Below are 72,089 nucleotides of genomic sequence, written 5' to 3'. Positions count from 1 at the left end.
ATGAATATCGCTGATTTTTCAGCGATATTCATGCATTTCGCAGGATTTTTCCCGCTTTTGAGATAAACCTTGATAATATCAAGGTATCTCAGCGGTAAAAATCCTCGGTGCTCGGCGATATTTTTTTCCCGCTAACCAAGCAATAGCGATAATTATCGCTATTGCTTGGTAATATGCCCTTAAGTTTCCTACTACATAACCAGTCATTAAAATACTCAAACTATCAATCCACCACCACTCCTATTAGTGGCAGGTGTACAAAGGAAGGACTGGACTTGAGTCTCTAGGGGCAGATTTACAAGTCCCTTGCGATTCTTTTGCTCCGTCGTTGCGTGACTTTTGTGACGCAGCGGCAGCGCAAAAGAGGCGCCCTGGTGCGGGGTATATTAATAACATGACGCATCTGGGAGATGCATCACGTTGTAAAGCCCTGTGCCATCAGGGAGCGTTCCGGCGCAAGGGAGGGCGTTCCTGCGCAGGAACGCATCCTAAAAGTGGCTGAGTAAAATCTACAAGATTTCACTCAGTCACTTTCAGGCCAATGCTGCGTCACTCTAAACCCTGCGGCTGCTTGAAGCAGACGTACAGCTTGACGCAGCATTGGGGCGACGCAACTCCAGCAATGCGCTTAGGGCACAGATGCGTGACGCTTCTGTGCCGTTTTTGCCCCATGGTGCGCCGCATTGTAAATGCGGCGCACCATAGGTGGTGGAGGCGTGGCGCACAATTACTGGCGCATCCTTGCTAATTTGCAGGGATGCGCCAGTAATTGTAAATCTGCCCCTTGGTGTCTAGCATTACGCAGTTCTGTAAAGTACACTCCTACATAATTACTCAGGCCAATGAAATGAACACAAAAATTCGAAAACAAATAAGCATAGTAGCACCGCCACTGAGTAGGAGAGCAGTGCACCTGAAATGCAATCACAGAACATTTTGAAACATAATTTACCTACAATGTAATCGGCAGCATTATTGCTCTTCGAAAACAAACAAAAAATGTGCAATATGATAACACATAGAGCAGGAGAAAACAGAGTAGTGATTAAATAGCTACTACTACTCACCAAGCCCTGGTTGTAGGTGCACCAGACCCGAGAGTGTTTATACATGGCCCGGCAGACCTTCTCCCACCGCTTCCGACACTCCCAGAGCCTGTACCCGCCAGCAATCTTGCCGCCTGCCGCGATGGTCTTGGGGAGGCGGCGCTGGACATAAAAAACCAGTGCAGCCACCTCCTCCGCGCTAAAGATCTCCCGGACTGTGACGTTCTCCCTCCGCTATCGCCCGCATGGGAGCCGGGTACGGGGTGCGGGACCCTTCCCCTTATCCTTCCCGGCTCCCTTTGCCATGGTCCTGTACAGCAGGAAGAAAAAAAAAAGGAAAAAATAGGGAAAAAGTAAAGTAATTTTTTTTCTAAAGTAGCTTTAAAAGTAACAAAAAGTTGAAAAAAACACAAAATATAGATCTAGAAAAAAAAGGTATAGATATAGAGTAGAAAATATCAAAAAAAGTCCAAAGAAACACAGGATTGCACAGATATAAGGAGGATTAGAAAGCATGCACAGAGCCATAGCAATGAATGAAAAACAAGATGGCGGTTCCCATTGAGGACCGCGTGGGTAAGTTTGCGCGATATTTCCATTGCGAGCACGCAAAAACGCCCGTGAATACGTAATCGCGCGCCGCATACGACGCAAGCATGCAACTAGCGGCCGGAAACGGAAACACGTCACGCAAACAAGATGGCCACGCCCATACACGACTGCATGGGCAACTTCGGGGTCGGTGCGCTGCAAGCGGCCCGCAAATAAGAAAAAAACCACGCGAACACGCAAAAAAAAGAAATCCGCAAATTCGCACGAATTCTCGGATTGCAAGTTCGATTTCGCACAAATACGTGCCCCACGAATCTCGCGAAATGGCAGAAAAACGAATTTTGGAAAACTGAAAGCACTTAGCAGGTGCAAAGGTTCAAGCTAATTTGTAACCATTCCCTGTATTGCTTCCTGAGGGGCCCCTCCAGAGTTCAGTTGCCTACTTGCAACTATTCTCTGACCCTGCTCTGACCCTCAAAGCAGGGTTAGAGAATAGTTACAAGTATGGCACAATGCTCCTGTAAAAAAAAGTAAACTGCAACAGGAAGCACTTACAGCTAAGGAAGCAGGTGCCAAACTTGAAGCTCAAATTCAGTGACACATTAACCAGCCCCAAATTAATTCATCTCAGTTGAGGCTGGGCAGGTGTGCTTTCCCACCATAATCTAAAGTGGTGAACCACAGTGTGCTGTGATGAACCAGAGGGTAGCAGTGCTGAACCAGAGGGTGGCAGGAATGAACCAGAGGGTGGCAGGGATGAACCAGAGGGTGGCAGTGCTGAGTGCTGAACCAGATGGTGGCAGCAGGGGTGAACCAGAGGGTGCTGTGATGAACCAGAGGGTGGCAGGGGTGAGTGCTGAACCTGAGGGTGACAGGGGTGAACCAGAGGGTGTCAGTGGTAAACCAGAGGGTGGCAGTAATGAACAAGAGGGTGGCACTGGTGAACCAGAGGGTGCTGTGATGAACCAGAGGGTGGCAGTGATGAACCAGAGGGGGACAGTCATGATCCAGAGGGTGGCACTTGTGAACCAGAGGGTGCTGTGATGAACCAGAGGGTGGCAGGGATGAACCAGAGGGTGGCAGTGATCAACCAGAGGGTGGAAGCCTTGAACCAGAGGGTGGCAGTGGTGAACCAGAGGGTGGCAGTGATGAACCAGAGGGTGGCACTGGTGAAGAAGAGGGTGGCAGTGATGATCCAGAGGGTGGCAGTGATAAACCAGAGGGTGACAGTGATGAACCAGAGGGTGGCAGTGATGAACCAGAGGGTGGCAGTGGTGAACCACAAGGTTATGAACCAGAGGATAGCAGTGATGAACCAGAGGGTGGCAGTGGTGAACCAGAGGGGGACAGTGATGATCCAGAGGGTGGCAGTGGCAAACCAGAGGGTGGCAGTGATGAACCAGAGGGTGGCAGGGATGATCCAGAGGGTGGCAGTGGCAAACCAGATGGTGGCAGTGATGAACCAGAGGGTGGCACTGGTGAACCAGAGGGTGCTGTGATGAACCAGAGGGTGGCAGTGATGAACCAGAGGGTGGCAATGATGAACCAGAGGGGGACAGTCATGATCCAGAGGGTGGCACTTGTGAACCAGAGGGTGCTGTAATGAACCAGAGGGTGGCAGGGATGAACCAGAGGGTGGCAGTGATCAACCAGAGGGTGGAAGCCTTGAACCAGAGGGTGGCAGTGGTGAACCAAAGGGTGGCAGTGTTGAACCAGAGGGTGGCAGTGATGATCCAGAGAGTGGCAGTGGCGAACCAGAGGGTGTCAGTAATGAACCAGAGGGTGTCAGTAATGAACCAGAGGGTGGCAGTGATGAACCAGAGGGTGGCAGTGGTGAACCACAAGGAGATGAACCAGAGGATAGCAGTGATGAACCAGAGGGTGGCAGTGATGAACCGGAGGGTGGCCGCGATGAACCACATGGTCGCAAACAGGCGGGACACATAGAAACAACATGGTCGCGACCGTTATGACCACACAAGTAAGTTTGCGTTCCCGAACTTGTACAAAACCCTTGCGTACAGGCAAAAACAGCAAATTCGCACGAATTCGCGAATTTGGCGAATTGCGAGTTCGCTTTCGAGCGAATTTCCGAATCGCAAATTTGCAAATTTCGCCCATGCTTAGTTAACACAGCAGTTATTTTACTGAAAAATGCAATTGGTGGCCAGGAATACTAACATAGACAAAGAACTTCATCTTGAAGTGTGACGTCTGCCAACAGAGGAAGGGCTCACTGTGAAACGTGCTGCATGTTGGATTCCGACCAGCCCGAGCACTGCAGGAAAGTAGCATGCACCGGTCCCTTTATCCTGCCCACTGGGCACTCACAGGACAACCACTATGAGTGCACCAATGAACCTGAAAAGAGGGTGGTATTATTGAGGAGACACCAAGTCTGCCACCCTTGTGTAATCGTAGGACACTGCTCCCTCCTTCCTTTACGCTTCTGCACCTATGTACAACAGGGAAAGAAACAAACCCTTTATGTATCCATGTTCCACACAAACAAATCCCAACCCCAATACCCAATGACCATGCCTTGCCAAACAGACACAACCCTCTTACCAGTGTGAAGCGCAGGCTTTGCTTCGTAAAGGTATAGAGTACAAAAAATGTGGCACACTGGAATCTGCCGTAAAGTTTCTTATAGCAGGTAAACAGTTGGGAGCACTTTTGTCAGTGTCCGTAAGAAAGAAACAACGAGGGGAAAAAAGGACTTGCAATGAATGGTACAATTGCCAGAAAAAAAAACCTTTGTTGTTAGCAGGTTTGACTAAGGGCTGGGACAGGTAAATACAACTTGGGAATACAGGAAATCCCGGTGTTCAACAGCAAAGCCTTCGCGGAGTGACCGAAAACGTCACTACCGCCTACAACGAAGCAAAGCGGCGTCTAAACAAAGACGCGCTGAAACGAAGGAACGCTTCCTTTACTCCTTGCGTTATCAAAAACACTCCTCTATACAAGGGCAGAAAGGTCTAGGATTATGACGGTGAACGGGAGCCCCCGAACACCCAGCACCCAGACACACGCAGGGAAAAGGCAAACAAGGGAAGGAAAGGGAAACCCCGGGACCCGATACTCACTAACTAAAGGGGGGGAAAGGGGGCAGACAACAACCAACAGCCAGGATACAGGAATCCGAACAAATGGCAATATCAAGCATTGAAGGAAAGGTAGGACCATACATTTATCCTACTTGCCACAAGTCATGTGATGTCAAGGCATGGTCACTAAAAAGGGACTAACCCTAAACCCTAACAGTACCCCCCCCAATGATCCTCCCCACTGGACGGGGTTTCAAAGGGTGCTGTCTGTGAAACAGTCGAACTAAACGTGGTGCATGTACCCCCCCGGCTGGTTCCCAAGTCCTATCCTCCTGTTTATACCCTTTCCAATCCACCAAGTAGAAAAGGCGACCCCTGACCCGCTTGGAATCCAGGATAGCCTGAACCTCAAATTCCACTTGCCCATCAATAACCACAGGCGGAGGAGGAGGCAACACCTGAGCCGAGGGTATATAAGGTTTTAGCAATGATGTATGAAATACAGGATGTACCCCGTAGTCCCGTGGTAACCCGAGCTTCATCGCCACCGGATTAATGATTTGTATTATTGGAAAAGGGCCCACAAACCGGGGTTGCAATTTGCGTGACCCATGCAATCGCAGGTTGCGAGATGCCAGCCATACCAATTCCCCCTTCTTGTATGTGGGAGCAGGAACCCGATGTTTATCTGCTTGTGCCTTCATAGCTGTCTTGGCCTCCAGCAAGCTTTCCCTGGCCAAACCCCAAATATCTCTCAATCGCCCACACACATCATCAATGGCTGGCACGCGTCCCGTGGGCTGGATAGCAGTCACCCAATCACAAGACAAAGAAGCAACCAGACACCTCAAGTATTGTTCCATCGTCTGATTGGTACGCTCAGTCTGACCATCAGACTGAGGATGGTAAGCCGAGGATAATCGTATCTCAGTCTTGAGCATCAAGCATCGTTCAGTCCAAAAATGGGAAACGAACTGAGCACCCCTGTCTGATATTATCACAGCGGGTAACCCATGTAACCGCACCACCGATGACATAAAAACCACCGCCATCTCCTTTGCCGTTGGAAGTTTGGAAAGTGGTATGAAATGCGCCATTTTGGTGAACAAATCCACCACCACCAATATGGCAGTGTAACCAGAGACAGAGGGTAAATCTGTCACAAAATCCATACTTATAGTATGCCATGGGGCAGGAGGCACCTCCAAGGGTTGTAAGAGACCTGAGGGCTTAAAGTGTGATGGCTTGCTGGTGGCACAAACAGGGCAAGCCCTCACATAGCTCAAGATGTCACTAGTCATGGACTCCCACCAAAACCACCTCATACTGGAGTTCTGGACTTTTTTGGTTCCGTCCAGAGGTGTCAGGGATAACACCCGAAGACCCCGAAGTTCTACCTGTCTCGGTGCACAAATAAACAGAAACACGGGCTTCTCGATGGTGGCGTCAAAGACCAAAGGTTTATTACTGCAGGGACACAGAAGTCACAGAAACTACACACGGGCAGTATCTAGGAGCCTGTTCGATTTGTACAAGAAGGGTTGCTCCTTATATACTAAATATTGGCCTTCAGGCAAATTCTTCACATGTTAGTACATTCCCAAAACCTTTGTGTCCTAAACAATAAATATTTGGCGTTGCACAGGAATCGTCGATAATATCTGATGTCAAACATTACGAAGAGGGGTTCCCACTATTCCATCACAATCCCATGTCAACATTTCATTCAAGAGCCGGACCGCCTCATCGTAAATTTCGTTACCTCCCCCTAATAAAGGCCCAGAAGGAAAGGAGCAGAGCCAGGTGCAGATGATAGAAAAGCAGGATAAGAGATGTTTGTGGGTCGTAAATGTGCAAGGCTACCAGCTTCAGCCGCCTAATCATGATCAGGCCAACGAACACGAGAACCAGTATAGCAGGACTGGCCTCAGGCAGAGGAGGCAGCCTTTGTTGAGTCATGCAGCCACAGCGTGTTCTGTTCTAAGGTGCACGTGTTACTAGAGAGGTGAATCTCCAGCTAAGCCTACGTGTCCTTAATCGAAATGAAGTAATCAGAGGTCATTGCGTGTCCATTGTCTATGTGAGGGCAAGAAACACAAAATGGCTGCCATGATCTAAGATGGATGCCATGGGTAGATCAGAAATGTGTTTGTAACAGGAATACTCTTGCTCGTAGCATAGCGAAAACACCAGGATATGCTAAATGGATCATTTGCGGTTCACTGATACCAAAATTATGTATTTACGACAATGTTTAAAACACGGGTTCAAATCGTCACGGAACCTCAGACCCTCCTTTTGCCCTTACATAGGCAATTACTCAGTCTATGTCAGAATCTAGTTCTATGCTCATCAGGTCAGTAACATGCTGTTGTATCATCATCCTATCTCGCGCCTTTTCTCCAAACGCAGGTGGTTTTCTAAAACAGGTTGCAGCACAAAGACTACACAGAGCTGGACCACACTGGATAATCAGGCAGCACGATAACAGGAATACTAAGATGACACCAATGACCATCAGAACCTTCCATCCCCACGCTGATATCAGAGTCCAAAACCACTCCATGAAGGACTAGTTTCCCTTGTCTACGTGTATAGAGTCGGAAATCTTGTGTAGCTTAGAGATCGCCTCATAGACAGTTGGAGCATTATTGGGAATAAAAACACAGCAGCTCGATTGGATCATTCTGCATACCCCACCTCGATCTGCAAGTATCACGTCTAGAACCATACGGTTCTGTAACGTCATGAGTCTATCCGCCTGAAGCTCAGCCGTCAAGTTGCTAAGGGCACCAGCAGTTTCGGTAATAGTAAATTCAACTACCCGTGTTAGCTGACGTATGTTTCTACTATTGGCCATAGGCCCCCAGAACGGAAGGAAACCTTTGAAGAAGTCTCCAGCTTCCTGACCAGCGGTATCTTCCTTGCTGAAAACACCTCTTGCTACTCTGGTCTTGTGATAGTCAGATGAAGCAGTGTATGTTGGAGGCAACAATCGAGCAATATAACATGAACCTGAAAAGTCAGCAGGCAACCATGTATACGCTCTGTCTTGACAGATGAAGTAGGTACCCCTAGCAGTAAGAAAAGCAGGGGAAGAGTTAGACGGAAACACGTAAGTCTCAACGCACTCACTCCTCCCTAGCTGAGCTCTTGGATTTCTCCCATTTCCTTGCAAACAGACCTGACCTCGGTGAGGCACGACCCAGATTGGAGTTGAGCTTTTACGCTTGCTTTCTCCCAAACTAAGGCGATACTCTGAAGAGTTCCAACTCAAATATACTCGTAATTCATCTCTGGGGTAGGATGGAGTATTATTGGCGTCCTTGATCATGTCAATAATTCCCTGGACTAAAGCTTTGTTGGCAGAGTTATATTTAGTGGAACGTGGTGGACGCGGAGGATAGGTTTCAAGGGCATAAGCAAAAATGGTCTGAAGGGCCTGAAATGATCCATTATAGCTAAAAGGCAACACCAGATAGGGAATGCCTTTGTCCATAGTGTGGGGTATCAAGCCACACACCCAGCAGTCTGTAGTGTTAACTACCAGTTGGTGTTGATGCAAGAGCTGTACGAAAGTGTTATTGATGAATTCTGAGCGTCGAGCTTGCTCATGTTCAGGAAACGAGTGAAAAGAGTGCATAGAAGAAACAGTAGAAGCAGCAGGATCAAGGGGAGGTACTGTAGTTACCGGCATAAAAATCAAATTCACACCAAAGACGATTCCACCCACCAACGTTATCAAAACAATTAAAAATGTAATAGCACATTGCATCAGAAAACATTTGCTGTGAAGAATTCTGTAAAGTCTGTTTCTGCGAACATAAATCACATTTTCTCGTTGCAGCGCAGGAAGCTCCATCTTCTACAATCCGCTCGCGACCACTGATGATGTGTGCGTAGATGAAAATGCCTCTATCAGCCCTGGGAGTTCCCAGAACTAACAGAAAGATCGACCTTGTGTCTGACATCCGCAGATTCAACTAGGCACACAGCCACGACCCTACGGCTACCCAGACGGCAAGGTAATTTAAAACAATAAAACAATAGCAAACTTCCTGGCTGAGGGAAAAAGTGTCAAAATTCAAATATCACAATAGGCAGTTTCCTGCTTTATTTGTCCATATTACGAGACTGTAAATTGTATCTCAGTTTTGCAGGAGCTGTTTGATCTGGAAACAATGTATTTTCAGCAGAGGTTGCAATGTTCAAGTTCGCAGATGGCAAAGTTTCTTCTGATGCAGAGGGTAAGTGTTCAGGAGTCAGAGAAGTAGTTTCAGGAGGAGAGCCAGAGTTCGATGTGTCAGTTACCAATTCGGCATCGCTGAAAGGGATAAACTTGGGTGTCCGTTCAAACTCAGAGGCACCAATTCCCTTCTTCACCCAGGTATCATAAGGAAGCGGCAGGGGCACACGTTTGACGTGCGTCGTGTGTATCTAGTTTTTGCGTCCGGCCACACGAATAGCAGTTCTTGTCGCTAGCAGCACTTGATAGGGGCCGACAAATCTGGGCTGAAGGTTCTTCGTCCTGGCAAAGTTGCGCACCACAACGTGGTCTCCTGGTTTCAGCTGATGACCTGGACTCTCCGGTGGCTTTGGCAATGCATCGAAAACCTGTTGGTGAATAAGACTCAATTTAGCAGTCAAGTCGTAAAGGTAGTCAATCAACATTGGATACTCCAGAGAACAAAATTCTCTTGGCCTAGGCACTCCCCAAACGTTAGCGGGACGACCAAAGACTATTTCATAAGGACTAAGCCCTACTCTAGAATGTACAGTCGCTCTCGTTGATAATAAAGCCAAGGGTAGTGCATCTGGCCAGGATAAACCCGTGGATGCCTGTATTTTAGCGAGTTTTAGTTTGAGGGTGCCATTGTAACCCTCAACGAAACCAGCAGACTGGGGATGGTTTGCACTGTGAAATTTTTGCTTAATTCCTAAACCGGCACACACACTCTGCATAACTTTCCCTACAAACTCACTTCCGTTATCTGACCATACAATCCGTGGCATTCCATACCTAGGGAAATATTCTTTGAGAAGTATTTTGGCAGTTGATAGGGCAGTGTTGTCCTTTAGTGGATATGCTTCGATCCATCTGGAAAAAGCACAAACTACCACCAGGACGTATTTTAGGTTATTGCAACGATCCATGTGAATGAAATCTAGCTGAATCACTTCAAAGGGGCAGGAAGGAGGAGCGAAGTGACCAACAGGTGTTGGGACTCCCTTGCCAGGATTATGCATCAGGCATACCATACAATTTTTCACCACTCTCTCTGCACACTTATTAATCCCATCATTCTTCCAAACTGGAGCTAACATCTTACAAATCCCTTTAGAACTAATGTGTGCTGTTCCATGTGCCATCGTCACCACTGCAAGCACGTACGCATCAGGCAACATCCAACGCTGCTGTTCCGACAAATCAATCCAACATCCATTCGAGTCCAATTTACCCGTACTCTCTTTCCATGCAAGCTTTTCCTCCTCAGTCGCTTCTTTCTGAATTTCTTTCACACTTTCCACTGTGTCCTCACACATTCCAGACTCGGAAATCCATCTTGCAGACGTTGCAACATACATTCTACTCATCATATTTCTAGCTGTCTGTTTAGCGGTCTCATCAGCAAAAGCATTCCCACGACCAACATCATCCGTGATTGCTTTATGAACACTGCATTTCACAATCGCAACTTCAGTCGGCAAGGTTAGAGATTCCAACAAGTCGTTAACTAGCTGACCATGTTGAATCTTAGTCCCATGGGACGTAATGAAACCTCTTTCTTTCCACAAACGGCCAAAACTATGGGCCACACCAAATGCGTACTGACTATCTGTGAACACATTCACTCTCTTTCCCTTTGCTAAAACACACGCTCTTGTTAGAGCGATTAATTCTGCAGCTTGGGCAGAATTCTGACTCACTCTTGCAGTCTCCACAATCGTCCTCAAAGTCGTTACTGCGTAAGCAGCAGTCACATCACCATTCTCCAATTTAAAACATGACCCATCAACATACAACGTGCCATCTGGATCTGACAAAGGAGTGTCTTTTAGATCAATTCGTCCTTTTGTCTCCTCCTCGGTTCTGAAACAGCAATCATGAGGTTCGGAATCACTCGACTCTTGATTAGTCGGCAACAATGTTGCTGGATTCAATACATTGCATCTTTTGATTTGAATATGACTAGCTAGCAATGTCAGCTCATAGCCTGATAATCTAGCGCTGGTAAGATGTTGCGTCTTAGTTCGGTTCATGAGTGTATCCACAGCATGAGGAACCATGACCACTAGCATGTTGTTCATCACCAAACCAGCAGATTGTCGAATGGAAGCCGAAGCTGCCGCTGTAGCTCTCAAACAACTAGGTAATGCTCTAGCTACCGGGTCTAATGTTGATGAAAAATACGCGCAAGGGCGTTGTTTATCACCAAATCTCTGCGTCAGAACACTCAACGCGCAACCTTCTCTCTCGTGAACATAGAGCGTGAATGGCTTACTGTAATCGGGTGTACCCAATACAGGAGCTGAACATAATGCTTTTCGTAACTCAGAAAAACTCTCTTGACATTCAGCAGACCATGGCACCGGACTCGGAACACCTTTCCCAGTCAAAGCTACCAATGGTTTTGCTAAAAGAGAAAAATTTGGGATCCACTGCCTACAGTACGAGGTAATACCTAAAAAGGCACGTACTTCTCTCTGTGTGCGGGGAACACTCATCTGCGTAATTGCTTTTATTCTCTCTGGGGTCAACTTCCTTCCCTCCTTTGACAAGAGATGACCTAGGTAGGTCACTTCTTGGCAGCAGTATTGCATTTTCGAAGGTGACACCTTATGATTCAAATTAGACAAATGATGCAATAACGAAATTGTAGCTGCTTTGCAAGTTTCCTTGTCATCGGCAGCCACCAGAAGATCATCTACATACTGCACTAGTGCAGAACCAGGAGGAAGTACAAAGGAATCTAACTGACTTTTTAATGCCTGACTGTAAATGGACGGACTCTCACAATAGCCTTGTGGAGCACGTTTGAACCTGAAACTTCGACCTCCTAGAGAGAAGCCGAAAATATCTCTGCTTTCTTCGGCTATCGGAATGCTGAAAAAGGCATTCTTCAAGTCGATAACTGAAAACCATGTGGCTGTAGCAGGAATCAACGTTAACAATGCAGTAATGTCTGGAACCACAGGAAACTGCGGAACCACAATCTTATTAACCTCTCGGAGATCGATAACAAACCTATAAACTGGAGGCTTTGAAGGATCAGTACGTTTCAAAATCGGTAATACAGGACTGTTACAGACATTTCCTCTAGTTTCTTCAACCACACCTTTCTTAATCAAATCTTGCACAATCAGTAAAAGTGCACGTTCACCTTCACTAGAAATCTTGTATTGAGGAATTCGTGGAAATTTGACATTTGCTTTTAAAGTGACTACATATGGTGGAATTTCCAAAAGACCTACATCGTTAGGACCAGTCGCCCAAAGAGTATCAGGGAGTGAACGCAGCTCTGGCGGGAGTGCATCCATTGACAAGTACATTGGAGAGGTGATTCTTTTACCCAACGTAAGCTGTACTCCTGACGGAGAACAGTACAATGTCGCATATAGGCGTTTTAACAAGTCTAAACCAAGCAGATTTTCATTACAACCTGTCGTCAAAATCAGGGGTGCCTTCAATTGACACGGTCCAACAGAAATAGACAAAGGACCAGATACGGGGTTGTAAACAGGGGCGCCTGAAAAACCTACTGAAACATTTGTTAAGCCGGACAAAGGTGCGCCAGGGAGTTTCGCATGAATGATAGAACTTTTTGCGGCACCAGTATCCAACAGAAACAGTTCGACTACACCTGATGTTGCTACTGCGACATAAGGCCCACTCTGATCCACTGGAACTGATACTACTCCCTCTCTCTGTCCATGGCTGTCCTAGTACCCACTCTGTTGAAATCCCTCATCCACTTCACAATAATCCTCAACATGATACTGTTGAGATCTATTTTGTTGGGCAGACTGTCCATTTCGTTGATCAAAGTGATTAGAAGGGCGATCATTCGTTTGTGGAGGCATAGCACCTCGTCCTCGACATCTAGAATTTTGCATAGAACCACCACGACCTCTTTGAGCTGCTGCAGCATTATTTTGAGCTAAGATCGGACAGTCATTTTTATAGTGACCCTCTTTCTTACAGTACGCACACTGGTTCCACTGATATTGAGGCCTCGGTGAACTATAATCTGTTCTTTGATATGACCCTTGCTGTGTATTAGTCTGATTCATGCGAGGCGGATATGCCTGTTGCAAAAGAACTTTAGTCTTTAAATCTTTCGTTTTCTTATCTGATTTCTCTTTCTCCTCTTTATCACTATTTTCATAATACTGTGCAGTTGCAAGTATTTGCGCAGTTGTAGAGACAGCCCACGCACTCTCGGAATCTTTCAATTTATTGCAGAGCTCTGGTAGCAAATTGTGTACAAACTTATCGACAAACAATCTCTGTCCTCCTTCTGTGCTCATATCCTGACCACTGTGATCTACAAAAGTTTCTTCAAACCTCGTGAAAAAGTCGGAGACACTTTCGTCTTTCTTCTGCCTGCATGCGGACAACTTGTCCCAGTTAACACGCAATGCTGGCATCAGAGTCTTCATTAATTCAATTATCCTACCTGGAAGATTAGCAATTAGAGGTTCGGGTTTGGAACCACCTATTTGCTGACCATCCGCCGCTATGATAGCTGCCCAATCACCACCTAGGGCAACTGGATGATTCTCTTTACGTATCTTAGCCCAAATTGGTTGCGGAACTACATTCCCAAATAACATGTCGATGTCCACTAGATTCATCACACAAGCCTCAACTGTCTGTGTTAATTCCTTATAGTACCCAGCAGGATTCTTACGCGGATCTGGCAAGGCCTGCTTCACTGCTAACACTTCGGCTCGCTTCCACGGAATGTGTATCCACACTCTCTGGAATTGCGCCGGAGCGGCTGCAATACCACGATTCACATCAGCTGGCACAGCTTCACGCCAAATTGGTGGAACCTCCCTCATTGGATATTGGCGATTCTGCTTCGTACTCTGTCTTTCTAAATCTCTCGGTGAACGAAGAGATGGATCATTCCTATAACTTAAAATCAGTTCCATTGCTTCTTTTATATTTTGACCTACTATCATACCTGCAGCAAACTCTTTCTGAACTTTCAATTCGATTCAGAGTCATTTTCTTCTAGTTCCTCACGTAAAAGAGAGCACATCTCGTCGAACGCATATCGTTGCGTTGGTTCATTCCACTGCATAAATGTATCTAATACATCTCTCGTACTATATCTCCTACTCTTCGAAATCCATCTGAGAGCCGTGGAATCTAAGATTCCCCGTTCCTCAGTACTTGGAAGCTGACTACGTCTCTGTACAGACTCAGAGGCAGGAGTCTTAATCAAAGTTTTATAGAAGGGAGACAGAATATTAGAGACAGAATCAGTGATTCTTCGACGAACAGAAAGCGGAGTCATAATACTAGCAGATGTAGAAAACACAGTAGCAGTAGGAACAGATAGACCAGGAACAGTAGGAGTATCAGGTAAGGTAGCTTGTGAAGCAGTAGGTATAAGTGATACAGGTATAGGCAAAGAAGCCGGCAACCCAGGAAGAGGGGGTGCCGAAGGAACATTCACATTGACCACAGGAGGTACAGGAGCTTGATTCGGGGGAGCAGGAATACCAGGTTGTCCAGCAACCGGCATTTGAACATTTGGTAATGGAGGAACCATAACACCCTGTGCATACGGTGGAGGTGACTGTAACAAGTAAGATAAGAGAGGATCACTTTCGGGGTCCTCTACTATCTTAGCCGTACTCGATGGCAAAGAAGGATAGCACTTGTCGATCGCTAAATTACGCTCTCTAATAGCCACTTCTATTGCCTTCTCAGACTCGTTGACTTGCAGCTGCTTAGCAGCCTGTTCTAAAGTCAACTCTTGCTCTTTCTGTTCTTTTTTTAACCTTTTAATTTCTCTCTGTTTAGATTCTTTTCGCCAGTAACGGAAAGAATCAAACATTGCCGGCCGGGCTTTCTTCTTAAACAATTTCGCTTCTAAATTGTCAAGGATTTCGGGTTCAAAACTACCATGCAGTGGCCAACTAAGGACACCGTCTTTTTCCGTATAGCGGACCCACACCTCATTATAAGATATAGGGCCCACACCAAACTTACAATAAAGATCATATAGAGGAGTCCCAATCGGAGGAACCAGACATGAGTCCTCCAACCGGGAATCACTGTTGCAACCAAAACACGACAACATACAATTTTTCCGACTTACCATTTTGCAATCCGGAACACAGAACGAACAAAACACAAACAGAAATGTGCACTCGAACCAAGAACTTAGGCCTACCAAAGCGAACTAATGTATCGATACCCAAACTAAACCAATAGATTATCGTAACCAGAACAACCAGCGATAATCTTACGAAACCAAACCAAACCAAGAACTAAAAAGGATTTTAACAACCCGTACGAAGTAACCAACTAGCAACCACTAAATACTTAACTGAGGCACTGAAGACGTCACCAAGGAGAAACCCGTCTCGTCTCGCCGTACTAAGGACTGCACCTCGGGTCCAAGACAGGGCGACGGTCAAGGCAACGGACCACTGCAGCCGTCTTGAACGGGAACCCTCGTGGAAGAGAACTTCGGGCCACTTTTGCGATATGCCGGGATCGATGAAGTGGGGCGCCTCCCTCAGGAATCTTCACACAAAGCTTCTCGAACTCTTCAGGCTTTTGGACCGGTACCGAATGACGTCGCCCCACGTAGGGCGCCAATTGGAGTTCTGGACTTTTTTGGTTCCGTCCAGAGGTGTCAGGGATAACACCCGAAGACCCCGGAGTTCTACCTGTCTCGGTGCACAAATAAACAGAAACACGGGCTTCTCGATGGTGGCGTCAAAGACCAAAGGTTTATTACTGCAGGGACACAGAAGTCACAGAAACTACACACGGCAGTATCTAGGAGCCTGTTCGATTTGTACAAGAAGGGTTGCTCCTTATATACTAAATATTGGCCTTCAGGCAAATTCTTCACATGTTAGTACATTCCCAAAACCTTTGTGTCCTAAACAATAAATATTTGGCGTTGCACAGGAATCGTCGATAATATCTGATGTCAAACATTACGAAGAGGGGTTCCCACTATTCCATCACAATCCCATGTCAACATTTCATTCAAGAGGCGGACCGCCTCATCGTAAATTTCGTTACCTCCCCCTAATAAAGGCCCAGAAGGAAAGGAGCAGAGCCAGGTGCAGATGATAGAAAAGCAGGATAAGAGATGTTTGTGGGTCGTAAATGGGCAAGGCTACCAGCTTCGGCCGCCTAATCATGATCAGGCCAACGAACACGAGAACCAGTATAGCAGGACTGGCCTCAGGCAGAGGAGGCAGCCTTTGTTGAGTCATGCAGCCACAGCGTGTTCTGTTCTAAGGTGCACGTGTTACTAGAGAGGTGAATCTCCGGCTAAGCCTACGTGTCCTTAATCGAAATGAAGTAATCAGAGGTCATTGCGTGTCCATTGTCTATGTGAGGGCAAGAAACACAAAATGGCTGCCATGATCTAAGATTGATGCCATGGGTAGATCAGTAATGTGTTTGTAACAGGAATACTCTTGCTCGTAGCATAGCGAAAACACCAGGATATGCTAAATGGATCATTTGCGGTTCACTGATACCAAAATTATGTATTTACGACAATGTTGAAAACACGGGTTCAAATCGTCATGGAACCTCAATACACAATTCCTTAGTCTTCCTTATTCCCGGATGTGCCACTAAGGCGGAAGAATGACACCACTCCAAAACCTCGTTCCTCAGAATGGGAGGTATGAACAATCTGTCCTTGTGATACAAAAACCCTCCTTTTCTGTGACCCGGGACATGGACAACCAAGGAGCCAAATCCAGTTGGCTCAGCCGCTCCTTTACTAAAGCTGGAAAATCCTCCATAGCCAAAGCCCCTATGATCCTTTCTAAGGGTGAGCGGGAAATCCGTTACGCCCGCGGATTTTGCGGATTTTTGGGAAATCCGCAATCCGCGAATTTTGCAGATTTCCCGCAAAATCCGCAAAAAGAAATCCGCGGACGTAACGGGTTCAAAAGTTGAACCCCCACTCATGGAACTACTTTACAATGGCGCCAGCAAGCTGCCAGCACCGTTGTAAAATAGTTACAAAGTTAGCTTGCACAGGAACCACTAGATAAAACGAAGCAGGTGCTGCTTTATTTTATCTAAGTGCTTCCTGTGCAAGCTAACTTTGTAACTATTTTACAACGGCGCTGGCAGCTTGCTGGCGCCATTGTAAAATAGTTACAGCTCACAGCTCACTCAAGGGACCCCTGCGCCCTTCGGGGCGATTGCATAGTAACACACACATGGTCGCTCGAACTAGTTGATGCTCAAATTCAGTGACTCATTCATTAGCCCAAAAACAATCGTGAGCGTCGTCGAAGTTGGACAGGTGTGCCTTCTTCCCAAATCTACCTTTGAAAATCAGCTGTGATGCTGGATAGGCTTTGCATCCTTGACTTTCACGAGCGCAATACCCGTGCTGTTCCTGTGACCAGGAGCTTCTTTCTCTTCATCTGCTGAACTGATCTTTCTCTGACCTTTTATACACACAAGAGGCATATACACTACTGGGCACATTGTGTTCGCACGGGTTTCTGCAAGGTCGCGAGCGTTTTGTACAATTTCGCAATTTGCGAAATTGTACAAAACCCTCGCGAACTTGCAGAAACCCGTGCGAACATTAAAAAAAAAATCCGCGAGGATTCGCAGATTTAGCAGATTTTGCGGATTCCGCAATCCGCAAATCCGCAAATTTGCGGTTTGCCAATCCGCAAAATCTGCCCATGCCTATTTCTTCTGCAATTATAGCCCTACTGTTACTCAAGGAACCTTCTTCCTTTGCATCAACATGGATCCGAGAAAGAGCATCAGATTTAATCTGTTGGGCCGCAGGTCTATAAGTAATGATGAAGTCATATTCATTAAAGAATAAGACCCATCGCATCTGGCAAGGAGTCAACGCCCTGGCAGAACAAAAGAACTCTAGATTTTTGTGGTCAGTGTAGATGGTGATAACATGCCTAGCGCCCCATAAATAGTGGTGCCATTCTTCGAATGCCAATTTAACTGCCAGCAATTCTCTTTCAGCCACGGTGTAATTGCGTTCCGCCGGCAACAAGGTTTTAGAAAAGAACGCTATTGGGTGCATATGACCAGTGGCTTCATCGCGTTGAGACAACACCCCACCTACGGCACACAAGGAGGCATCGGTTTCCACAAAAAACGGCAGGGCAGGATCAGGATGCACCAATACAGGCGCAGACGTAAACTGTTTCAGCAATAAACGAAAAGTGTCCTGATTCTCACAGGTCCAATCAAAGGGGACTCCCTTCCTCAAGAGGCAGGTCATAGGTGCCACTATATCGGAGAAATGCGATATAAACCGCCGATAAAAGTTGGCGAAACCCAGAAGCATTTTTATTTGCTTCACAGTAGTCGGCACCGGCCAGGTCTCTATGGCCCGGATCTTCTTTGGGTCCATCCGGATACCTCCCGCCAAGATAATGAACCCCAAGAACTCTACTTCAGGGGTACTGAACTGGCACTTCTCTAGTTTAGCATAAAGGTGAGGATCCTGCAATGTTTGTAACACCTGTACTACATGCTCGGTATGCTCTGCCCCATTCTCAGAGTAGATGAGGATATCATCCAGATACACAATGACTGTTTGGTCTAAATATCTGCTGAGGACTTCATTGATAAAAAACTGGAATGCCGCCGGCGCATTGCACAAACCAAACGGCATCACGGTGTATTCAAACAGGCCACACATGGTCTTGAAAGCCGTCTTCCACTCATCTCCGGGTCAAACCCGTATAAGATGGTAGGCGCCCTGCAAATCTAGTTTAGTAAACACCGTTGCTTTGCGGAGCTGGTCCAATAACACGGAGATGAGCGGAAGAGGGTACCTGTTCTTTACTCTGGCTGTGTTCAGGGTTCTATAATCAACACAAGCCCTCAAAGTCCCTTCCTTCTTAGGAATAAAAAATATAGCCGATGACACGGGCGAGGAGGAGGGACGAATGAAACCCAGCTGTAACATCTCATCAATATATCCTTTCAGATGTATCTCTTCGGGTTCCGACAATGCGTAAACCCGACTGCATGGCAGCGGAACCCCTGGTACCAAATCGATCTTACAATCGTATGAACGATGCGGCGGAAGAACTTGGGCACATCCCTTGTCAAACACATCGTGGAAGGCTGATTACTGGGGCGGGACCATTCTCACATCCGCCACAGCACAGGTCAAGGGATTAACCTGCTCACCTGCCACGGTATAGCAATTCTTCAAACACTACACCGAGTCTGATGTCACAAGTCTCTGTATCCAATCAATCTTGGGGTTATGCTTCTGCAGCCACGGAACCCCCAACACCAGCCCAAAAGAAGGGGCATCAATCAAATCAAAAACCACCGTCTCCGAGTGCCCATTCTCACACAATAAGCGTAGGGGTTCGGTCTGTCGGGTGATACAACCAGATGACAGCTCCGTCCCATCGATAGCCCTCACTGGCTCAGGTTGTTCCTTAAGGTGACACGGAACCATCAACTTCTTGGCCATTGAGATATCAATGAAGTTTCCGGTCGCCCCAGAATCCAGCAGTACCGACACAGGGACATGGTTCTGTGCTGAAAGCAGCAAATGGGCATTGATAACAAAATGTCTAGGGGCTTGATCCAGTACCCCAACGACCTTGTACTGTTTCTCTCGATCTTCACCCGTACCTCGATCTACCTGTATACAGGCCACCTTTTTCCCAAACCCTGCACCTGACGGCTTCACCGGACATTCCCTTGCGAAATGTCCTCCCTGGCCACAATACAGACACAGATTCTTTTCTCTCCTCCTCTTCTTCTCCTCCGGGGTTAGAGGTCCCCTTACCCCTCCTATTTCCATTGGTTCTGGTGCTGTTTTGCTCTCCCCCACAGCCTTCGCCTCTGTTTTTACATAGCTACCCCGAGATGATTGAAACCGACTGCGTTCTCCACGCGTTCCGTCACTCGATGATTCAACTTGACCACTAAGTCTACAGACGCCGCACAATCCTCAGGTGGATCCACCACCTGTGACACTATGTCCTTAAGCTCCTCACAAAGACCCTGGTAAAACAGGGACGTCCTTTTCTCGATTGGCCAATGAGTCTCAGATATCAATCGATTGAAGGAAGCTATATAAGACAATAGGTCCTGCCTGCCCTGCCGTAATTTCAAAAGCTCCGCATCACTCGCCTACATAAATGCATGTTTAGCGAACAAACCCCGCATCAAGTCCTTGAATGCTGAATAATTATACAGCACATGATCATCGCTTTCCACCAAGGGAATCGTCCACTGGGCAGCTTTACCAGCCAGATATGATAGCGTAAAAGCGACTTTTGCAGAGTCATTGGGAAAGGCACTCGTTCTACACATAAAGTGCAGCTGGCACTGGTTAGTGAACATCCCAAATTTGTCGCTATCCCCTGTGAACCTCTCAGGGGGAGCTAGGGGCACTGCAACAGGAGTAGTTACCGTAACGGCTATAGGATTGCTGCCTCCAGCAGCACTTTGTCCAGCCCCACCCGTGTACTGAAAGGTAGCGGTCTGTATGACGGGACTGTCCCCCTGGGTGGTGCCTGTTCTCTGGCCCTGACCGCCACCAATTCCTGTTTTAAACCTACATTCTCTTGCTGTAACTCCTGGGCCTGTGCCTGTAGTGTATGTAATGCACCCAGTATGTCCTGCATTGAGGGACCACCCGTACCCCCTCCTAACGGATTCCCATCCTCATCCATGCTAGTCCGGGCAGTGCAATTTATCGTGGCTTGATATTCTGTTGGATTCCGACCAGCCCGAGCACTGCAGGAACGTAGCATGCACCAGTCCCCTTCCCCTGCCCACTGGGCACTCACAGGACAACCACTATGAGTGCACCAATGAACCTGAAAAGAGGGTGGTATTATTGAGGAGACACCAAGTCTGCCACCCTTGTGTAATCGTAGGACACTGCTCCCTCCTTCCTTTACGCTTCTGCACCTATGTACAACAGGGAAAGAAGCAAACCCTTTATGTATCCATGTTCCACACAAACAAATCCCAACCCGAATACCCAATGACCATGCCTTGCCAAAAAGACACAACCTCTCTTACCAGTGTGAAGCGCAGGCTTTGCTTCATAAAGGTATAGAGTACAAAAAATGTGGCACACTGGAATCTGCCGTAAAGTTTCTTATAGCAGGGAAACAGTTGGGAGTACTTTTGTCAGTGTCCGTAAGAAAGAAACAACGAGGGAAAAAAGGACTTGCAATGAATGGTACAATTGCCAGAAAAAAAACCCTTCGTTGTTAGCAGGTTTGACTAAGGGGCTGGGACAGGTAAATACAACTCGGGAATACAGGAAATCCCGGTGTTCAACAACAAAGCCTTCGAGGAGTGACCGAAAACGTCACTACCGCCTACAACGAAGCAAAGCGGCGTCTAAACAAAGACGTGCTGGAAGAAAGGAACGCTTCGTTTACTCCTTGCGTTATCAAAAACACTCCTCGATACAAGGGCAGAAAGGTCTAGGATTATGACGGTGAACGGGAGCCCCCGAACACCCAGCACCCAGACACACGCAGGGAAAAGGCAAACAAGGGAAGGAAAGGGAAACCCCGGGACCCGATACTCACTAACTAAAGGGGGGGAAACAGGGCAGACAAACCAGCAGGGACTAAAAAATATCCTTCTCACGAGCCCGTGAGAAAGGGTGAAAGCAAAAGGAATCCGAATGACAGAAATCGTCTTCAAGCAGCAACCAACAGCCAGGATACAGGAATCCGAACAAATGGCAATATCAAGCATTGAAGTAAAAGTAGGACCAAACATTTATCCTACTTGCCACAAGTCATGTGATGTCAAGGCATGGTCACTAAAAAGGGACTAACCCCAAACCCTAACACTGCACAGACACCTTTAGTATTATCAGACAGACCATTTGCCTACGTCTATCTTGACCATTGCGGCCCCTACACTCAGATGGGGCTTACAAGTATATCATGGTCACAGTGGATTCATGCTCAAGATTCTTATGGGTATGGCCTCAGCGCTCGGCTGGCGCTCAAACTATTATAAAAGATATACAAGTCTTTATAGGGACATACGCAGTTGGCACAATACATTCTCAACATGGCCCCACATTTAGCTCTCTGGCTTACAAGGAATTCCTCTCCGTACCATACAGAGGGCAATTCGGTAGTGGAAAGGAAAAACCGGGACTTGAAGCAGTCTTTAACATCTAGGGTATTAGGTTCAGTGGAAGTTGGGTCACTCACTTATGTGGGCTACAGTGTACCCTCAATAATCTGCCAAGAAGCTATCTGGGGAGGTCACTCCTTATGAGGTCCTATTTGGGACGAGAATGAGGGTACCTGATCTTGATTGTGAAGAAAAGTAGCTGATGGAAAACATTTTGACATCAATAAACATTTGGCTGTTTTACAGAATCTGAATGCATCCAGGACACGATAAAGTAATGTTCATACAAAGCAGACCGCCACTGGGTAAGTCAAATCAGTACCGGCAAGACCTGCCTAGAATCCTAAAGTTGCGGATCTGGTCTGAGAAAAGATATTGGACAAGAAAGAATTTGGGCCATCATACAGAAAGCCCGTACCTGTCCTTGCAGTCGAAGGAAAAAGAATTGTACTTCTGCTGCCTCTTGCCGGAAAAGAAAAGAGATTTGTCTCCAGTGATCTGATCACACCATACTGTGTGGCCGATACTGAACAATAGGCCTCATGGACTCCTGGGTAGCCGGCGTCCTCTTCTTACTACTATACAGGAAGTTCAAATAGAAAGACTCATCACGTTTGAGGAGTCAACTACACGGAATTATGGACTAGGCAATAACGCTAGGGAACTCCTTCCTCTTAGAACTATATTCAAACAGAAAATCAAAATCAAAATCAAAATGAAAGACAAATTTCAATTAGTCCAAACACTGATGTCCACGTAAATGTACCTTGACAAGATCCACCTACAAGTTCAACAAAACATGCTGAGCTACCAAAAATAGATCGAACTGCATCTGGCTATTCCATAGAATTTGATACCTTTTCATTAGATCCGAGTGAACCTGAAACGATGCCAGCCCAAAAAACTCATCAACAACAACTCAAAGACTTTTCATTTTTCTTAAAAAGTCTTACCTGGTGTCACCGTGGGTACAACTATGGATAATTATTGGGATCCTTTTCTTTCTGTTCTGGTTAGGCTTTGTAACTGTTTTCTGCTTACTTATTAATGGAACTTACCTTCGCCAAAGCTCTGCAGCATCAAAAGTGAACTTACTCCTGATACCTCATGTTTCATCTAATCTCGAACACAGAGATTTGTCATCAGTGAACATTACTGCAGTTCCTATACCTGATGGTATAGTATGGGACAAGGTTGATTATGACATTTTTGGCGTGACAGAACTTTTACAAATACCTAATTTATTTAAAAGTTCCTTAAATTATATTATTACCTCCAGTACATTTTCTGATGATTGGGATTTTTAAACTGTAATTAATATGTTGTCTGCTTTAGAATAATTTGCCGCATTTTCTAGCAATGAAATATTGGTAGACACATCAGATTTTAGCACCATGTATTCTTATCAACATTTTGGTCATCACCTCCTACACAAATCTAGTATACCTAGAAATGTTTTCACATATCACCAATGGGAACATTGCCCAACACCGCCGAAAAGTAGTTAAAAAACATTTGAACAAACATTTTCATATTTTTCAAGATTTAATACTTCTTACCCAGCCTCATATTACTATGAGGTTGCACCTACATATGCACAGAAAAATATGTTGACAAACATCAAACAGATTTATTCTGCTTCCTTTATTACCCAACTGTCTGAACAGTGTTTCGACTTATGGAAAGACACTATAGATTTAAAATCAGACTGGGGTTCTAGAGACGGGCAAGTCCAGGGAGCAGAAGCACTATTTAGAGCATGCCTCATTCCACAGCAGATGATATTTCGGAACAAAACTGTGCAACAGACTTCCTGTCTTGGAATAGCCAAGAACGAGGATTTGTATACACCTCAGACTCCAACACCATCACAAACAGAGGACAAAAATACGTCCAAAGAAGGGTTTATTTTAGATGACATCATGCAATACAATAGATCAGACCCCAATTGGAAGGGATGGTTGGTTTTATTTATTTATTTATTTGGTTTGGTCCACATACACTAACAGATGTCAAGAAAGATTCAGGGGTACCACCGAAGTGTTCCTTATCCATAGGCCAGACCCACACTATGTACAAAGAGAACATCTGGGGGTGGTAACATCATACAGTGTTGTGAAGTTATGCCTTGATTGGCTAAAAAAACTCATCACTCACAGAGGTGAGACAACACTTATCTTTACTTTACAGCGGATTTGGACCAATGGGATTTCTTATTGGGTCCCAGAAAGCCACGTCAAAAACATTTCTACTATGCTGTCTATAAAGAAATCTGGAAAATCTCCCAACAAGAAGCAGTGGAGAGATTACGAGAAATAGATAGGATCAATTTAGAAAAAGCATGAACTGTAGTCAGTTCAAGAAGTCTTTATTCGATTAGTTCATCATAAAAGACATAAAATACAGTATAAACACATAAAACATTTAAAACAAGTATTAAATCATTGACATCTAATCAGTGTCGTGTCCCACTCTAATCACACACACGGACACAGACTGAGTATCAACGAGCTCTTTATTTAACATCAGGCTCGGTCCCCGTCCCTGCTCTATCTGACCCTTTCCTGTATTGACCCCACCTCTTCCCCTCTGCCCACCTAGCTCCTCCCACCCCAACTACTAGACTGTCAACTCCATAACATCTCCCCCCTTCTTAACAAACAGCAGAGGATGTGAAACTTAGTCCATTTCTACGATCAGTCGCTTTGGAGGCTGCACTTGGCGTCGAGGTCGAGCCGGTGTAGACACAATGTTCTCTACCACAGGTTCCGGCATTACGGGAGGTGCAGAGTCGGGTGTGCCATCTTCTGGGACACTGGGGTTCTCCATCGTGGAGGCTGCGGGAGTGCAGTCACGTCTTTCAGGAGGGCACTTCTTAAAGTGGGATGCATTTCGAGTGACTCGCCTATTTTCTGATTCAGCGGTCACCATGGTGCCCTTTTGCTGCACGATCTTGAGGGGCTCGTCTTTGAAACGACAGTCAGTTTTCTGGCGCTGCTCTTGCCTAACGAAAACCCTGTCACCTTCCTTGAGGGAGGGTGACCGTGCCCTCCGTTTGTGGTCAGCATGGTCCTTCATCTTCTCCTTGTGGTACTGATCTGTTGCAGCCATGTCCTTGATCTGGTGGTCTGAGAGGGGTTTCTTCAGTGCTCCCTCCCAGGTTGGGATCCGAGTTCTCGGTGTCCTCCCAAGCATGAGAGTGGCAGGGCAGACGCCCGTCGTGGAGTGAGGAGTGGTTCTGTAGGCACAGAGGACTTCATTCAGTGCCGCTTGCAGATCCTTTTTCTCGGCGGTGGCCTGTTGGAAGGTTTTCTTGATGGTAGACATGAACCGTTCAACGGTCCCATTGGCTTGCGGCCAGAGTGGGGTGACCCTGCGGTGCTGGAAGTCCATCTGTTTCGCTAAGTCACTGAATTCATGCCCGTTGAACGGGGGTCCATTGTCCGTTTTGATGATTCTGGGAACACCCCAGGTTGCGAAAACCTCCTCAAGTACTTTGAGAGTACAGGTGGCGCTGGTGGAGGAGATAAACTGAGCCACTGGGAATCGGGAATATTCATCCACGATGACGACCACATACTTCCCTGACTGCAGAGGCCCATAGAAATCCATTGCAACTTCTTGCCACCCTCCGTCAGGTAGTGGGGTCATCTGAAGTGGTGCAGGCGGAGTGTTGGGGCTGGTTAGTTGACAGGGATGGCAATCCTTCAGAGTGTTCTCGACTATCTGGTCTAGAGCTGGAAACCAGACACGCTCTCTAAGTGCTCTCTTGGTGGACACGACCCCTCGATGACCCTCATGTGCTAGGTCGACTACTCCTTGTCTCAGGGTGGCTGGGATGACTATCCGGTGGTCCCTTAGAAGGAGGCCATCTTCGGTTATTGAGAGTTCATCAGAGACATGTCGGAAAGCCTGGAGCTCATTCCTAACATCTGGATTCTCGTCTTCATCTTGTGGATGATGTCTCCACCTGTTGGATAGTATGCGTTTCATCACGGTTTGTAGAACAGCGTCCTTGTTGGTTGCTTCCCGGATGGTGTGTATTGGTATGGCTGGAGGGCGAGCATGATTCGACACGAAGTGAATGTATTCCTCTGCTATGGATGAAGTTGGCACTGCAGAGTCCCGGGGGTGGCGGGACATGTAATCAGCAGGGTTCTCTCCCTTCCCCGGTTTGTGAATGATTGTAAACGTGTACTCCTGCAGTCGGAGGCCCCACCGCTCAATCCTGGGGGGCATCTTGCTCTTTGGATTTCCGTAGATCGTCACGAGTGCCTGATGGTCAGTAATGAGCGTGAAGTGTTTCCCATAGATGAAGATGTGGAAATGCTCGCACGCCCACACGACCGCCAGGCTCTCCTTCTCAGGCTGGGAATACTTCCTTTCCGGGTCGGTGAGGCTGCGGCTGGCGTAGGCGATGATCCTCCGTTGTTCCGAATCGTCGTCGTACTGAGCCAGGATCGCCCCTAAGCCCACGGGACTGGCATCTACGGTGATCTCTGTCTTCCGTCTGGGGTTGAAGTAGGACAAACAGTCAGACGATTCAACCGCCTGTTTGATGTCTCTGAAGGCGCGCTCGCAGTCCGGGGTCCAGTTGAAGGGCTGATTGGCTTTCGTGAGGAGCCTCAGTGGGTGACTTATGGTGGCGTAGTCGCGAATGTAACGAGCACAATAACTCGCCATCCCGAGAAAGGAGCGCAGATCGTTTACGTCAGCTGGGCTTTTGGTGTTGTTGAGCACAGCTACCTTGTCTGGATCGGGTTTCATGCCGCTGGACGAAAAAATGTGTCCGAAGAATTTCAGTGTTGACTGGTGGAATTCGCATTTGTTCTTATTGAGGGTCAGGTTAGCGTCTATCAGAGCCTGGCAGACACGGTCAAGGGCGATGTCGTGTTCTCGGAGGTTTGTGCCGTACACCAAAATGTCATCACTGTAGTTGAGTGAATTTGGGATATGGTGGATGATCAGGCGTATCGCCTCTTGGAAAATTTCGGCTGCCGAGGAGACGCCAAAACTGAGACGCTTATATCGGAAGAGGCCGAGATGCGTGGCAAAAGTGGTGATAGGGCGAGAGCTGTCATCCAGCTCGAGCTGGTGGTAGCCCTTGTTGAGGTCCAGCTTGGAAAAGACTGTAGCTCCGTTGAGTGCCGTAATCATGTCGCTCAGGTGTGGGCCGGGGTGTCTTTCCCTCTCGATTGCCGTGTTCGGCAGGCGCATGTCTACACAGAGGCGGACCTTGTCTGGAGTCCCCTTTTTTGGCACGATGACCTCCGGGGACACCCAGGGAGTGGGTCCTTCGGTGCGTTCAATGATGTCAGCATCCAGGAGGTCTTGCAGCTCTTGGGCCACTGCGGATTGTAGATGAAACGGCACTCGCCGCGGATGTTGAGCAATTGGTGTGACTCGCTCATTGATATGTAGATGTACTTGCCGACCTTTCAGTTTGCCCAGGCCCTGGAACAGAGATGGAAATTTCGCGGCATAGTTGGAGCTGTCGTTCACGTTGAAGAGGATGTGCACGAGGCGCAGACGCTCAGCAGTCGGAAGGCTTAGTAGGCAGTCGGCATCGGGTCCTTTGATGACATGGATGACAGCAGGGATGGTGATGCCACCGTGCGTGAGGGTGGTGTCGAACTTTCCCAGGCACGGGAGTGGTTTTCTTGACATCCAGGTGTATACCCGGACAGGTGCAAAGCGCAGATGAGGTTTAGGAACCATGCGCTCGTGTTCGGCAACGGAGATGTAGTTAAGGGATGCGCCACTGTCCATGATGAATTTCGCTGCATGGTTGCCCACCATGATATCAAGCCGTGGGTAGCGTTTGAGCTGATCATTGTCAGCAATGTTGACATACTCTGTGGTGTAGGACGATCGCCTGGATGGGGAAGACCTGGACTCTCTCGAGGGAGATCGGCGATCCCATCTGGAACGTCTGGATTCGCGACTGGAGTGAGACGACGCCGGGGAGCGATCACGTTCACCCTGAACGGCTCTGACGTGGTGCCGTTTGGTCTCTGTCCTTGAAGATCTTTGCTGGCTGGTGTGTCGGTCATTGCCGCCACGTTTCTCTCGGTGGTAATCGCTGCACATGGCCTCAAAATGATTGGACCGTCCGCATTTTCGGCAGCGTTGGCCCATGGCAGGGCATGAGTCGATGTGAGGGTAGTCATACCCGCACCTGTAGCACCGTCTTGTGCGTTCGGGTCGTCGGTCTCTCCTCTCATAATCTTTTCGCCGGTGGTCTGTTCGGCGTCTGGGTGAGAATCTGGATCGGCGTGATCTGTCACGTGGGTTGCCTCTGTAGTCCTGTCGTCCATGTCGTCGGTCGGAGACACGGTTGGCATGTTCGCGGCTAGTGCTGGGCTTGACTTCTATATCCGCCGCATTCTCCTCGATTTCCGCCAACTCTTGTGGCTTCCTTAGCAGTCTTCGCCTCAGTGATTCTGAGTGACATCCTGAGATTATTTGGGACTTGATGGCCGCATCCGGCGAGAAGTTTGCGAAGTCGCAGTACTGGGACTGGCGCCGCAGTCGGTGGATGAAGGATGTTAGTGGCTCATCCTTGTCCTGGCGCTGTTGGTGGAACTTGTGTCGCTCATAATCAACATTTCTTTTGTGCAGGAAACGGTTGTTCAGTATGTCCTTTACTTTGATATAGGTGTCACCGTCGTTGGTTGGGATCTCTCGCACTATCTTGCTGATCTCGCGCCCTCCTAGATTGCGAAGGGTTATTATTTTGTCCTTGTCTGTCTCGATTCTAGAGCCTTCAATGTAGTCCTCAAAATCCTCCAGCCATTCCTGCCATTTGAGGCCCATGCTGCTCCCTGTTGTAATTATTAAGGGTTCTGGCGCTCGCAGGTGCGTGCCCTTGACTTCCTTGGCGGGAGCGTCTTGCGCGTCTTGCGCGGGAGGGTTGGACATCTTGGTGATGAGGTTTCGGTCTTGATGCTTGACCTTGGTTGCAGCTGCTGGTGTCCGCTCCCTTTACTTCTTGCGGTGGGTGCCAATGCTTGTTTGTTCCTTGCTGCGCTCACGTGGCACTGATTGCTCGCTGTCCGCTCTTCACTGTAACAATTTGGGGCTGCCAGTGCTTATTTGAGTGGTCCGCCTGACCCAAAGATGGCCGCCCTCAATTCTGATAGGGCCTGTCCTTAGAGCTGCCTGACCTTAAAATGGCCACTCCCTTCAGCGAGACACGTGGCTTTCTCTCGCTCTCTCGGTGCATTCACACGTCGCTGCAGAGCTGGGCTCACGCCTGCAGGTGGCTGCCGGTTGCCGCTTTTCAGGTAAGTTCACGCCGTGGGGCGTTTGGCCGGCGGATCACTCAGCACCGCTTCCTTGTCACGCGCGCGCCGACCTGGCGCTGTGCCTCGCGCGTCGGCTTCCTTCGCCTGCGCAATGCTACGCAGTGAGTTGGGGCAATGTCGGAGTGGGCTCCCGACTTTCACTCACGGTTTGGCGTGTTGTCGGGCGGGTCTCGCGCCTCCAGCGCGACCGGCACTTTTCTTCTGGCGCCCTGCCTTCGATCCTGGCGGCTTCGCGCGTCCAGCGCGATCTGTCCTCTTTCTCGGCGCCCTCGCTCGGCGCACCGTCTGCTTTCCTCCACACGCTCTGAGGACCGCCTGGTCACACTCAGACTTCCCTCGGTCACGTCGGGGTCTCTTCCGTGGCGCCTCAGGACCACGGTCACAGCGGAGCTCTGGGCGCTCTACGCTGCGGGACGGGGCTCGTTCTGGTGGGTTTGCAGTTGCATCCCACCCTCGTCGCCAGCTGTCGTGTCCCACTCTAATCACACACACGGACACAGACTGAGTATCAACGAGCTCTTTATTTAACATCAGGCTCGGTCCCCGTCCCTGCTCTATCTGACCCTTTCCTGTATTGACCCCACCTCTTCCCCTCTGCCCACCTAGCTCCTCCCACCCCAACTACTAGACTGTCAACTCCATAACAATCAGCTTCTTATGGAACTATACAAAATTTTAAAAAAGGGGTGGAGCACGACCATACATCCATAGAATACACGATATTTAAACAATCACCACTTGATTATTTTTAATATGCCTGCTTCTAAGCACCCAGGCCCACCCGAGAAACTTAGCAACCCCCACAACAATAAGCGGATCCAGGTTAGTTTTTAACAATCTCATTGCTTCCACAGCCGATCTGGTGCCTAGAATTCTACATACCAGTTTAAGCCATTTGGCTCTGGGGTCTGAGTATAATGGGCACACGTACAACAGATGATTCAAGCTTTCCCCAGTGCCATGACACTTAGGACAGAACCCCGATCTATCTGTTCCCCACTTTTTAGTGAAGTCCCCTATGGGAAGTGAACCGCATCTAAATTGAAAAAATAGTTTGCGGTCCAAGGGTTTTGTAATAGTGTCCCAGTACCCTTCTAACTTGGGCGTGTCCTTATGTACAATAAACAGTCCAGTGAGACTGCTCGAGCTCATTTTTGAGTACATGTTATGAGTCACCCATTCCCAATAACATTTTTTAAGTTCCTTTTTTGATGGGAAATTGGCTGACTCGGGCGAGGACCACAGATCGCCAAAGCCCAAAGAAAATAGGGTGGCCTTAAGGTCTCTAAACCATCCAATTTTTGTGGCGCCAGAGCTATTTTTAACCTCCAGGCAAGCTTCTGCATAGTGATGGAGTTCTGGCGTCGTCCACAGGCGGCGCCAGAATGTTAGTGGGCGAAGTCTTGCTTGGTCCTCCACCGTGTGGCACCCCAGGTCGTAAAGAAGGGGGATTAATGGTGTAGACTGAGGCAGACCTGTAGCCAATCTTAAAAACTTATTTTGGGCATGTTTTAGCGAATCCAAATTACATCCACCCCAGAGCTCCACACCATACAGGACTGCTGATAAAACCTTTCCTCCATAGATCTTAATGAGCGGCGACATGGGCCTCGTGAATGACCCTTTATGTTCCTTGATCAGAGCCCCGCCCAACTGTTGGTGTTTCATGGTCATGAGCTCGATCTGATGGGTCCAACTCAAGGTGTCACTAAAGGTAACTCCCAGATAAGTGAAGTACTTTGTCTGCTCCAGGGGGGTATCCCCCATGGTAACCCTGGCCTTAACCTGTTTGTGCCCCCTTAAAACCATAAATTTGGTTTTGGATACGTTCACCTCCAACTCATGTTCGCTGCAGAAACTCTCGAACCTTGACAGTGCGTTCTGCAAGCCCTGTCTAGTTCGTGAAATCAAGAGAGTATCGTCAGCGAACATGAGCAGGGGGATTTTCATGCCAGCCAAGCTTGGAGCATCAGTGGAAAAGTTGTCATAGAACTTGGTAACTCTATTGATATATAGAGAAAACAAGGTAGGTGCCAAAACACAACCTTGTCTGACACCTTTGGCCACTGGAAAGTTCTCTGCCACCTCACCAGGTTTGCCCCATCTAACAAATGCGTATGTCTGTGCATGGAGGTTCACTATAAGGCGGACCAAAATGGGAGGCATGCCCATATCTAATAGGCAGTTCCAAAGCCCGGCCCTCGGGACAAGGTCAAACGCAGACCTAAGGTCAACGAAGGCCGCAAATAAGTTTCCTTTGCCCAAGGTGACCGTCTTCCAGTGCAGTAGCATGAAGCGGAATGCCTGGTCCAGGGTGCTCACATGAGGTCTAAACCCAGCTTGAAGGGGGGTAAGAATGTTGTATTCCTCTATCCAGGCCTGAACCCTTGATAGAACAAGACGGGTTATGATCTTCTGGACCGCGTCAATAAGACTTATCGGCCGGTAGTTCGATGGAACCGACCGGTCACCCTTCTTAAAGATGGGCAGGATCTCAGCACCAGCTCAAGAATCAGGTACCTTGGCACCCCTGGCCAGCGCATTTACCAGTTGCAATAGATATGGTACCCATAGATCTTTATCTTGCTGGAAAATGTCTGCTGGGATGCAATCCGGACCAGGCGCTTTACCCCTAGGAATGGCATTCAGGACTGTTTCAACCTCTTTGGCCGAAAACACAAGAGTGTCAAAGGTTAAAGGCCAACTAATGGGATCTTGCCTGGTACTATGACATCTAAACTGTTCCTCAAAATGTGACACCCATTTCAGTTGATCAACAGATGCGGGGCTAGGGCGATCGTCCTGTGACTGACCCCACCTGAGGAGATGCCAAAACTGCTGGAGGTTCTTGGAGCCACAGGCCTCAGTTAGTAGAGTCCAGCGCTCATCACCCCATGCAGCTTTAGCCCGCCGTTTAACTTCATTATATGCCTTCCTACTGGTTTTAATTAGGACTGGGTTCTTTGATTTTAATGCCTTAAACAAAAGCGAATGGGACTCGCGGCAGGCTTCGTTGTACCAATTAGCAGGTTTCCTCGCCTTCCCTATACCCTTGTTAGCTACAAATTTAACAAATAGTGACTTTAGGGACAGAAACAGGCTGGCATGGATATCAGAAATTTTAGGGATTGTCAGATCCAGGTTATCACACTTTTCAATTTCCCTTAAAGAATTTGAAACCAGAGATCTGATCTTTGTGCGTGCAGTCACATCAACAGATACCTTTGGCCATCGAACCCGCCTCATATCATTAGTTAATACCATGGCCTCTTGTACGGGGTTGGGCTGTTGCACAATCGGCCCAGCAAAACTAAAGTCCTTCAATTCTGCTAAGAGTGGTTCGTGGTCACTTTCTGGTCGTTGTTTAACTGTCATGTCTAATACTATGGACCACAGATTAATGTCTACTAAGATGTAATCAATGCGACTGCTATGTCTGCCGTTGAAGAATTTGGGGTTGCCCAACCTGTCCGAGCTTACGCGACCGTTTAGGGCACGCAGCCCCCAGTTCAGGCAGAGACCTTTGATAAAGGTAGCGGCTTGAGTCCACTTAGTGATCGGGGGTAGCTCAAGTTGTGGAATCCCCCACATCATGTCCTCTGCCTCAGTTAAAAGCCCATCCTCCCTGCTTAACGATTCAAAACAAGTATTGAGATCACCCATTATAACCACATACCCTGTTATTTGAGTAGAGCCTAGGAAGTCATCCAAACATGTTAGGGTGGTTGAAACTCGACCACCCGGAATTCCTCTAGCATATACATTGAACAACAAAATGTCCAGCCCACTATTTGTTTTCAAGCTGATAATCAATATATCAGGGCAGTCGATATGAATTTCCTTTACAGAAACACCTGCAACTTGACGAACCCAAGTAGTAAGGCCCCCCATGGCCCTGCCTCTTTGGCCTCTAACTGCAGGTTTGTTAAAGCTCAGGAAGCCTGGAAGATACACTGGATGGGTTGCCCAAGTCTCCTGAAAAGACCAAACATCACCTTGTCGGATGAAATCAGCCCAATCAGGAGTGCATATACAAGATTCAATACCAGCCACATTCCAACATCCCATGGTGGTACCCTTTTCACAAACTTGGTCATACAGTACTGTTGCGTCTATTGGGAGGGGTTCTCTGGGCTGGAAAGAGGATTCTGCCGGCAGAGGTACATCTATAATCAACCCTTCCCTTGTCAAGCATGTTGACCCAGCCTGTGTAGTTGACTCAGGGTGTATGCCCGTGAAAGAAACATCCATAGGGTGCGGTGAGGTGGATTGCAGAGCTGGTATGTCAAGCTCTCTTGAGTAAACTATACATCCCTCCTCACCACACTGGGGTATGTCTTTAGGACTTTCGACGTTACTTAGAGGGATACTCGAGTCATCTCCCACACTCGGACACTCAGAGTTAGGTTAGTTATCCCTTGTCGCAAGTGCTGGTCAATCATTAGTCGACAGCCCTGATAGTGGGTCGTATAGATTTCTCAGTGGTATGTTCCAAAGCTCTTCGGGATGGGTAGGCATATTGGGATAGGGATTTACTGGGTAGAAGCTTGGGGGCTGTTGTAACAGTGTGAAGGCAGGTGTTGTAGGAACCATAGGATACGGGGGCTTGTTTGAAAATGGCAGATCCAATAAGGCTGGGGGACCAAAGGGCTGGGTATTAAACTTAGCCCAGCCCGGCGTTTGTACAGGGCAGTTGTAACTAGATTGAGTGTAGGAGCGATACTGCGCCTCTGGGTTAAACTGGGGTCCATGAAAACTTGGTGTAAAATTGGACCATTTTAGGAGGCTTTTGGTGTTTTTATTATTTCTACCAGGGGGTTGATCTGTTGGATTGATCAGGGTCTCAGGATAGAAATAACTTAAGTTCCTTGTGGAGATCCCTCCCTCATTGTTACCCACATACCAATCTGTGAGATGAGAAACAACTCTATGGTCCCTAAAGTTAATGATCACTATATCCCCCTCTATATCCTTAGGGCGAACCCCAACCCACTGACATCTTCTGACCGTAACAATATCCCCGTTAAGATTAGGAGGAAGGGGTCTATTTGTTTTCAGCCAAAAGATGACTTTGTTTTTTAAGCTTTCGTTGTTTTCTCTATCCCCTTCCGCAACAGGTGGCACACCTGTCATAACAATAACAAAATTCAGGGAGTCAGGGGGCAGGTCTACATTTTTCTTCAGTGGTAGGGGTTTTTTTGGTATTACCATTGGAAACAGCAGGTTTACCCATCCCTTTCTTTGGCTGCGGCGCTGCTCCCTTAACAACTGGTTTGTTAACTACCACACTAGGGTTTGTTTTAGCAGAAGTATTTGTTGAAGAAGATTTAGCAGCCACAGACAAAACTTTATTTGAAATGGTGACCGCTTTGGTAGCATTAATAGTTTGTTGACTGGTGGTACTAGTTATTTTGCCAGCAACAATAGTAGATCCGGGGGGTTTGTTGGATGGGCCCTTATTCTTAGCCAGACTAGAGGAATGTGTAGGCTCAATGGTCGCCAATAGGTGATCCAATTTTTCACCCATTGTCCTAACACGCTCCAGCAGGGGTAGCATATATGATTTAATGAGCTTCTCTATAATATCATAGGACACCTCATTTACCCCTGTGGAGAAGTGTGGCTCACTGGTTAGAGCAGGCAGACCCTGAAGCAGAGGTCTGACCCGGGACCAGGGTTCAATTCCCGACGCGGCAGGGTCTTGAGCTCAAATGTCCACGGACTCGATTATTCTCGCTTCGGTGCCTGACCTAATCATGGGTTCACACTCTGCAACTCTGGGCATTAAGCTTGCTTAATCTCCACAACGGCCCCCCGCGGCGGGATGCCTGGCTTTCACCTTGGGGATGCCCTGTAGGGGCTATCTCACAGGGAAAAGCCAGGACGGGTTCCCAAGGCAAGCGCTTAGAGACCCCTGGGTGATAAGCGCTATATAAATCCAACATACAATACAATACAATACAATACCCCTACAGTAGCTAACTCAGGGGGTACCAAATCGTGTGTGTCTGATTGTAATGGCTCTACAGAATGTGGGGGCCCTAACTCAATAATTGATTTGGGTAGGGGTGGTGGTGGTGTCTGACAGCTGCGTCCTTTCCTTTTTACCCCGCCCTTTTTCCTTTTTTTCCTCGGTGGGGAATGTACAGCCCTCTTTGCCTTTTCGGGCGTGATTCTACTTTTACATATACTCGTTACAGGTATGCTCTCGCCTGGGTCGATACAAACCAGTGACAAGTTGGGCAACATGGGGCTTGGTTCTGTTACCCTGATATGGGTTTCGGGGATGTTTGTTTCGACGAAGCTTGAGTGATCAATAGGGGGACAAACTAGGTGACCTCCACTGGTGGCACTAGTACATGGCGGGGAGATAGCAGGGAACCTAAATATACTAGAGGTTTGATTAAGGTCAGTAACATTGACCTCAATAGAGCTCAAACCTTGGACGGCTAAATCATGGATATTGTTTGAAACTGACAGTGCTGGCAGAGGATTTTTCTTTAACTGCTCGATTGAGCGTCGGCGCTCTGCTATTCTCTCTGCAAGGAGTAAGTCCATATCTACCTCCTTGGTAGATTTCTTAAAAAATGTATCTAAAGGGCCAAGAACAGAGACACTCACACCGGGCGGGGCAGAGTGACTCATGTCAAGGGCGGGTAGTTTAAGCTATCAACACTTGGAGTAACAAACTAATAAAAAACACAACTGGCTATACACAGTAAGAGGATACAAAAACACAGCATACAACAGCAAGATGAAAAAGACCTGGCCCAGCCCGGCCTCCTGCGGCCCCGGACGACCACAGACGGTCCCGCCCTTCTCCCGGGCTTCTCCCGGGACGCTCCCGCGCGCTCCCGCGCAGCGGGGAATGCACCTGCTTAATGAGGCAACCCTAAGAGTCAGCGGGTGGGCGGGCCGGCAGGGAGAGCAGCCCAGCTGGTCGTAGGGCGCGCAGGGACTCCTGGTCCACGGAGTCCCCGCGAATGCTCGCAGCCCTGCCGGTCAGGAAAATGCCCCTTCAACAAAGAAAAGTCACGCAGAAGCTCGGAGCCGCGCTGCGGGACCCGCGAAGCGGGTCCGGCGAGGCGTGGGCTACAACGAGTTCTGGAGCGGCTGGCTCCCTTCAGCCAGAACTACAGGCTCGTCGCAGGTTCAGCAGTGGTATCAGGAAATCCTCCGATATGCCGGTGAGATTGGCTTATCTGCAGTCAGCGGGTGGGCGGGGCCGGCAGGGAGAGCAGCCCAGCTGGTCGTAGGGCGCGCAGGGACTCCTGGTCCACGGAGTCCCCGCGAATGCTCGCAGCCCTGCCGGTCAGGAAAATGCCCCTTCAACAAAGAAAAGTCACGCAGAAGCTCGGAGCCGCGCTGCGGGACCCGCGAAGCGGGTCCGGCGAGGTGTGGGCTACAACGAGTTCTGGAGCGGCTGGCTCCCTTCAGCCAGAACTACAGGCTCCTCGCAGGTTCAGCAGTGGTATCAGGAAATCCTCCGATATGCCGGTGAGATTGGCTTATCTGCAGTCAGCGGGTGGGCGGGGCCGGCAGGGAGAGCAGCCCAGCTGGTCGTAGGGCGCGCAGGGACTCCTGGTCCACGGAGTCCCCGCGAATGCTCGCAGCCCTGCCGGTCAGGAAAATGCCCCTTCAACAAAGAAAAGTCACGCAGAAGCTCGGAGCCGCGCTGCGGGACCCGCAACGAGTTCTGGAGCGGCTGGCTCCCTTCAGCCAGAACTACAGGCTCCTCGCAGGTTCAGCAGTGGTATCATGAACTGTAGTCGACAATGGTATGTAAATGTAAATGTACAGGAATTTATATAGCGCAAATCACCAAGCGGTTTTTAAGCGCTTGCTTAGGGAACCAGTCCTGGTATTCCCCTGTGAGATAACCCCGGCAGGGTATCCGCAAGGTTAAAGCCAGGCATCCCGCCGCGAGGGGCCGTTGTGGAGATTAAGCAAGCTATTGCCCAGAGTCACAGAGTGTGAACCCGTGAGTCGAGTAGGCACCGGAGCGAGAATTGTCGAGTCCATGGACATTTTAGGACTCAAGACCCCGCCGAGCCAGGAATTGAACCCTGGTCCCGGGCTGACCTCTGCTTCCAGGTCTGCCTCCTCTAACCAGTGAGCCACACTTCTCCAGGATTTATTCTGCTATTGGTGTACTCGAACAAGATCTGTCCATACTAGAGCACGGACAATCTCAATTACGTTCAATTATGTTGATAAGCTGGACACTGCAATCCCTGTTTGCTGGTTATGTGCCTTGTGGCCCGATGTAGGTCGCCAATTACCGGTCGGTAACGGCCAATTTCGGCCATTACCGACCGGTATTTGGGAATGGACATGTAGGTTGCATTTAATTTACAGAATCGGTATATTTACCGATTCGGTAAATTTACCAATTCTGTAAAATACTGAATCGGTAAATTTACTGAATCGGTAAATACAGATGTAGGTGGCACTGAAAACAGTGCCACAGGCCATTACCGATTCGTTATTTACCATGTAATACTATTAGATGGTAAATAACGAATTCCAGTGTACATGCACATCTGTGCATGTACACCTGTGCCATGTGGCACACAGACATGCCCAAAGGGCATGCCTGTGTGCCACATGACACACAAGCCAGTAACAGGGGGGCAACAGGGTGGCAAAGTGACACCCTGTCCCCCTTGCAAATTCGGTATTTTTACCGATTCTGTAATTACAGAATCAGTATTTGCCATTGATTCCTATGTGCCTTGAAGCCCATAGGAATCAATGGCAAATACCGATTCTGTAATTACAGAATCGGTAATTAACGAATCATACCGATTCAGTATTTTTACCGATTTTTTTTCCTACATAGCAATTACCGATTAGTAAATACCGAATCGGTAAAATTCCGTATTTACCATTCGGTAATTTGCTATTACCTACATCTAGGCCTTGGCATTTTATCAACAGTACGTCCTTGTTTTCTGCATACAACCTGACAGAAAAACTGATGAAAATGGCACAGAGAGGAATAAAATATACAATGCTGAGTATTAAAAAACTGGATAGGTTAGCTTTCACTGTAGCAACATTACCGTCTACAGAATGGTTGATCCATGGCCATATAACATTACCGATCAAAACTTTCCAGTTTCAATATTGCCTAGAACAACAACAACAGGCGGGCAGATATGAAGAAATGGGTAGGGAATTCATCAAGGAATTTTGGGAATTACTGTATATATTTTGATGCAGAAGTGGGGATCGAGAAGTGCTCATAAGCGGCACAAAATGTGAGAATGCTTTAAGTGGATCTCTTATATGCCAGGATATTTTATTACACAGGGCCTGCAATGGTTCAGTAGCAAACTTGGCCAGCCATTTGAGAGGTACCCCGGCAGCCAACATTACCACGATATTTGAGTTGCTTTCGAATGGGAGCTACTTGATGCTGAACAATTAAGGTTGTTGCGGAATGCTTCCGGGCATCGCATATCTAGTCACTATGTGCGCCAGGGTTACTTGCTGTATGCAAGTATTATTTCCATCGAAACACACAATCAGGGAGTCTTCGTTATGGCCTTCGTTGAATGTTTCTCTTATGTGGTTTGATACTTCGAACAGAATGAGATGTTGAACTGGTGTTCACAGTCATCAGTGGGGAGACGGTGGCAGGTGTTGGGGGACCGGACACTGCTTAACAGGGCCAGACACAACAGCATCAGGGTGAGTAACGACAAGGAACTGGGGGGATGGGGGGAGATGGCCATAAAGGCACAAATAAGTACAGCACATCTGCGGACATACCATGCCCCAGACACACAAATACCACCAAGAGACAAATGTCCCCTTGTATTCAACCTCTCAGCACTGTATAAGCACAGAAGTCAAATGTGGTGCAAACCGCAACATGCACGCACGCAAACAACAGAACACAGGACACAACTGGTGCCGCTTGTGTGTTGGCAGTGCAGGGAAATGTGAGATGATGTACTAGTACAAACCCACATCCGTGACAGTGTCAAAATGTCCACTGTCCCAAATCAAATATGCATCTCCTCTCAAACAGTCACAATGTACACAGTCATGCAGTATGAATGCAAACATGTACAATGCGTCAACATACATGTGAACACAATGTTAAAACACATCTCCCCTTCACATTGCAGAGGGAAATACAATGCCTCCTGCAGAGTATTCAGAACCTCTCTTCACTGATGATGAAGAGGACCAAGACACACCTTCGACAACGACGCCATCATACAGTTCCTCGACAGGTGCAACCTCACACCTCCAGGAGCAGGGCAGCCCAGCTGCCACGAGGACACCCAAACCCCTGCACAGACCACACAGCAGCCAGCACCCACCACCACGGCTGCCTCCCAGGACCCCCACAAAGACTACATGGCCTTCCAATGCCGTGTGTTGGTGTGCCAGGAGCAGCTGGCAGAACAGGTGAGGGTGGGGTTTGATTGCTTGGCAGACCAACTAGATGCGATACGTGAATGTCTAAGTCCCATCATGGTCCTCTCACAGTCCCTAACAGACACCCAGAGTCCGCTCCATGCCCTCCAATGAACCATGGCTGACATTGCTGGAGTCCTGACTCGGAGACAACAACAACTGACTAGTCCGAATGGCTCCAGCGATGCCACCCGGGAGTTGGGACACATGCGGAGGTTCATAGAGCGGACGCAGGAATAAAGAGCAGCTGCCACGGCAGCACACCACAGAGTGGTAGCTGGGTTCCTCAATGTTAGAAATGGGATTTCCAGTTGGGTAAGGCTTGCGCCAAAGCCAGGCAGAAACCACCACTCTAGTCAGGGCAAGGGAGTTACACGCCAAAGATAACCCCTGCTCACCCTCTAGGTAACGTGACACGAGAAGTAAGGCTAATCCCGGAGGCAATGTAGGTTAAGTATTTGCCCATGCACCCAGCAACAACACCCAAGGCCCACCACGAAGGAAACTCCACACAAGGTTATATATAAAAATAGCCTTTGTATTATACCAAACACATTAGATAATAAACACACACTTTACAATGTGCCATAGGCACAGGCAGAATTTACAGGGGATTATGTACATGGGACAGGGCCACGTGGGCCACTGTCAGGAATAAGCACTTTTAGAACTAGCACTTGGTAGAATTAGCACTTTGTAGGAATAAAGCTTAGCACATAGAATAACTGTTGCACCAAATAACAAATATAGCACACAACCAGTAACCACTGGCAAATGGTAAGTACCACCTACGCAATCCTAAACACCTTAGGCAAATATCACACAGGGAACCATGAACTCACTAGCATAACCTATACTAGGAAAAACAACCTCCTAAGTATCAACATACATTCAGAGGTATAGGCACAAAGCATTACACATGATGCAGAAATCACATTAGGCAGGTAACCACATTTGCTCCAAAATATCACATGAGGGGAAAATATGTACTCCTAGCAGGGACACAACACATGAAAATGTCCCTAGGCCAACTTAGCCTTTCAGGGGCGAGAACGCCCCGTGTCCAAAAATCAGGGCAGGCTGCGCAGGCAGCCAAGGAAGGATGCGCAAAGGGGACAGGCCTAAACGTAGCAGCTGCCCACTAAGTGCTGGGCAATTGTGGCACAGAGCCTGGCACCAGCGTGCCTCCTGGCGCTCTTCTGGGGGTCAATTAAACAATAGTGCCCCAAAATCACGTGGGGAGCCTTGCAGGCTCTAAAACAACGGTGCCCTCTGGACAACGGGGGAGCCACGGGGCTCGGTACGCAACAATGCCCCACGGTGGAGCCTCTCTGGCTTGGAATGCAGCAAAGCCCCCAGGAGCCTCGGGGCTCCAAATCACCAAATGCCCCCATGCACTCGCGGGAGACACGGGGGCTCTAGATACAAAATGCGCCCACACAGCGTTGGAGCCTCTCTGGCTCTGGCTACAGGAAATGCCCCCGTTGAGCCTCGTGGGCTTGGATTCTCAAAATGTCCCCAAACGTTGGAGCCTCGTGGGCTCTGGATGCCAAAGGAATGCTGTTACCACCACGGGGGTGCCACGTGGGCTTAGAGACAAAGGGTGCCCAGAATCACGGTGGAGCGGCCCGCTGCCTTCCGGGGCCGCTCAAAAAGCCAAGCGAAACTGCCCCCAAATGTGGTGATTAACGGCGGGGCGGCCCGCTGCCAAGTGGGGCCGCCCGAAACACCAACTAAGCCAAACGTCGGAGCAGCCCCCTTCAGAGCGGGGCTACTCGGGGAGAGGCACTGGCGGGGTGCGTGACCCCGCACCTTCCCCCCCAGCCGGCTTTCACTCACCGGCTTGCTGCAGTGGGGATCTCCTCTCTCTGCCCGGTCTCGGGCGGCGGTAGGGGAAGCTCTCTCTCCGCTCGGCTTTCTCTTTCGCGGGGCTTCTCTTGCTTCCTGGACAGCGGTCCGGAGGGGATTCTTCTTGCGGCTCGGGCCGCGGCGGTGCAACATGGGGTGGGCACCCGTGCAAGTTAAATGTGGAAATGGGGCAAAGTCATGGGGTGGGCACCCGCGATTTACATAATCAGTCTGCAAAGGCTGCAGAAACGCCGCAAATTACCGGGGCAGCGCGGAGGTTCCACACGCTGCAGCTTCGCGCTGTGGCCACCAGTGCTCCTGTAATTAAAAGTGAAGAGCCCTCTGGGACAGGAAGGAATAGCGCTGCTCTACATTACAAACCCAGCGCTACATAGAAATAAAATTAAAGCGTTCCCAGGCGCTTGAGGTGCGCAAAGTCCAGCAAAAGTCCTTCAGGAGGTGGGGGGGCAAAGGCTGTGCCCAGGGGCCAGCTCACAGGGCCCTCCAGGCAGGGAGGCAGTCCCTAGTGGCGGTCCTCCTGGCGCCCAGCAGCAGGAGGCCCCCCTCCAATTAGGATCAGGCAAGAGAGAACCTTTTGCATGGGGACACAGCCTCTTTTTATCCACATAAATCCTTTGGCTGTATCTGTAGGGTGGGGGAAAAACCAGTCGCAGCTGCTTTTGGAGCACTCTGATGTGCTCAGCCCCTCTCACTATTCACAGGCTAGGTTAGGGTCATCAGTTGCACCACAGGGGGCGGGCCCAGCATTGTGTGGGGAAAGCCCAGCCCTATTCAGGTCCAAGGTACACTCCTCCCTCACATTACTCATGCAGATCTCTCCACTCACCACCGGGGCAGACCCATCCTTACTCCTGTAGCCAGGCTCACCAGCCAGCTCCAGTCAATCACAAGCCAGACAGCCAATAAATTACACAGACATGCCAACTTCTAGAAGTGGCACTTCCACACTAGGTACATTAACGCCGCACACATAATCGCGCAGCATTTAATCACACGAGTCCGCACATACCAAACTCGCCCCTGCACTCCCCACGCATCAGGAACTACCAGGGACACATACATTCCCTATGCATTCCTATGGGAGGGAGGGCCAACCTTACCACACGCACGCACTTTACCCTGGGACACAGTGGTAAAGTGCTCAGAAGCCAAAAATCACTAATACCAAGTCACAATTAAACGCAAAAAGTTTAGGGGTGAACCTGCCAGAAGGGCCAAGACCAACACTCAATGACCTAAAGACCCTGCCAATAAAAAGGCCTGGGCTCACGTGCTGGACGCCATTTCCACTCTCTGTCTGGGTGTGTCTCCTGGCGTCACATATATGCGTTTGGGCCTAGGGCACTACCACCTCACAGTCCCCAGGGTTGGAGCTTACATGATGGCGGCCTCACCACGATGGACAATCATAGCGGCACCCTGATTAGCGGGAATAAGACTTGGTGGTGCAGGGCACACTGCGTCCGGCACAGGCACACCATCACGGGTCGGTAACTTTCGGTTCACTGAGGTAGGGGCACAATCAGTGCTGAGCGGTTGTGCTGCCTGTGATGATGCCCCGTCCTGGTGGTCCGGACTGGTAAAGCTTTGTTGTGAGCCCTGCTGGACCACTGTGTGGTGGGCAGCGTGGGCCTACCACCTCGTGGTGTTGGCTCATGGGTCAGAGGGTTAGCGGCACCTTAAGGGCTGAGCGGGTGTGCACCCTGGGATAATGGCCTCTGAATTGATATGTTCTCAGCCATTGCGATATCAAGATTCAGAATCAAGTGTGCGACCTTCTGGCTGCCAAGGGTGCAAGCCCCGGCCTTGGAGCTCACTTTGGCACATGGTGGGCCCTCTTGGAGACATGCCAGTGGGAGTGGATGGGGTGCAGCGGCATGGGTGCGCAGGGGCAGGACAGCGATGAAGGCATGTGCAGTTGTATATACTCCGCCATTACTGATTCTGAACTATGTTTCAAATGAGTGAGCTGAAGGGCTGCAGTATGTCCCGGCATGTGGTTAGAGACACACTGGTGGCGGAAAGGTGAGCTATGAGGGTTTTGTCTGCAGTGTCGCATTCACTCTCCCTCTCCGTCTCTTCCTTTCTCTCTCTCTCTCACTCTTTATCTCGTTCTCTCTCTTTTCATCTCTCTCTCTCTTTCTCTCTCTATTCCTCTCTCTCTGACTCTTTCTCTCTTTCTCTCTCTCTTCCTCTCTCTCTCACTCTTTCTCTCTCTTCCTCTCCCTCACTCTTTCTCTCTCTCTTTCTCTCTCTCTTCCTTTCTCTCTCACTCTTTCTCTCTCTCACACTCTTCTCTCTCTCTGTCCTTTGATGGGTGCATGACGCACAATCTTATCTTGATTTTTGTCTTTCAGGCTGTGATTCACAGATTGTCGAGGGATGACACGCCATAGCTCTTCCTATTTTTATTTTGTTTTTTTTGTTTAAATATAATGTTTTATTTGTAAATCCATAGATGACTGTGATTCTCATTTTTCCAACCTCACATGCATATTGATTGTTGTAATTGTGCGACATCAGCCGATTTGTTAGGTTCTAGATTTCGTAAGGTTGCTGTCACATTTGTTTGTCGTGGGGGTCAGGACGGGATGGCGGACACAGTGGTGGTGGCGGGGTGTGTCGGGCCCTCTTGGGTGACCGAGTTGCATGATCGTTGGCTCCATGTCATCTGTTGTTGTTTCGATGTGGCTGTGGGCTGAGCTTCCTTTCATGTTGCAGGTTGTAGTCCGACTTTACACCAGGTCAGAGCAAGGGTTAGTTTCCTGGTGCTAACGCGCCTGTTTTGTGTTCTCTTCGACAAACTTGCTGGTCGTTGTGAATGTTGCGAAGTGGTGTGTTTGCTGCTTTTTGCAGGGGAACGCCTACTCTGCATCTCATTAGCGTGATTTGCCGGGGTCATCCGTGGCGATGTTTTTTTAGGCTGATTCCACTGGTAAACTAGTGATATAGGCTGTTAGCACCAGCTTGTGAATGGTGTGTTAAATTTATCACCACTTTGGCTGCGATAAAGTGCTGTTAACTCAGCAATGTGTCCTTGAGAATATGTCCCAACATGTCTTATGCAATAAGGTCATGTAAAACAGCTCTTCATATCGCACTTTTGCAATTTCTAAGCTCTACCCATGGACTGAAGTCACACTGCACGGATCCCAACTTGTGACCAGGCGATTATAAATATTTCAGCACCGCACATTTAAATTACTGAGCCATCTTGTGGTAGAGAGGGCATGATACTTGCTCATAGTCTCACGGTACGCTCCAGTACTGTTGTAATTTGGCATCGATTGGGTTAGCATTAACAGAAGCCATCCTGTATTTAGAGGTTATCTTATCCGTTTTGTGGAATCCATGTTGTATTTCTGGCAGCCATCTTGTTTGCCATGTGCTACCATGTGCGTGCCATGTGCACTGTCCTACCTTGCTGTTGTCTGCTCTTGGAATCTGCCTAGAGACAGGTTATATTTAGTTTCTTCTGCTTCGCACATGCTCAGTTGAGCTTGCCATTATAATAATGGGGTAACCCTACAGGACCTGGACCTGGGTAATTACTAGTGTAAACAAACAATGGTCCAAGACCCAATTTTTTCAAAATGAAAAATCAAAGATTTAGCAGCTCAAGGTGTGCATAAAGTTCACAACCCAACCACAATTAAATGAAAAACAAAAGAATAGGCAACAGTAATAAATTCAAGCTTTTTTTGCATTTAATCCATTCTTGGAGTTCAAAATATTATCTACAGTTTTTTATACATTTTATATACAATGCCCCGTATCAAGAGCGTGCAGTAAAAGAAAAGAAAGTGTCAAAGGGCGTGATGGTGATGAGGTGAAAGGAGAACAGAAATCACACAGAGTGTATAAAAAATTATTCTGTATTATTCAGAAGAGACAGTCAACAAAGGACTAGAGCAATAAAACCTGGCCACATTAGTAGGTCAATGTACAGTCCTTAATGATGTTCATGAGACATAAGATGTATGAATGTCTGCACTAAAGGGAAGATAACATTAGTGGTCCAGGTATTCTTAATTAGGTGTCGACGTTTCGACTCGTCTTGCGGCCTTATGGTTAGTTATTCCTGGGCCATGCGAGTCTTCTTCAGGACAGATATGACGGGGCTAGGGATCGGTAGATGACCCTACAGAGAATACAAATATCAATGAGGATTGTTGCCTATTTTATATTAAAACCTAGGGGAGGGTTCAAAAAATGGCTTACCCTTCACAAGATGGGGTGGGCGTGATATCCCCAAGGTAACTCAGTCTTTACAAATTGGAGAAGGTATTGTAGAGGTCCTCTGAAAAAATCAAAGAGGAACCTATACGTTAAAATAATGCAAGCTCAGTGAAAAAATAATTGCCAGGATGAACAGTATAAGTATATTATTACCTTTTGTGTGTGTATGAGGTTCCTATGTTAATCATGAGACCATATACAGAATATGTCTCCTCAGTTCAATTCATTGGCACTTGTGCAGCTTACAGAAGTCTTCACATTTTATTATACCTGGAAGGTAAGGGCCAATGACTAGTAAGTATCAATACCGTGTTGTACCAATAGTAAATAGACAGATGGCCAACCAGGGGCCATTTACCTGTTTAAAGTTGTCTATACAGCTTCAAGGAAATCAGAAGTGTATTCGAAGCCAGGGACAGCAACTGAAAAACTGAAAAAACGGGGATGAGTCTCCTTCCCTGAAAACGCTGCGCGTTATTCTGGCAGGGTCTCCTAGTTAAACTTACTTGAGTGCACGAGCAGAGGTGTCTGATCAGTAGACACGCGTTCAGGAACCCCAGAGCCGAGTGATTCAACACATCGGGTGTTGGCTATGTTGTACCGCGTTCAGGAACTAGAGCGCGATGACGGACTAATCCGTGGCCGGGCACTTCCGGGTGCGCGAGGACACTCCCTTCGCCCGTGTTAGTCTAAATTGGATTGTTATGTTGAAAACATCAACTTAACAGGGTGTAAATGAAATCCCTGTTAATGTATGCGCCTTGCAGATTATTATGTGGACAAAAAATAATAAATAAAATTATTTATTACGGGAGTATTATGGCGCGATGCATATTCCAATTTATTTATAGTTAGCGTTTTAGTAGGCTAAGCACATTAATCTCGCATTATAATGTATATACATTGTATTAGTTGCAATAAACATGGGCGGATTGGCTTAAGGATAAATATCCATGGCGGCCATTTTGGATTGGGGAGATACAGATCGAGCCCGATTGGTCATCCTAATATACAAGTTAAAAGACATATTTACAAGGAAAACAGGGAGACAGTTAACAAACACTATATACAGTTACACTCAACGCATAGTTGCCATAGTTATAGTCACTATATACAGTTACACTCAACGCATAGTTGCCATAGTAATAGTCATTTACAATGAAAACAGGGGGACAGTTAGACAAACACTATATACAATTACACTCAACGCATAGTTACCATAGTAATAGTCATTGACAATGAAAGCAGGGGGACAGTTAGACAAACACTATATACAATTACACTCAACGCATAGTTACCATAGTAGTAGTCATTTACAATGGACATATAGGATTGGATTATCATAACAGATTTCACACTTGAGGAGAAAAGAGGGGGAATAAGGATCAGAGGATTCCCACTTGTCTATTGATCTCCTCCAATTCATTCAACCCTTTATGTGCCGTATCCAGGAGGTGTATTCAACGGCATTCCCTCCTGCTTAGGATGCTCTGTATGTCACCCCCTCGTGGGTTAGCTTGTATTTTTTCCACGACCCACCATTTGATGCTTTCCGGAGGGTGTGAAAAAGTAGTGAAATGCTGTACAAGTGGAGCCCCTATTGTTTTGCATCGTATTCGGCTGACATGTTGGAGGATCCTACACTTTACTCTTTGAATGGTTTGACCCACATACATAAACCCACAGGGGCAAAGGATGGCATAAATCACCCCTGTGGTGTTGCAGTTACTGTGGATTTTTAATGTGTATGTTTGGTCATTATGAGTGAAAGTGGTACATTCCACCGACATGGGGCAAGCTTTACAATTCCCGCATTTTTTATGCCCAATTACTGGTGGCAAACCCCATAATGTGGTTTGGGTAGGGGCTAGAGGTGTGGGAAGAAGTGACTTGATAAGATGATCCCTAATACTTTTGCCTTTTCTAAAAGCATGCAAGGGGGTCGAGAGGCCACCTACTTCATCCTGTACCAAATGCCAATGCCGGTTGATAGCTTTTTTTATCTCTGGTTGCTTTTAGTATTATACGTCGTCACACAGACTAGCCTTTCTTCATTCTTGTCTTTCTCTTGTGTCGTGAGTAGTTGGTCCCTATGATTATGCCAAGCTCGTTTTGTTTAATTGTGTATTACTGTGTGGATGATGTTGTCTTCTTTATAGTTACTAAAGTCAATGTGTACAGGAATATATTGTTCATAGAATGTCTGAAAAAGAGACCTTATCTTATAGTGAGGACTATATAGATAAACTCTTATTAGAAGAGGGCAGTGGGACCTTCCTTACTGACCCTACTACCACCAATGATTTGACATTAAATGAAAAGATTACCAAATTAGAACGCTTGGAAAAGAAGCTAATACGTACTAGGTTACATGGGCATACATTAGCCAAATATCTAAGATCAAACGTCATCCCAATCGGACTACAAGTCAGGAACGAACCGGCCATCTTCCTAGAAAACCCAAAGTTTAAGGAGGGCTTCAGTTTTATATCCAACACGTGCTCAAGACATTGGATGGTCTTGGGCATTGAAACAGCAGTAGCTGAAGTAGAGAGGTTAACCAGGGAGATAGCAACACTTAGAAAAGAAATTATTGATGATAAAGCCTTGGTCAATGCAAAGGAAGCATTAGAGAGGCTAGAAAAAACAATCAGGGAGTTTGATATATACACACAGGGAACCAAACTCGTGAAGGTGGCCAAGGACATTAAGGCATACGATAAAAAGGTGACATACCCCTATCTAGAGGAGGGATACTACACACAAGACCATAGAGGTGGTTTCTCGAGTAGAGACCGTGGTGGATATAGACGCTACAACACTTTCTCAGGCTCATCGGCAAGTAGTGGCTCAGATAGCGAGCAAGATCGTCCAAGTACAAGTGCAGGGGCAAACTCTTCGGCCCAGAACTACCAAGATCAACAGCCTTTTTTAGGCGAGGATCAATGGTGGGGACCACGCGGCAGAGGCCGCCCCTGGGGACGACCCAGGGGAGCACGGGGTGGAACTTGGAATCGAGGGACAGGCAGGGGCAAGAAACCATTCCAGCCGGATTCCCATGGCGAGATCAGGACGAGACGCCAACACTACAGATGGTAGTCCACAGACCAGAAAATCCGATTATAAATCTGTCCGATCATGTACTAACACAAGAGGAACAGAAAGTGCTCTCCAAAGGGCTCTCTTTTGTCCCAACATCCATGCCCAACGATTTCAATCTAAAAATTGAGCTACAGCAATTCTTCAGGAAGGTGCGTTTAAAACACTATTTCCAGAAAGTCCCCCATAACCCCATTTTTTCAGCTAGTGGATTGCGACCACCCTCCAAATTTAACCCGCCATCACATATGGTTAATAGTAAGATCTTGGCCTATGAACAGGTAGTCACACGAGATGTGGAACAGATCCTAAATACTAGACAGTATGTGCCATATAACATGAGCAAAGAAGAAAAGCTGGCCCTCTATGGTCTCAAAGAGAACACCAATATTGTAGTGAAGCCCGCCGATAAGGGGGGCGCGATTGTTATTCAAAGTGTGGAGAAATATAGCTCTGAAATTCTGACCCAACTGAACGTTGAGGGTAATTACAAGCTCCTCAAAAAAGACCCGACTAAGACGATTAGCCACACAGTGAACACTGTGACCAGCCTTGCCTTGCAGGAAGGAATCATTAACAAACAAGAATTCGATTTCCTCAACAATAAACATCCACGCACGCCCACCATTTACACACTCCCCAAAGTACATAAACGTCTGGAAGACCCACCGGGGAGACCCATCATTTCAGGATGTGGCTCAGTGTTGGAGCCACTGTGTAAATATATTGACATATTCCTGAAACCGATAGCAATCTCCACCCCCACTTACCTAAGGGATACTACGGCAACCATACAGTTAGTGGATGGACTCCAATACGATCCGGAGGTCAGCCTGCTTGCAACCATGGACATCACTGCCCTCTACACTAATATCCCGCAACAGGCCGCGTTAGACTGCATGGAAACGGTTCTCAACCGTAGACCAGCCCCACACAGGGTTCCGACTGAGTTTATCCTTAGACTTCTCAATATAGCTATGACACAGAATTTTTTCACTTTTCTGGGTAAATTTTACGTACAAACGAAGGGCGTGGCTATGGGGGCGAGCTTTGCCCCCAACTTAGCTATCATCTTTATGAGTGAGTATGAACAGACGTTTGTTTTAAATAAAAAAAAACCCTATCGAGACCGAATCCAACTTTGGGCCAGGTACATCGATGATGTCCTTCTTATCTGGAACGGCTTTAAATCATCGTTGACTGACTTCCACGACTGGCTCAATCAACAACTGGCGGATATTCAGTTCACTCTAGAATGCGACAAACATATCATTAGCTCCCTGGATATACAAATAAAATCAGAACAAGGACACCTGTACACCACCCTTTACAGGAAAAGCAGTGAACGTAATACACTTCTTAGGTACTCAAGTCACCACCCTCGGAACCTCAGGGACAACCTTCCCTTTGGACAGTTCCTGAGGATCCGAAGGAATTGTACTAAGAAGGAAGACTTCTTCGACGAGTCTTCTCTTTTGATTGCTAGACTCAGTGAAAGAGGCTATCCCATCCGCCTACTTAAGAGGGCACGAAAACGAGCTTGGCATAATCATAGGGACCAACTACTCACGACACAAGAGAAAGACAAGAATGAAGAAAGGCTAGTCTGTGTGACGACGTATAATACTAAAAGCAACCAGATAAAAAAAGCTATCAACCGGCATTGGCATTTGGTACAGGATGAAGTAGGTGGCCTCTCGACCCCCTTGCATGCTTTTAGAAAAGGCAAAAGTATTAGGGATCATCTTATCAAGTCACTTCTTCCCACACCTCTAGCCCCTACCCAAACCACATTATGGGGTTTGCCACCAGTAATTGGGCATAAAAAATGCGGGAATTGTAAAGCTTGCCCCATGTCGGTGGAATGTACCACTTTCACTCATAATGACCAAACATACACATTAAAAATCCACAGTAACTGCAACACCACAGGGGTGATTTATGCCATCCTTTGCCCCTGTGGGTTTATGTATGTGGGTCAAACCATTCAAAGAGTAAAGTGTAGGATCCTCCAACATGTCAGCCGAATACGATGCAAAACAATAGGGGCTCCACTTGTACAGCATTTCACTACTTTTTCACACCCTCCGGAAAGCATCAAATGGTGAGTCGTGGAAAAAATACAAGCTAACCCACGAGGGGGTGACATACATAGCATCCTAAGCAGGAGGGAATGCCGTTGGATACACCTCCTGGATACGGCACATAAAGGGTTGAATGAATTGGAGGAGATCAATAGACAAGTGGGAATCCTCTGATCCTTATTCCCCCTCTTTTCTCCTCAAGTGTGAAATCTGTTATGATAATCCGATCCTATATGTCCATTGTAAATGACTACTACTATGGTAACTATGCGTTGAGTGTAATTGTATATAGTGTTTGTCTAACTGTCCCCCTGCTTTCATTGTCAATGACTATTACTATGGTAACTATGCGTTGAGTGTAATTGTATATAGTGTTTGTCTAACTGTCCCCCTGTTTTCATTGTAAATGACTATTACTATGGCAACTATGCGTTGAGTGTAACTGTATATAGTGACTATAACTATGGCAACTATGCGTTGAGTGTAACTGTATATAGTGTTTGTTAACTGTCTCCCTGTTTTCCTTGTAAATATGTCTTTTAACTTGTATATTAGGATGACCAATCGGGCTCGATCTGTATCTCCCCAATCCAAAATGGCCGCCATGGATATTTATCCTTAAGCCAATCCGCCCATGTTTATTGCAACTAATACAATGTATATACATTATAATGCGAGATTAATGTGCTTAGCCTACTAAAACGCTAACTATAAATAAATTGGAATATGCATCGCGCCATAATACTCCCGTAATAAATAATTTTATTTATTATTTTATGTCCACATAATAATCTGCAAGGCGCATACATTAACAGGGATTTCATTTACACCCTGTTAAGTTGATGTTTTCAACATAACAATCCAATTTAGACTAACACGGGCGAAGGGAGTGTCCTCGCGCACCCGGAAGTGCCCGGCCACGGATTAGTCCGTCATCGCGCTCTAGTTCCTGAACGCGGTACAACATAGCCAACACCCGATGTGTTGAATCACTCGGCTCTGGGGTTCCTGAACGCGTGTCTACTGATCAGACACCTCTGCTCGTGCACTCAAGTAAGTTTAACTAGGAGACCCTGCCAGAATAACGCGCAGCGTTTTCAGGGAAGGAGACTCATCCCCGTTTTTTCAGTTTTTCAGTTGCTGTCCCTGGCTTCGAATACACTTCTGATTTCCTTGAAGCTGTATAGACAACTTTAAACAGGTAAATGGCCCCTGGTTGGCCATCTGTCTATTTACTATTGGTACAACACGGTATTGATACTTACTAGTCATTGGCCCTTACCTTCCAGGTATAATAAAATGTGAAGACTTCTGTAAGCTGCACAAGTGCCAATGAATTGAACTGAGGAGACATATTCTGTATATGGTCTCATGATTAACATAGGAACCTCATACGCACACAAAAGGTAATAATATACTTATACTGTTCATCCTGGCAATTATTTTTTCACTGAGCTTGCATTATTTTAACGTATAGGTTCCTCTTTGATTTTTTCAGAGGACCTCTACAATACCTTTTCCAATTTGTAAAGACTGAGTTACCTTGGGGATATCACGCCCACCCCATCTTGTGAAGGGTAAGCCATTTTTTGAACCCTCCCCTAGGTTTTAATATAAAATAGGCAACAATCCTCATTGATATTTGTATTCTCTGTAGGGTCATCTACCTGATCCCTAGCCCCGTCATATCTGTCCTGAAGAAGACTCGCATGGCCCAGGAATAACTAACCGTAAGGCCGCAAGACGAGTCGAAACGTCGACACCTAATTAAGAATACCTGGACCACTAATGTTATCTTCCCTTTAGTGCAGACATTCATACATCTTATGTCTCATGAACATCATTAAGGACTGTACATTTGACCTACTAATGTGGCCAGGTTTTATTGCTCTAGTCCTTTGTTGACTGTCTCTTCTGAATAATACAGAATAATTTTTTATACACTCTGTGTGATTTCTGTTCTCCTTTCACCTCATCACCATCACGCCCTTTGACACTTTCTTTTCTTTTACTGCACGCTCTTGATACGGGGCATTGTATATAAAATGTATAAAAACCTGTAGATAATATTTTGAACTCCAAGAATGGATTAAATGCAAAAAAAGCTTGAATTTATTACTGTTGCCTATTCTTTTGTTTTTCATTTAATTGTGGTTGGGTTGTGAACTTTATGCACACCTTGAGCTGCTAAATCTTTGATTTTTCATTTTGAAAAAATTGGGTCTTGGACCATTGTTTGTTTACACCAGTTGAGCTTGCAGCTGTCCATGCAGCTGTTGTTAGTCTGTAACTGTCAGGATGTGTTCACCAGAATTAGCAACTGTTAGCTCCTCCCACTTGTTTACTGTGCATTTTCTGTATGGCCTAATATGTACCTAAAACCTTCTTCTTGTACTTGTACCGCCTTCGTTTGAGCCCCTGTGGGTATAAAAGGACCAAGCTCCTTCCATTCAGTCTGCTACTTCATACATTACCGAAGGGTGTTGTGTGAATGTAGTTCCACCTCATGAGGTTTAATAAACCTTGTATTTTCTATTTCATTTTCTGTGCCAACTTCTATTCTATGGTCTGAGGACTCTGTGCTGAGAAGGGCGAACCCCTAGCACTGGTAGGCCTTGCTGAGGCCCACTACTACAAATTGGCGCTCCAACGCGGGGCTCATCAGCGACTCGGATGCCCGAAGGTGTGGTCACGACGAAGGATTGTAATCTCACTACGGACAATCATTGCCCGAGGAGACCCACGTCTTGGCAAACCACAGCGTTTTTCCTCTCTTTCTGATCTGACCATTCAGGTGGTGCCGGTCCTCGACTGAGATCTCTTCTGTTGATTCGCCGTGCAGTGATCATTTGGTCGATTTTGAGAACTTGGCAGTTGGAACCTGGACACCAAGTGATTGGTAAGAGTCGTTATGCAGCACTTGCTGTTGGTTTTGATGCCTGGGATTGGTAAGGTAGTTTAGTAATGCTTACTGCGAATTTGGTATTTTGGAATTTGTGTTGGCCAACTTGGATTTGTATGGGATTAATATATGAATTGCAATTTATATAGGCAGGTAATGAGGAGATTTTTCTCTACTTTGAATTGATTAGAACGGCGCAACATACGAAGAGTACCTTAAGCGCTACTTTGGTTATAATACTGCATATTCTGCACTATTTTTGGCTTGCCAGTTTCTAGCACACTTCGTAGGATGTGTTGCTTTTGTATTGGTACCAGTTTGAGACTTGATGAAGCACAACCGGGCCCCCGGAGGGGACCCCTAATAGGGACATGTATATTAAGTATGGTATTTTTTCTATAATGTACAGCACGTTATGGAATAAATATACTAGCAAGGATCCTGAGTTGCGTTGGCCTATGCATGGGTCATTTGATTTATGAAAGATTCAGTATGTGGAGCGATGTATGTTTAAGCGAAAGACTAGGCAAGATATGTTTGACTGTGTACGAATGTGGAGGAAAGAAGTGCGTGAACGAATCAAGCGTGAACAAGCTTTGATAGAAAAAGAACAGTGAAAGACTATTCATGCAAAAGCATTAGATTTGAAAAACAAAGAAATGAAAGACCTAAAAGAGAGAGAGGATAGGGAGAGCCATGTACAGGTAACTGACCAATACGCTGTTCGGCGACCCCTCTATCCTATCCTTAATAAACCGCTAGATGATTTCTTGTTATTAGATCGTTCTCCACCTACGTATATTTTTCCTTCTGCTCCTCATAAGTCAGATGAAGACTCTCCTGCAAAACAGGAGAAAGAACGGGAAACTCATTCTATGTTGTCCGCTGAGCGTGCGTCTGAGCTTAGATCTGATGCTCGTAAAACCCTTCGTAGTACTGCCTCTGCTTCTGAGCTTTTAGATGATATAGGAAATTGGCAGGAAAGGGAGCAAATGTATTTTACAGAGGTATTTGCCGCAGAAGTTGTTGAGCGGTTTAGGAAGCATTCTGAGGAATTGGAGCCCAATGATGTAGCACATGACTGTAAGCAAATGCGTGATGGTCTTTTTGTCTTTCCTCAGGTGGCTGATTCAATCAGACGTTTGGTTAAACTGGGTGCTGATGCAGTCCGTTTGCGAGAGGAGAAAAAGGCAGCAGCTGCACAAACATCTCAGACCGGCGTGGCACAAGCTTCTATCTTCGGAACAGATAAGAATATGAAAGTTCATGCGAAACCTATGCGGGAAGCCGCACCTTTGTATGTTTCTCCTAGAGGCGAGGGAACAGATGATGATAAGAACTTTGCTGATGCAAAGGGTTATTTTATTTATAATTGGGTATACACTCCTTGGAATAGAGCAGATGTTATGGCTCTCAAAACTGAATTGCCTCATCCGCGGGAAAATCCGGCCTTTTTTTATGAGGAAGTTGAGGGAGCCATTAGTTCTTGTACTATGACTTTGCCTGATATTGACTTGTTCTTTGGATTGATATTACCCCCTGATATGTGGAGAACTGTTCGTAAAGTTGATGATCGTCTGACTTTTGGGATAGAGTTAGAACAAATGGATGTAGAGAGGGAGCCTGCACAGAAACCTTGTAAATTGATTTTAGATCTTCCCACAGCTATATTAGTTAAGTTAAAGATGATTATTCCTAATAAAAAGATAGACTGTACTATATTGGCATTGTGTAAGCAGAAGGCAGATGAATCGGTTTCTGATTTCTTTACACGCTTTGAGGAGGCATTCCACGATTTTAGTGGCCAGTCATTAACAGATGACACGGGCAGGCATCTGTTTGTCGATAAATATGTCGCCAATTTGTTGCCAGGAATAGCTAGTCGCCTAAAGACCAGTGAGAGTTCATGGACTACCGCTTCTACAGTTTTTCTTTTGACTATGGCTCAGTATTATGAACGCCAGGAATTAGAAGCGAAGGGTAATGAGGATAAGAAGACTAAAGAGTTCAAAACGAAGGTTACGTTGGCTCAGGCCTATGGTCCGCCTTCCTGAGGTAGTGATAGAGGTGGACGTGGATCTTATGGTTCGTCTTTTCCTTCTTATACTCGTTCGGATTTGGCTGTTGACCAGTGTGCGTACTGCAGGAAATTTGGACATTGGGCTTCTGATTGTCCGGCATTGCGTGCTCAGCAGTATCCACATGGACAACCGAGAAATCGCTTAGGATATTCAGGGCCTAGAGGAAGAATGGATGATCATGCTAGGCTTGATGCTAATGCACACAGGAAGAGGTGTGGCGCCGCAGCTAGGGCGACTGACTCCGGAATCTGGGGATCACGGTTCGATCCCGGACACCGACGGAAGATTAGCCCAACACCATGTGACTCTGGGCAATAGCTTGCTTAATCTTCCCGATGGCCACCAGCGCCTAGAGACCCTTACGGGTGATTGTGCACTTTACAAATGTGGATTAATATTATTATAATACACATGGACAGGATGGCTGTAATACTTTTGATAGACGGAACCAATATCAAATGTCCGATTATGTGCCGTCTGATTTTATAGATTCTGCTTATGCATAGGACTGCCTAGGATGGGGTAAGGAATCAGTTGAAGTTCCAGTAGATCAGTAGGGTCGCTATGTTACAGCACATGTTTTGGGTTCTACTGATCAGTTTCTGGTTGATACAGGAGCTACTCGTAGCGGATGTATGTTGTTACAACGCACGCTTTTACCACGCATGCCTTTACCACGCAGGTTTTACAACGCAAGTCGTTACAACGACTTGCGTTGGGGCGCTGGATAGTGGAATAGTTTAATTTACTATTCCAACTCCAGTCCCCGTGGATAGTAGGGAAGGTTTTGGATAGTAAATTAAACTATTCCCTATCCTACAGCGCCCCCCAGCGCAAGTCGTTGTAACGACTTGCGTTGTAAAGGTACTGCGTTGTAAAAGTTGCGTGGTAAAGGATGCTCCCCACTCGTAGCGCTTTATCTAAACACTTGGGGGCATATAACCAAGCAATAGCGATAATTATCGCTATTGCTTGATTAGAGACAAAAATTTATTGCTGACCTGCGGCGATTTTTATCGCAGATAAACCTTGGTATTACCAAGGTTTATCGCAAATGCGATAAAAAACGGCTGCAATGCATGACTATCGCTGAAAAGTCAGCGATAGTCATGCATTACCGAGCTAATGCTCTTAGCCATGTTATCCACCTCCCATTGGATAACATGGCTAAGAACTGCTCAGGGCAGGTGTTAGCTTTTGGAGATATTCGCGCTTAGCGCGAAAATCTCCAAAAGTTGGTAATAGGAGATAGCGATGTTAGCGACTGTTTCCACTCGCTAACATCTTGGCACACCCACTTTGCATGTCATTAGTGATAAATTTCTCTGACATGCAAAGTGGGGCCCAAGATGGTCGCTATCTCCTACTAGCTGTCGCTAACTGGTGTTAGCGACAGCTAGGTAATAGGGTGATAATTTTATCTCCGCTTTCTTGGCTTTTAAAGCCAAAAAAGCGGAGATAAACCCCCTTGATAATATGCCCCCAGGTTCCAAGTGCTCCCCTGTCTGGCTTAACCATTACATAGGTAGGTTTCGATGGAACACCTTCCCTTAGCCCACTGTCACAACCACTTGCATTTCATGTTGACAAATTTACTGCTCCTTGTCCGTTTTTGCTTTCTCCGAACACACCAGACAATATTGTGGGTCTTGATATGCTCAAGTATTTTAGGGCTATGATACGATGTTCTCCTGAAGGTTTACGTGTTATTTTGAATGATAACTACCCCGCAATTGAGAGATCTTGGGGCATATTACCAAGGGCTAGTATTGCCGCTTTCTCGGTGAATTGTGCCGAGAAAGTGGCGATACAGCTAGAGCCCTCTTACCAAGGGCACTTTAGAGCCTGGGCCGAGCCCACTTTGCATGTTGGCGATAAACATCGCTAATGACATGCAAAGTGGGCGTTCCCATGTAAAATGTGGTTGGAGGTCGGAACACCCTATTACCAAGGCAGGCGTTGGGAGACACAAACCTGCGATAAACTCATTTATCGCAGGTCTCCCAACGCCTGCTCCGACCAGGCGTTAGGCATTGTTAACATGGGGGTGTGGATCATAAAGCTGAATCCACCCCCCCATATTATCAAGGCCCACATTAGCGCATGAAAATAACGTTTGTTTTCATGCACTAATGTGCCATATCGCCGACTATCGCTGGATTTCTAATGGCCTGCCTGATGCGCATTGATAATTAGGCGATGAAATCTGGCGATAGCCGGCAATACGGAGATGTGCGTTGTGCATTTTGCAACGCACACCTTGGTAATATGCCCTCTTGTCTTTTTAAAGAGGACACTGCATTAGCTTCACTCCCTAGTACTTTGTGGGCTACTTCAGACACTGATGTAGGACAAATGGTTATTCCACCAGTACATATTAGTGTCAAGGAGGGCGCTTCATTGCCATGCTTGCCTCAATACAAAATTTCTCAGGAAGGCGAAGAAGCACTTATACGCATTGTTCATGATCTAATTGAAGTGGGGGTTGTGGAGGAATATTTGTAACAGTCCTATTCTTCCCATTTTGAAAAAAGATACTGACACTAGGATTTACAGATTCATTATTGATTTGCGAGAAGTTAACAAGATTGTAGTCCCACAATACCCAGTGGTTTCTGACATAACAACACTTCTTCTTTGGTTCCCCCGACAGCAACTACATTTTCTGTAATTGACCTGAAGAATGCTTTCTTTTCGATTCCTATTCATCCTGATAAACGATATTTGTTCACTTTGAATAATCGATCGTACAAATTTTGTAGAATTCCTCAAGGGTACACTGAGAGTCCTAGTATTTACAGCCAAGCATTGAAAAGACAGCTGATTCTTTTGCTTTACCTGAAGGAGTGGCTCTCATACAATATGTCGATGACATCCTGTTGGCAGCCGATTCTCCTGAACAATGTGAAAAATGTACTTTGTCTTTGCTTTCTTTCCTTGCATCACACCATCATAAAGCGTCACAGAGGAAATTGCAATATTGGAGACCGAAGGTAAACTATTTAGGTCACCTTCTGTCTAAGGAGGGCCGTGCACTTACACCAGATCGCATTCAAGCAATTTTAGACACACCAGTGCCTTCCACTCAGAAAGATGTCCATGCATTCATTGGTCTGACTTCGTTTTGCAGGCAATGGATATTAGGATTTTCACACATTGTTAAACCCCTGTTAGCGCTTTTGACTAAAGACACTCCAATGCCCCTTCCATGGACAGATGAATGTCCGAATGCTTTTCATGAGTTACGTCAAGCTCTTTGTTCTGCACCAGTGTTAGACATTCCAGATTACACGAAGACCTTTACACTCTATGTACACGAGAAAGATATGTGTGCATTGTCGGTTTTAGTACAGACACACGGTGACAAGCAGCGTACCTGTGCGTACTTTTCAGCAGTTCTTGATCCTGTTGCTTGTGCATTGCCTGGGTGCTTTCGTTCAGTTGCAGCAACAGCTGTGTCCATACATCAGAGTGAAGGGATAGTTTTGTCACATAAATTGTTGGTGTTAGTACCCCATGCAGTAGATTCCCTTTTAAACCAGACCAAAACGCAGCACTTGACTAGTGCTCATCTGACAGGCTACAAATTGACACTGTTGGCCCCTCATATTATCCTAAAGAGATGTGCGACTTTAAACCTAGCCACTTTGTTGCCATATCCTGTGACTCAGTCTCAGTCACAGGAGCCTTATGATTGTATATTCCCTACTGAGGAACACACAAAGGGTTGCGTTGATTTGCAAGATACTCCCCTTTCAGATGTAGATGGGGAACTGTGGGTTGATGGGTCCTGTTTGAAGTTACCAGATGGCACGACTTCAGCTGCATTTGCAATTAGAACACTTCAGACAGTAGTGGAAAAAGCTTGTATACCTCAGAAGTCAGCTCAAGCAGCTGAACTAATAGCTTTAACACGAGAGTGTGAACTGACTTGCGTGTGAACATCTATACAGACATCCACTATGCTTTTTGGAGTGGCCCATGATTTTTGCCTGCTTTGGAAGGAAAGAGACTTTCTTACGTCCCACGGGATGCAGATAATGCACGGAGAATTAGTGGATAATCTCTTAACTGCACTAACTTATCCAAAGAAGATAGCTATTGTGAAGTGTAGTGCGCACAAGAAAGTAACTGATAAGACAGGAAAAGGCAATGCCTTTGCAGTTCGCGTAGCTCGTGAGACTGCAATGCATCGAAGCACTACTTTTTTGTACGTAGTGAAGTCTCAAGCTGAGCGATGGCATGATGCTAGACAGGAAGTGTTAGATGTACAGAGATCTGCTTCTGTAGCAGAACTTGAGAAATGGGCTAAAGAAGGAATATTGGACGATGAGGGTTGTTGGCGCAACAAAGACATGGATAAATGGAACCTACTTGCAGCCTATTTACAACCTATGGTTCAAATGGCACATGGGCTGACACATGTTGGAGCTCTAGCAACAACAAAATTGCTTATGTGAGTTTGGGAGCATCCTGAAATTGCCAGCACAGCTAAGAGAGTATTACAGTCCTGTTTGATCTGTTGGCAGTATAATCCTGGTAAAGGGACACAGACTCCTACAGGAGGGTTTGCTACACCGACTGCACCTTTTGAAATTTTGCAGATGGATTACATGTATGTATGTATGTGTGTTCTTATATAGCACTCGACTTACCCTAGGGCATCTTGGCGCTTGCATTGGGAACCCGTCCTGGCTTTTCCCTGTGAGATAACCCGTACTGGGCATCCCCAAGGTGAAAGCCAGGCATCCCGCCGCAGGGGGGCCGTTGTGGAGATTAAGCAAGCTTATTGCCCAGAGCTGCATAGGGTGAACTCGTGCTTAGAGTGGGCACCAAAGCGAGAATTATCGAGTCCATGGACAATTGGGCTCAGGACCCTGCCGCGTCGGGAATCGAACCCTGGTCCCGGGTCTGACCTCTGCTTCAGGGTATGCCTCCTCTAACCAGTGAGCCACACTTCTCCACATCCAACTTGAACACTGCAATAACTTGAAATATGTCCTAGTGGTGGTATGTGCCTTCAGCAAATGGATAGAGGCATACCCAACAAAGGATAATACAGCTCTCACTACAGCGAAGGTGCTTCTAAAGGAGTTTTTCCCTAGATATGGTGTTTGTAAACTTTTGTAGAGTGACAACGGACCTCATTTTATTGGGCAAGTTCTTGAGTATGTTTTGAAAGGATTAGGAATCAAACAGAAGTTCCATGCAGTCTTCCACCCACAATCAGCAGGATTAGTGGAGAGGTACAAACGCTACTTTGAAATTGAAGTTAGCGAAAATACTGGCTTCCACGTCTCTGAAATGGCCTGATGCACTACCTTTGGCATTGTTGTCCATAAGATCGGTGCCACATTCACGATCTGGGCTTACACCATATGAGGTGGTGTTTGGGAGACCGATGAACATTTGGGGAGTTCCTAAGCCACGCCCCATACATGATGTTCCATGTGTTCTGATGAATGATTATTTGGCACAGTTAACTGACAGTTTGATCTCTATTCATCAACAGGTTTGAGAAGCTCTTCCTGACAGATCTACAGGTGAGGCCCACGAACTCTGTCCTGGCAACCACGTGATGGTCAAGGTCTTAGACAGATCGAACAGCTTGGAGCCGAGGTGGCGAGGACCGGAGCAAGTGCTCCTTGCGACAAGGACTGCAGTTCGAGTGACGAATTGAAAGAATTGGGCCCATAGTGCTCACTGCAAGAGAGTACTACCTACCTTGGTGGAACCTGCTGTGTTGACCGACCATCGAGTGATTCTGGAGACGGAGAAAGGTCAAGCTATTTCACCTGACGAATCTGCGGAAGTCTTCCCGGACCACACGATCGCTGCAGAATCCCGATATCAGCTGAGACCAAGAAAAAAATCTGCTTTGCCGAAAAAGACTGGTTGAGCTACCGCCCTGGGTTGGTGAAACGGAATGCTGATGTGGCAGGGGGGATCAATCCTGCATAGTGTAGTGACACCCGTCTTGACCCTCGGTGAAGAAATCAATTGCTGCCCAGGGCTAAGCGCTCCAACGATTATTTCAACGACGTGCTGATCATGTCTACAGAAAGATCGACTGTTGTTGTTGCTAAACCTAGTGCTAAGAAGATCAATTGTGCTGTAGGGTTTGTTGGTGCTATGGTGGTTATGGCAGCAATTTCCTGGTATGTTGAGAAAGTGGCTCCTGTTCGAGAGCTCTTGATCGCCACTACTCCAATACCAGTTGAACACCACTACTTTACGCTTCCCTACCATGAGCAGAAGCTTCAACAATCCTACCTAAATAATACATTCATACAGATTTTGCATCATACTCATAATGCCACAAATACTACCAACGGTTGGGTGTGTGGGATGATAGCTGCTCACCAGAAAAAGGGAGGAACACCTTTTATTCCTCTTCCATTCTCGCACAATGGTTCTTGTCAAGCATGGTATGCGCTTTTGTTTGCATCTGGAAAGCCTTCAGTAGGTGGGATTAACTTTCACCTTAATAAAGTATGCTACCAAGATAAAGATAGTTATCCTCAAGCTAAAGGGACAAAATGGGAATGAGAAGAGTATCAACCTGACAATATGTCGACACCATATGTCTTCACGAATATGAGAACTATCAAGAACAATGGACCATTTGTGATTTCTGTGACAAGAGCTAAAGCAGATTTATGTATTAGTAGTGTTGGGAGAATTCCAGTGGGGAGAAGTGAATGTACTGTAATTCTAACCATTGAAGGTGCCAATAACAGCAGTTTTATAGCCTTGCATAATACTTACTTTGTTTGTGGCAATAAGGGATATTATCAACTACCTGTTGGGTGGTCAGGGGTCTGCTGCTTGTCCTTTCTGTTGCCCTCTGTGTTTTTGGCACCTGCATCGTATCATCGTGATTTTGACTGTACAATGACATTTCCAGAAGCAGGAATAAGAGGACAATAAGTACTGATGAAGTGGACCAGACTGACACCACTCTGCAACAATAAGTTGATTTCAATTTGGGTTTGTTTTTCTTCGTGGATGCTGCATTGAACAGCAGAAAGATAAGGCGATTGAATCGTGTTGTGGAAGCTGTTACCAATCAGCCAGCTCTGGCACTTGGGAACATTACAGAGGAGCTGCAAGTTGCGAGGATTGTAGCACTCCAGAATCGCATGGTGCTGGATGTGATTTTGGCTGATCGGGGTGGTGCATGTCGCATCATCGGCAGCAGCTGTTTTGTTTTCATTCCGGATCACTCTCTCTCAGTGTAAGATGAAATCTCTAAACTGCATAAGATTGCTGCAGAGATTCACCCAGAGACTGGCACATGGACTTTTTCAAACTGGATGTGGACACTCTCTATTTCTTGGGGCTGGAAGCTTCTGACGATTCTATGTATACTATTGGTGATACTGTTTACATGGTGTATATGTATACAATGTGGTCCCATGCTGTGCTCTATTTGCATCACTGCTTGTACACCTGCCAAGAGAAATGTTGCAGAAATGAAAGCCCAATGAATGCTAAATAAAGAGGTCACTGAACTGATGAGCATCAATGTACAGGATGCATATCTAGATTACCCCAGATGAACGACTGTCTTGAGCTAATGTAAAAGGGTCGTCTGTTGTAATTTGGCAGCAATTGGGTTAGCATTAGCAGAACTCATCCCTTATTTAGAGGTTATCTTATCCGTTTTGTGGAATCCATTTTGTATTTCTAGCAGCCATCTTGTTTGCCATGTGCTACCACTGGTGTGCCATGTGCTCTGTCCTACCTCTTGGAATCTGCCTAGAGACAGGTTATATTTATTTTCTTCTGCTTCGCACATGCTCAGTTGAGCTTGCAGCTGTCCATGCAACTGCTGTTAGTCTGTAACTGTCAGGATGTGTTCACCAGAATTAGCAACTGTTAGCTCCTCCCACTTGTTGACTGTGCATTTTCTGTATGGCCTTATATGTAGCTTAAACCTTCTTCTTGTACTTGTACCGCCTTCTTTTGAGACCCTGTGTGGGTATAAAAGGACCAAGCTCCATCCATTCAGTGTGCTACTTCATACATTACCGAAGGGTGTTGAGTGAATGTAGTTCTACCTCATGAGGTTCAATAAATCTTGTATTTTCTTTTCCAGTTTCTGTGCCAACTTCTATTCTATGGTCTGAGGACACCGTGCAGAGAAGGGTGAACCCCTAGCACTGGTAGGCCTTGCTGAGTCCCACTACTTCAGTACTACCTTTCCATGTCCTGTATCTGTTGTATTCTAGTATGTAGGCTAGCGGCAGGCAGTACGGTTGGGAGTGGAAGATGGATGTGGATTAAGAATAAGCAGGCCACACTGTTTTCTCACTGTGTATCTGGAATTTTATACAAAGCCTGCTCCAGTTACCTGTTCTCCAGTGCGCTCTGTACCAGGGTAGTAGGAGACACTAAATTGATGGGGAAACAGAGACAGGTTTGAAGACTTTCCACAGACCCTATACAATGTGCCTGTGATTTCCGAGCCACAACGATATTCCCTGGGCTCAACTAACCTAGACCGCGAATGTCCTAGGAACTTTATAGGGCATTGCACAGAACCTTGAATATACGTTTAGTCTTGCATGACTTAAGGAAAATAATGTTTAATAATACCACAATGATCCCAAAACAGCTATCTCCCAATTAAAATCAACTCATCGACCAACTGTCACCCTCTTAAATATCTGGGTACCACTTTTGGGATGCCTGTTACGATCCGGTGTCTTTCAGCCTGATTCATGAAAAACGGGATTTGCGATTCTCAAATAGCGAAAAATTGCGAATCACTATTGAGAAATCGCAAATCGGAATTCATGATGTTTAGCGAAAATAAAATGCGATTCGCACGCGGCCGCAAATTCCATTTGCGATTAACAACAATCGCAGAAAAATCGCTATTTCCGGCTACATCCGTGCCGGGATTGCGATATCGCAAATAGCGATATCGCTAATTGCGAGATCGCAAAATCGCGAGATCGGGAAAACTGGAAGTCGCATTTCGAGCACAGTGATGACATCACAACCAGGAAGCAGCCAGTTCCCACCCCCATTCACCACAGTGAGGCAGACCTTGAGTCAGCAACTGGGAGAGCTCCTGCTATTCTATCTTTGATTCCTACTCTGCAACAACAGTGCTGCCATGTCTGAGGAAGCTGTTCCTGGCCCCAGCAACACACCAGGGCGGAAGAGGAAGTTGAAATTTTCAGAACAGGAGCTGGAGCATTTGATCGAAGGGGTGGTGGCCAACCACTCAAAACTGTTTGGCAAGGACTCCAGGAGGGTGCCGGAGCAGGAAAAAAGGAGGATCTGGCAGGGAATTGCGTCCACCGTGAACTCCGTGGGTGTGGCCGATAGGTCACTGGACGAACTTAAAAAAAGATGGTACGACCTCCGAGGTCGTGCCAAAGAGAAGGTGGCGGAGCGCCTTGGAGAGGCATCGGGCACTGGAGGGGGAGGACCTACAGTCCCTCCAAACACAGCCTTGGAGGACCAAGTGGAAGACACGCTTGAGAGGGAGGCGTGCATTGGATTCACGCGTCTGGACTCATCCCGCCCCACCCAAGACACCCAAGGTAAGTGGCATGCGACTGCGACCCTGCCCCCTATGAATGTCCATGACCATATAGGCTCCCATAATGTTCCATAGTCATGCCATTGTTGCACATCAGGTAATGCCCTGAAGCATTGTGGGACATGTAGTGTGGCCACAATGTAGTAGTACCACAATGCAACCAGACAGGTTCCAAAGTATGCAAAGCCATAGCCAGTCAGGGAATGTCACCCAGCATGCATGTAGCAACTGCACGTCTGACAGATACATGCAACTAATGATCGTCCACTTACCCTCACAGGTGCCATACAGCTACAGCTGTAAAACATTGGGCGCAATGTGGCCGGAGTGGGGGACCGCATGGACCGCATGACGGCGGCCATGGCAGGTGTGGGGGACCGCATGGACTGCATGACTACAGCCATGGCAGGTGTGGGGGAGGGAATGGCCCGCATGACTGCAGCCTTGGAGGCCAACACTGCAGCGATAACAACTCAGCGCAACTCAGCACGCCGGCGCCACCATCAGCTTTTGACCCGGCTGGCGGCCTACACCAGGTCCAATTATGTTGCAGCCAATGCAACATCACCGTTGTTGCGGCGGTCTCTTGCACAGCAGCACCAACTCATCCAGTGCTGTGAGGATATGACCAGGGTCCTGGAGCACCTGACCACGGCGGTGACAGCACTACACCCTCCTGCTCTACCTGCCACTGTTCGGGGTGATGATGTCAGTGAGGGGACATCGAGCATGAGCAGCCACTCTGCCTCACAAGGAGGGCCACTCAGGCGCAGCACCAGGCCCACGGCAGGTACACGTGCCCCGGAAGAGGATGAGCCTCAGAGGCGCTTGGGTGGTACGCGCAGGAGGCGCAATTGACTACAAATGACTATTACAGGCACAGGCTGAGTATAAGCCTGCCCTGTCCTCTCACACAGCAGTATGCAGTAATACTGTTAGCAAAGAAGAAAGTTAAAGTGGTACCATTATTGTGAATGAAACAATTATATTTATTTTTGCAGCACACATTAGCGTTGTGTCATTATTACATTTTGTATGCATTTGTGATTTGTGGGGTGAGGGAAGAGGGTGCACTAGAAACTGTTCACTGTGATGTGGTTGCGACGTCTGTGGCCTTCAGCTGGGTTCTCCCCGCGTGCATGGCGCGCATGTGCAGGTGGCCGGTCGTCCCCTTCAGATTCACTGCCAGAGATGTCGACAGGTATCCAGCGCTTGGTTGCAATGTTATGTAGTATTGCGCAGACAGCCACAATGCGGCAGCACACTGCAAGACTGGAATACATGGCCCCACCTGTCTTGTGCAGTATGCGGAACCTACTCTTGAGCAGCCCATATGTCCTTTCTATGCAATTCCTTGTCCGTATGTGTGCAAGATTGTAGCGCCGTTGCTGGGGTGTAGCAGGGTTGAGGTATGGGGCGAGGAGGTATTCACGGAGGGCGTAGCCACTGTCACCTGAATGAGAGGAGTAGAGGGTGATTGCCTGTGCTGCGCTGCTACCTAATAGCAATGTGACATTGTCGACAAAGTGTACTTACCAAGTAGGTGTCCTTCCCCAAAGTCTCCCCTGGCCAGTCGTGTGTGGAGGCCGCTGTGCCAGAATATGAAGGAGTCATGGCTACTCCCTGGGTACTGGGCCACAATGTCAGTGATGTATGTCTTAGCATTGCAGACCATCTGTATGTTGAGGGAGTGGTAGGACTTGCGATTGCTGAACATATACTCCGTGGCAGCTGGTGGGCAGATGGCGATGGGGGTACAGTCTATGCATCCGAGTACATGTGGAAAATGGGCTACATTGTAGAATTGTAGCTTGGTCAAGTCCAAATCCTGTTGGCTGGTGGGAAATTTGATGTGACGGTGTAGCTGGGTGAGCATAGCGTCAACAAAAGTCTGGAGGCAGCGTGACATGGTGGGCTGGGATATACCCCCAGCAGCCGCTACTATCCCCTGGAAGCTCCCGGAGGCCAGGAGTTGCAGGCTACACAATACCTGCACATGTGTAGGCACCGCATTGGTACGCCTTGTTGGGTGCTGCATCAGGGGGTCAAGGTCCTGTATTAGCTGCATTATCATTTCCCCATTAAGCCTGTATTTTGCATATATCTGCTCTCTGGTTTGGCCCAGCAAGGTGATCCTCTGGCGGAAATCCTGTCCTGGATCCTGCGTCTCCTCCGTGTTGCTCGCTGTAGCCTTCGACGCCTGACCACCATGTACATTCCTGGCATTGTGGAACTCCTAAGGCTGCTGCTGATTGTCCTTATGTGTGATTGGTCAGGCCTGAACCTGTTACTGATTGGCTGTTACTGATTGGCCAACGGTTTTTTAAAAGAACATTTTTAATGGCTTTTATGGTTACCACCTGCTTTGAGTTGTCCTTAATTTGCGCCGCGCAAACAGCGATTTTTGGGGTTTTCGCTATTTGCGATTTTTCAAGAATGCCATTGCGATTGTATAGCGAATTCGCTATTTATTTCGCAGAATCTGTGGATTGTCGCATTTTCCGAATCGCTAATGCTCTCCTACCGGGATTCTGCGAATATAATTGCGAATTCGCTATTATGTGTTTGCGATTTCGCTATTTTCATGTTGAATGCCGATTACGGATATTGCGCCCGCAATTGCATTTTCGCAGCGATTGCGGGCGCAATTTTGCTTCATGAATCAGGCGGTTTATCCTTTGGCATTAGTGATAGGAGCAGGGGGTTTGGGGGGGCAGCCGACCGAAGGGAGGCCCCCCCACGGGCAATTTGGGAGGGGCGGGGGGTGTGTTTTGAAGGCCTCGGGCGGGTTTTTTCTATTTTGGCTTCTTTTTGGTAGAGCCCATTTGGAGCCCAAGCATAAATGCTTGCGGCTCCGCCTCCGGCCACCATTTCAGATTTCGGTGACCTGGTGGCCAGGGTTTAGCTGGTTGTGCTTTTTGGTGCTTCTATTTAGTGTTCTCTTTACATTTTCGGAGTAGCTAGCAGCAAGTTTAGTTATGGCGGCAGAAGATTACTGCGTTTTAGAAGCCATCAGGCTTCTAAGTGAGGCGGGACGAATGGATCTCGTCCTGGGGAACGCGGCTGGGCCTTCCCGACCGGCGCGTCAGGCCTCCGCCGGAGTTGCGGCGGTCTTTGCCACCTGCATGACCCCTAAGAGGCCCAGAGTCGAGGCGGTGAGTGAGCGGGGCCGCCCCCGCTTTCGGAAAGCGGCACCGGGAGTAAAAACACGTCCGGCTGTGGTGCGGGAGTCGGGCGCAGGGCCTCTGCCGCAGCCGGAGGTTAATGTGCGCATGTAGGAGCAAGTTGGGGCATTCATGGAACCACCAGAGCTGCTTCCTGCTCCAGCGGTTCAAGTTCGTGCATAGTCGGCCCCCGCGCAACGAGGGAGGCGTGGGGGAGAAGGGGCAGCAAGAGGCGCTCTGCCTCGGCGTCGGTTGCCCCAATGGAGGAGTTGGTGCAGGGAGCAGGGAGGGTGGGGGAGCGGGAGGTTTTTTTCTCCCGCTCAGGAGCAAGTACAGGGTAGCGCTATGGGAGGGGAAGAGCAGGGGGTTGTCAGCCCCTCTCCCAATCGATTCGTACGAGCAGAGAGTGTGGGGCAGGTGGTGAGGGGGGCGGGGATGTCATTACTTCTCAGGCCCCATCTTTTAGGGTCTCACAGCACTGGGGGGAGACCAGGCATTTGCAGGAGGTTGGGTGAGAGGAGGCAGGGGGGGAGCCTGTTCCTTTTAGCCCCAGGGTGAGTGGGCCCAGGTGGGTGGGTGGGGGCTCTCTCCACAAGGGGCGGGTTATGATACAGGGCTCCTGCCACCCCCCTCCAATACTTGGGCCTCAGGGGGGAATGTTTTTGGGGGCTCGGGTAGTTCTATGAGGATGGTGGAAGCATCAGTGGGGGACAGGACACGGGGTGTTACCAGATCTTGGGAGGGGTTGGATATTTTTCCATCTTGGGCAGAAGGGTTGCGGGATGCTGGGTCCGGGGATGGTGGGGCTGGTCTAGGCTGTGCTTGCGGCTCCACCCCCGGCCACCATTTTAGATTTCGGTGACCTGGTGGCCGGGGTTTAGCTGGTTGTGCTTTTTCCCTCCCACCCTCCCTCTTTTTCATTAGTTTCTTTTTTATATTTTTCGGTGTTCCTTTTTTCTATTTTGGGTGGTTTTTGTTGGAACAGGTATACATGGGTTTTGGTTGCTGTATTGTCGCTTGGAACAGGTGCAGATACGGGGGTCAGTGGTGTTTTTGCCAGGATTGTCAGGATTGTGGTTGTTCATTTGCTTGGTTGTGTCATCGTCAGGGTGAGCTGGTAAGGCATAGTTGTTGGGGTGGTTCCATGGGTTGGGGGACCAACATTTGTTAAGGGGCGAGCAGGGGAGTTTGGATAATGGTTTGGGGGATTTGTTAAGTTTAAACGATTATGCAGGGATTTGCATTATTGGTATTTTGTAATGATGTAATGCATGGGTGGGGGGCGGGGTCAATGACGTTTTAGGGGTGGGGGCGGGGATCGGGGGGGTTAAGGAAGTGTGGGGCATATTACCAACGATTAGCAATATTTAACGCTAACTAGGCTTAGCAACGATTTTTTTATCGCTAAGTATCGCTGGAAATTATCGCTGAGATAACGTGCTATTAGCTAAGTTTATCTCCAAAGCGATAATTTTTCCGGCGATAGTGTGAATATCGCTGAGAATACAGCGATATTCAAGCATTAGCGACTAAATGCTCTTAGCCATGTTATCCACCTCCCATTGGATAACATGGCTAAGAACTGGTCTGGGCAGCTGTTAGTTTTTGGCGATATTCGCGCTTAGCGCGAATATTGCCATCGCTAATCCTGCCTTGCCAATAGGCGTTAGCGACGTTAGCAACTGCTTTCAGTAGCTAACGGATTGGGAACGCCCACTTTGCATGTCATTAGCGATAATTATCGCTAACATGCAAAGCGGGCCCAAACTGCTCGCTATCGCCTCAAAGCTGTCGCTAACTTCAGTTAGCGACAGCTTGATAATTGGGCGATAGTATTATCGCCGCTTAGTGGCTGAAAACAGCGCTAAAGCGGCGAAAATAGCATATCGCCAGCATTGATAATATGCCCCTGTGTTATTTAGTGAGGTTTAGTTTTGTAAGGCGTTTGCAGAGGTTGTATAATTTGTTAATGTGCACCTGTTTCAATAAAGCGGCCTTTTTCACACAAAAGCTGGTTGTGGTCTGCTCCCCCCACCCCTCCCTCCCAATGACCCCCTTTTTTTGTTAACTAGACTTGGTTGCTACCCTTCTTTTGAGTGAGTCTTTTTTCAACACTGGATAAACCCTGCGGCGGCACATGACCGCTAAGTACTTTGTGCCTCAACTATAATTATCAGGCTTTTGCCAAAAAACCTCTTCCGACACTTTAAAGAATTAGTGCTGTAGTGCGAGAGTCGCTCCCGTTCTCAATATGCATCACACGCTGTTGCTTAAGTCAGCAAAACTTGCGTACGCCAACAGTGATCAGCCTTCCTTTTTTACCACTTCCGGTAGAGTACGAATGAGGACTGGCCCTTTTACTTCGGTTGTTACATGTATACTTTAATTAGAGCAAGGGAGCACTATATTCTTAATTGGCTTTCTATTGACTGTTGTTGCAGGCAGGACAGGCTCCCTCTCTCTCACGGCGCTTTTAAGTAAATGTAAGCAGCAGGGACACCTCAGATGGGATAATGGCGGACTTGCTTTGCACTGCATGTCTAGGTGCAGTACCGCAAACTGCTCCTAGATGTCCCTAGTGAGCATCATAAACTACCTAAGCGAAACAGTACACAGCTGCTTTAAATATGAGGAATTATGGGGCTTACTTACAAGCCTCTTGCGCCACTTTTGCGTCATTTTTAATATGGGAAAAGTGACGCAAAAGTGGTGCAAGGGGCATGTAAATAAGCCCCCATGTGTTTAACCTCTTACGGCCGTGGTGACATCAATGGACAGCTGATGATCCAATATAACAAAACAAGCGCGCCCATGTTCAGGTAAAAGAAAACCCAATAGCCCTGACTTGTTGTAGCATATATCTGGATGCAATGACAGAAACAGCAAAATGCAAGTCGGGTGGCACCCTGTGCCAAGTGCAGATTTTTAGGTTATATTTTTTTAAGCCACTTCCTTAATTAATATGACCACGCCCCTTTGAGAGACCGCCAGTTTTTTTTAATCCACTTAAAGCCCTGCATACACTCTCTCTCTCTCTCGCTCTCTCTCTCTCTCTCTCTCTCTCACTCTGCACTGAAGTTTGCGTGTCGGATCTCTAAAGCATGTGCATTAACCTACTAGACCTCCCTTCCAATTAGTTGCACTGATAACCAAGAGGAATGTTTGTTTCTTTATATTTCAGATGCCCAATTCCACACAGGGAATAAATGTGTGGTACACACAGCGTAGTTACCAGGCTTGGAATAAAAAGCCTCTGTTTCTTATATGTACAACAAATAATGTTAGAAATGCATTATGAAAACAGAAAGATAATCAAAGGACCACTTCTCTCCCCCTTGAATTAA

Source organism: Lissotriton vulgaris, chromosome 3_1 (genome assembly GCF_964263255.1).
Source record: "Lissotriton vulgaris chromosome 3_1, aLisVul1.2, whole genome shotgun sequence".
Classification (NCBI taxonomy): domain Eukaryota; kingdom Metazoa; phylum Chordata; class Amphibia; order Caudata; family Salamandridae; genus Lissotriton; species Lissotriton vulgaris.
The sequence above is the reverse complement of the archived record's forward strand: the minus strand, read 5'-3'. Positions refer to the sequence as shown.